At 36.9% G+C, this 72,089-nt stretch overlaps 2 protein-coding genes across 2 annotated transcripts; both read right to left on the reverse strand.

Annotated features, from left to right (window-relative positions):
- Nucleotides 1-33,453: 33,453 nt before the first annotated feature.
- On the reverse strand, nucleotides 33,454-33,885 carry LOC111893519 (uncharacterized mitochondrial protein AtMg00810-like). The gene has a single exon (XM_023889600.1). It carries the CDS (start codon nucleotides 33,883-33,885, stop codon nucleotides 33,454-33,456), a length of 432 nt encoding a protein of 143 aa, XP_023745368.1.
- A 19,409-nt stretch (nucleotides 33,886-53,294) lies between these two features.
- LOC111893569 (uncharacterized) lies at nucleotides 53,295-57,616 on the reverse strand. The gene is made up of 9 exons (XM_023889656.3): nucleotides 57,364-57,616; nucleotides 57,152-57,291; nucleotides 56,717-57,040; nucleotides 56,129-56,629; nucleotides 55,443-55,589; nucleotides 55,080-55,196; nucleotides 54,760-54,807; nucleotides 54,091-54,530; nucleotides 53,295-54,015 (listed from the first exon to the last, which is right to left on the reverse strand). The coding sequence occupies exons 3-9, from the start codon at nucleotides 57,036-57,038 to the stop codon at nucleotides 53,410-53,412; spliced, it is 2,181 nt and encodes a 726-aa protein (XP_023745424.1). The 5' UTR covers nucleotides 57,039-57,040; nucleotides 57,152-57,291; nucleotides 57,364-57,616; the 3' UTR covers nucleotides 53,295-53,409.
- Between the last annotated feature and the right edge of the window lie 14,473 nt (nucleotides 57,617-72,089).

The following is a 72,089-nucleotide window of genomic DNA, read 5'->3' on the forward strand; positions in this document are numbered from 1 at the left end:
AATGATTTTAAGGGGGGGGGGGGGGGATACAAGTCAAATGCTTATAGTTATTACATCAATCACATGTGATTAATAACTACAAAATCAGTGATTTCCTTATTGTTCAAATTGTTTATCAAACTGTTTTGTTTCAAACTATTTTACAAGTTCTTATACTTATTAAATACATTTGCTTAAACTACTATTTTACTTATTATCAATTGCATGTCTATGTATGTATAGTTATTTAGGAAATGTTTAAAGGACTTAGGAAGGCTATCCACCATATTTCCTTTTCGCGCTTGAGATGTGGTCTGGTGGGATATCGGGTACCCATCCGAAAGTCGTTTAAATATTTGTTACATATCATGTGTACATATATAGTCATAAAGAATCTTCCAGTTTATTCGGTACCCTTGGGTAGCAAGGGTATACTTCCATGTCATACGTACCAGTTACATCACTAGTAAGTTACCATAAGGGTAGCACAGGAGGATACAAATACTATTACGAGCACAATGAAACATACAATGAGTCAGTTCATTCATGAGTCAGTTCGAGTAGTACTCACAGTACATTACTATACATGCTAGATAGAGAGAACATACATTACATCTAGTACACACAATACATCACTATACATGCTAGATAGAGAGAACATACATTACAGCTAGCACACACAGAACATTTCAGTACACACAGGCTAGACAGAGAAAGATTTCACTTTCAGTTAGCACATTCATTAAATATACATTTATGTAGTTATGTGAACCATTGAGCGGGTCATGGCACTTCCTGCCATGACCGTTCTTGTATGCCGAATCTCCTTAGTTGGGGAGCGTATGAGTTTGCATATAGATCTATACTGGATTGACTATCCTACACCTTGCTGCTCGTTACAGTGGGACTTGCAAGTCTACGGATGCCAAATGTCATTTCTTACGGCGTCTTACATCGTCGCTTTACTAGAGTCAGTAGCAGGATACAGGTCGATCACATGTTATTTGGAACACCTTTTGTTTTAAGGTAGTTAGTACCACGGTAGTCACTTATTACAAATACTACGGTACGATAATATTTTCCCATTACATTCACTTCGTGAATATTCACACGATGCACGGTAATGTAGTAACTATATTTTTGGTTAATGATAGTCAGAATTGGGAAAACACACACTCTAACAAGAGACACACGCACAGACACTAGATGCCTTGGTAGAAGGCTACAATTAGTAGGAAACATAGGGTTTTCTAGGAGAGTTCAAACATTTTACAAAACATTGCACAAAACATCTTACGGAACATTTTACATACATTTTCATACAAACTCAGACATTAATATACTGATGAGCTCACCAGCATTAAGTTGATACTCGCTTTCAAAATAACTTGTATTCTCATGTCACCACTAGACAGGTACAGGTGCTAGGCTTCTGAGAAGATGGAGTTCGTTCAACACTCATCTTTTATTTTGATATGTATATTTTTGGTGTCTATATTTTTGACAGAACACACATGTATGAAATTATTTTATTAATGCAATGGATGATGTTGTTGCTTGTTTACTACTATTCATTGTTGTGATACTGTACATGACGTCCTCCACCCCAGAATGTTTCCGCCATTCAAGGTCTTGGGGTGTGACAATATGCTTCCGCTGTAGGCTCCATCATGTATGCTATGACTTGTACTCGCCATGATGTGGCCTTTGCTTTGAGCATGGTCAGTAGATATCAAGGGAACCTTGGCAAGGCTCACTGGACTGCGGTAAAGAACATTTTCAAGTATCTGTGAAGGACTAAGGACTAGGTCCTCACCCTTGGTGGCAGTGATGACTTGATAGGGATAATTTCTGCTCTCAGTTAGGCTGGGTATTTACTCTAAATGGAGGAGCAATCACTTGGAAGAGTTCTAAGCAGGAGACAGTAGTTGATTCAACTTGCTAATCAGAGTATATTTCAGCAAGCGAGGTAGCAAAGGAGGCGATATGGCTAAAGAACTTCATGTGAGACCTTGGAGTTGTACCAATTATAAAGGAGCCAATGGAAATTTTCTGTGACAGCAAAAGTGCGGTTGCCTTAGCCAGTGAAACAAGGGATCACGACAGATCCAGGCACATTAACAAAAAATACCATTTCATTAGACATCGAATAGCAGAAGGAATCCTTGTGGAAAATAGGGTATCATCAAATGAGAACCCGACAGATCCCCTCACGAAGGGACTGACTAGGGTTAAGCATTTGCAGCATGCGAGACGTATCGGGCTGAAAGATGATATTAGTTTTAATAATTACATAATTTCTGAAACTTGTAAAATGTAATTGACATTTGATGATTAAATAAAAGTTGTTATTTATTTATGAGTAAAGTGTTACTATCTTGTGTTGATCGTTTACTATTGTTTCAATTTTGCATGTTTTGACTTCCAGAATAATTATATATATATATATATATATATATATATATATATATATATATATGTGTGTGTGTATATTGTTCAAATTATCCACAGTCTATCATATGTTGGAAGTAAATATGAATCAAGACAGTCATGAATTGGGTTTGTAGATTGTCTAAGGTACATTAGACATAGCAATAGTTGCTGCAAGATTCATGAGTGCTCATAAGTTCTGAGTATTGGAATCAACCCATGCTCAGTGGTATCACTACATGGAATTTATCTCGAGTGATTGTGAGACGGTAATATCATATAACTCTTCAAACCTAGAGATATGAGTTGTTGACTGTGAGTTGATTATGCATTGGTATCTCGATGTTATAAAACGTACTTTTGTGCATAACTCAACAAGTAGTTAGTACAAACATATGAGTTGAAGTTTAACTGTTCCCTCTAGGATTAGAGGCGATATCAGGACCCCTCGATGATTTGGTTTTGACTTATGTACCGGGCCCGGTCAGAACCTAATTGATGTGTTCAATTTAGTTCTATGTTGAAACAAATCGAAAATCGAGGAACAAATGTTGGACAATGAGCAAGACCGTGTTCCATGTATTTGTCGGTTGATATCTTGAGAACAGAGGATTATATGATCACTTATCTTAAATGGCGTATCATTATCATCTCAGTTCCGAGAGACTTTGGAAGAGCTGCGATTGCTAGTCAGGTTCTGAAGGCATATGTGCAAATATAGTTATTAGACTTATCCAAGTGCGAGATTGTTGGATATAGTGTCTAAGTCCATAACTATATTTGGTATGTACTTGACCCGACCTGACATGGTCCATTTGGGTTGCATGGCATTCCAATATTTAGGTAGACCATAATGAGAGAAATAACACTTAAAGGTTATTAATATATTATAAGTTCTAATATATTAATAATATTATTTAGTTAGTATTGGTCTAGAATTAATTTGGAATTAATTTAGTGACCAATATGAATCTAATTAAATATGTGGGGTGGATTGTGTAATTTATCCATTCTTATATAGCGGGTTAATGATCCATGGTTTATGAAATGCTCCATGGATACTCCATGGGCATAATAAACCCATGGATCATGGAAATGAAAAGCCATGTTAATTATGGTTTACATGGTGTAACCTTAATTATGACACACTATATAAAGGACGAATTGTGCATTTTCGGCCACTAGTAAGATTACAAGAGGGCTAGCCGAAATTGTCAAGTGTTCATACTCTCAAAAGGTTATTCTAATAATGTGGTGTTGTGTAAAGCATTTGAGGCATTGCATTTAGGGTGCTCGGCTCACAAAGTCATCAAGGAATCCAAGCAACAAGAAAGGTATGTCTTCTACTAGAATTTTGTATTACATGTTCCCCATGCCATGCTAGTTAGGAAGCAAACCTTAGAAAAATCAAATTTTCATGTATATAGTGAAAACATATAGGGTTCCATGTACACCATAGGAGTGTTAGAATGCTCAAAACCCATCAAAATGTTGTTCATTAGGAACGATCCTATAGCAAAACACATAGACATGATAAATAATTAGAATTAAAATAACAGATAATGGGAAGGTACATACCTGTAACCACATCAGGAGTCACACGTGCCTCCTCTGCTATCAAGTGGAGGGCTCTGCTCTTCGCCACTAGCATCTGGGCCCGGTCTAGACGGTCGTCTGTGATCCTTAATGTAGTAGAAGCGGGGGTGGACACCTTCCCTACTGCTGCCAAACATGGGCACTGGGACCTCTTGTGGCCCCTCTAATTGCACTTTAAGCAAATCAGATCTAATAAGGTGGTGGTAATGGTAGTAGGAGCAGGAGTACAATCCTTGCTCACATGCCCTGTCCGGCCACACTTGAAGCAATCCGAACTCCCCCACCCGACACGTCCCCTCGTGTGACCTACCAAACCTACCGTAGCGGCAACGACTTAGCTGGCCCTTTCCTCGGGAATCCTTCTTGGACTTCTTGCCCAAGCCCTCCATGCCAGATACCGATTCTAGCTTCCTCTTCCTCTCCATCTCCAAATCAATCTCTCTCATGAGCCGTTGCAATCATATCCTCCAGCGTCTTGCAGCTGGAATGGTTCACAAGCTGGCAGATATCACTCCGCAACATCTCATGATATCAGGCCTTTTTCATCTCCTCGTCCACGGCATACTACGGAACGAGAAGAGCACTCTCCCTAAAGTTGGCGGTGATTTCCGCCACAGTCTCAGTAGTCTGCATAAGGTCCTGGAACTCCCTCGCTAGCTGTTGCACCTCTATCACGGGTGCAAACTCGTCCCTGAACATAGTCATGAAATCACTCCAGGTCATCGCATCCAACACGACATCATCAACACTGGCTCTCCGAACCACCTCCCACCAGTCACGTGCCCTGTCCTTCAGAAGACAAGACGCAAGCCTAACCTTGTCCCTCTCAGGACATCTGTTGGTGCAGAATGTGTTGGAAACATCTGCCAACCATCTGGTAATCGCAATGTGGTCCTGAGCCCCATGATAGTCGGGAGCTCCACATGCCCTGAACTCCCGGAAAGTGATTGTGTGCGACCCCATCATGGCCGCCATCTCGGTACGGAAGGCACTAAACCTCTCCTCTAAAAGCTCCAACATACCCTCTTTGACCGTACCAAAGATCACATGAGTCTGCTGAAGTATGCTGCGCGTAATCTCGGAGGAGATAAACTCCCTGGTCTGCTCATCTAACTGCTCGACTCCAGAGCCCTAGCCTGATCCCTCACCTGAACCGCCAACTGTTGGCCTAGAACATAAAACCACCATTTTAAAAGAAAAACATCAGAATGAATATCAGAATACTATCAAAACTCGAGGGATCATAACCGCTACAACTTCCCTAGCTTTATCTCAGCGTTTCTTGATTCAAGTACGGATCCTCTACTTTAAGTAGTACGGACCCATACTACCTTCCACATCTATCCGTACTTTTCTCAAGAACTGCTTCGACTTCACCAAGTCCCTTCTACTACTACTGCTGATCTCATAGTAAACTCTTCCTAGGCTTGCCCTAGGGTAACCACCATCCCATTCTCCGCTATCAGCTGCATAAGAAGTCCCTGCTACCTCCCTTAACTAGCTCGTGAATACTATTACATATCACTAAGACTAGATATTCTTCGAATAAGAGATGCTACCTGATAATGGTTCGACTCAAACAAGAGCCGCGTCATAGAGCTATACCTAACCTTTTAAAATTATTTAATCCTTGCAATATGTAATCTAACATATTCATTTACTAGTTAGTAAAATATAACTAAGACTCCTAGAAGCACAAAGCAAGCAACATTCGAGCATCAAGTACACATAATCAAACATATACTACTATGGATATTATATTGACTAATCTGTACTAGCATACATTTCTCATAGAGCTGAACACATATAATAGGCGCATAAGGCATCTTTCCTAGATCCTTCGTCCTAATCTAGTATGATGTTCTAAATAAGCAAATAATCATAACATAGCATAAACTTGTATGGGTAATTTGGGAGTACTTACTTGAACTCGGCTGATTGCATGAACATTAAAATACAGAGAAATAGTATTAACTATTCTAAATCTTTCAGCAGTATAAAACTATATTGGATACCCATCACCTGCAATTGTTAAACATTGAGAGCTTCAGGACGTGTTTCAGATGCTAAAACTGATACCGGGGCTTTGAGGAAAGTCAAAATGAAGAAAATATGGAAAAAGGGGTAAAAAGTGGAAATTTCTCAAAATCACCCGAGAAGGTTCGCAGCCTCCCTATTTATAGGCGAGGTCCGAAAGTCGGCTGAGAAGGATGAGTCAGCAGCGAGGACACGAGGAAGCAGGAGAAGCGAAGCATGTGGCTCGCATGCGAGAGGGGCGGCGGTGGCGAAGCGAGGCTCGGACACGCGTGCGACACACGTCGACTTCGGATTGGTCCAACGTCTCGGTGATGTAGTAGCTTTGTGCGAGGGATGTGGCAGCAACGAGGGTCTCCGGTGGCTTCACAGGTTTCGGACACGCAAGGAGGACAGATCTCCGGTTCGCATACGTAGTGCGCATAGAGACGAGTGACGTGGCTGGTACTGTTCATGCGAGATTTCTCGGAAAAAGTGCCCCAAACTTCTAAAATTCATAACGTTCGCATACAAGCTCTGTTTTTGACGTTCTTTTTATGCACGCGTAGCTAAAATTACGCTCTACAACTTTCATTTAGACTTCGTTGGCTAATTTTGAATTTATTTTCAATATTATTATTTTTAACACACCGGGACAGGAAAATCCGTTAAAAATTCATAACTTCTTCATCCAACATCCGTTTCCGTCAGAATTTTAACGTTCTACTATAAATGACGAGACCTTCAATTCTCGTTTAGGATGTATCGGCCAAATATCGCTCGATCTAAAATTCGAGTTTTTAGCTGTTTACTGCTAATCCGAAATTTAGAAAAATCATAACTTCCACATACGAAGTCAGATTTTGGCGTTCTTTTTATCGAATTTCTCGGTTTAACGAATACTATGAATTTCATTTAGATTACTAAGGCTCAAAAGTAGTTTATCAAAAACTCACTTTTTACGTCATTCGGTGCCGTGTCGGTTTTGTCGCGAATCTTTGATTGGTCATAACTTCTTCGTTATAACTCGGATTTCGACGAGGTTTTCGCCTACATGTTTCTAACGAGATTCTATACAACATCAAATAATAAAATTTTACTTATTTCAAATTTTATATTTTCGCTAAATTTTCATTATTTGGCTATTTATTCATAAGACTTCCAATATTTTATGAGTGATTCTAAGCATAGTTTTACTTCATTTCTAGTAAAACTAGTTGTTAGAACTCAATACTCAATTTTATTCACTTTTACTAATAACAATACACAATTTCAGAACGTGTATGTTACAAATACATCCTCCTTTTGATGATTTCGGCTTTTGAGGATTTCGTCCCTGAAATCATAATGATTAAAACAATTAGGGATACTTCACTCTTATTTCATTCTTATTTTTCCCAAGTATAATTTGACCCTCAATGGTGTTTCCACTTGAGAAGCACCAACTTCACTTCTTTATTACGTAGATTAGTCGTTCTTTCATTTACGATCTCTTCTAATTAACTTATTATCCAGTTTCACCTCAGATCATAGAACCATTTCATCATATATGCTTAACCATGACACAGATAGCTCACATGAAACACCTCATGAATATCTGTCAAATCTTCAGCAATTCCAAGTAGTAAGCTTGCTTACTAACTGTTCTTTCTTCCAAAGTAGAATAACGCCTTTTCATGAAATACCTTTAGTATTACTAAATCATCCACCCAGAATTCTATGGGTCGTCTCTTCTTTTCTGCATAAGACATTTGTCGATCCTGGGTCGCTTTCATTCTTTTTCGGCAAAATTTGTATCTTGTCAGTGATGTATTGAATCATTTCAGATCCTCCAAAGATCTTCTGTCCTAGGTTACGCCAACATATTTGAGTATGACATTTATGCTCATATAGTACTTTATATACCTTTAGTATATTTTCTACTATTTGGATTGCTCTCTTCTTCTGATCATTTGTCTGAGGATGATAACTTTTGTTGGGAGTAATTCGAGATCCCAATCCACTCTTCATACTCGCCCAAAAGTGAGAAGTGAAGTGAGTATCACGATCGGAAAAAAAATCTTTAGTGGCACACCATGTCTCACGATGATTTCGTCTAAATAACTTACACGTATTTCTCCAATGGATTTGTTTCACGTGTGGCGAGAATATATGCACTCTTCATCAGCTGGTTGATAATTATCCAAAGGTTATCATTCACAGTTTTCTTCTCCTCTTTCAAGGTATTAACTGTATAAGCCGAATAAGTAGAATATCCCTTCGACATATTTGCGAGTTTTTAAGAAAGAAAATTATTATTTTCTCCGTAGACATAAATTGAATCTTCCCTTTCGATAAGGATGCATATCATCTCTTTGTAGCACAAGAGCTCTGCATGGTTCTTTAACAACCAACCCATGTCGACAATAATATCAAAGATAGGAATTAGGTTAGCAGGAAGATTATAACTTTCAATTCCTATAACACTAACTCTATAGGCTTTATCAGCAAGTAATGATATATTTCCTATGTTATCTATATGAAATTATTGGACAATTGCGTAACAAGCAATTTTGAAAAAATTATGTGAATTTATAAGGTAGGGAAGAATCTGAGGTATTGAAATCAAATAAGATGTGAGTAGATCTAGAGTTTACGAGAAAACTACTAGTCACAACATTCAATTTTTAACTTACTTCCTCTGTGGCAATCTAAAATGTATGATATTTAACTTTTAGTTTGCCAAATGATTGTCAAACTCTTCAAACTTATTAATTACTAGCGGTGCTCAAACCTGCACCCGCTCATCATTCGCTATTGGGCTTTCGATCCTAATCTTTGAGTTAAAACTCAATTCTCATTGTAGACTCCTGCGCCTTCTTGGTTTATAGACTAAACCCGCGATAAGGTCTTTACTTTTGCTATAACAGCAACTCGAATGGTTTTATTCTAATGACATTTGTATTTATAACACACAAGAAATATAATGAACCAAACTCTTGTATTAGAATCAAATCAAATAAATCAAGCTGATGGAATAAAGAAAATGAAAAGAGTTTGATCAACACGTAGATGCTTTGGAACAGAAAGAATAGCACCACGTATCTCTAATTCGTGCTTTCGGACCTACATATCTTTTAGCTTTTGGCACCTCCTCCTTTTTAGTTGAAGTACTCTTTCATTGTTGAACGAAAACTTGACTCCCTGCCATTTGACTAGTAAGAGTACGGTAGAAACATTTCTTGTGGCCAGTAACACCACATAGCAAGTCACATCTTTGGCTAATGATTGCTCAATCCTTTAATGAAGATCGTTATATTTCTATCGACTACCTCGACCATTTACTTCTTCAGTATTCCTACTGAAGTTTTATCACTATATAAGACATGGTTCTCTGAACTAATCAACTCCTTTCGCATATTTATACTAATCGGACTCGATTCTTTATGACATTAAGATTTGAATGATAATTATCTTCTTAGTCATACCAAAACGAAGGTAACGACACACATGAATAAAACAAAATCATTTACTAGCTTCTTGGTAACCTTGTGACTTTTTTCCTGATCCAAGTGTGAGTCTTGTGCTTCCAGTAGTATAGGCCTCTACTACTATTCACACATACTCATACTCGTCCCAAGTATTGTCTCGCAGTTCCCAAGTTACCATTCAAAAGTTTTCACAAAGCAAATTATTACACATGAATGTGTTCAAACAAATACATACAACAGTTTCTCCTAGACTCAAATAGGGTTTTCACGTTTCTATCAAACATATATTGGATTACCTATACTTGCCTTCTAGGATTCTCCTCATGCATATGCTCGATTTAATATATCCTAATACTTTTCCATAGGTCAATAGAAACTTTACTTCTATTTCTTCATATAAATTCTTTCTCGAGTAGTGTCTACTCTATAAGACACACTATTCCAAAATTTACTCTACCAGCATGGAGACAAACGGTCTTCTACTCATGCAAACCATCATGCACATTTGTTCATTTCATTATTCTTCCTTGTCATCGTCATTCCTGTATATGAGTAAGTCTTCTTCTCTTAGGTGTATTCCTTTAAGTCTACTTCATAGGATTCTATCCTAGGAAGTATGCAATATGGTTGCACTTCAGCAAGTTCTACTAGCTTCAACTTGGTTCTCTGTTATTATTGACTACAACATCTCTTCTCATACAATATTATGAGTGTATTGCTTCTTCAACTAAGCATTCTACCTTACTTAAACAAGTAAGTTGCTTAGCTTTTTACCACTAAATGACTCAATTCACCATCCCAATCTTGTATGTTAAAGTCGACTTAACACACAATGGAACTTCTATAAGGATGGGATAGAATTCAATCATCACTTAGTATAATTAAATACTAATTCTGAACATCTTTTATAGGGTTACTACTCGAACTACATACTACATCACAAAGTCTTGGCCTATTGAGTCTGAAAACTTCATTAGCCTTTCTTTAGATCTTCATTTAATTCCTATAAATCTTGCACAACATTCATCGTGATACTGCCGAAGTACTGATCACCATCTTCGGTTCTTTCGACTCTATTAAACAATCACTTCTTCAATTTGTACAACGGTAGAACAACTTCGTGTAATTGCACCAACGCATTTATCTTGCCCAAACGTGTTTCAAACACACATCTTTCTTCCAAAGATGTTATTATATATCAAACATACTTTAAATGTATATTACCACTCTATTGGTATTAATACACTTATTAAGATAACAATTCATATTTATTATTTTATGATATCTCGCGATCGTTTATTTATAAACTTATCGATGTCAACTATCATAAGTCTCTTTATCACTTCAAAAAAATTCTATTACGCAAAATCATTGAATTCTGAACATAAAATTTTCTAAATCAAGGTCGACAACAGACCTTAAGCTTTCTCAAATAATAGCAATTATAGATAAGAACCCTAAGGTATGCTATATTCATTTATCATTTAGCACATATTAGAATATAAGACATATCTCCTATTAATATTCTAGTGCTTGACTCCATTAGGTATTCAACCTAAAATATACCATATACATATCGTATCATTTTCACTTAACAATTCTTGTTTAAGCTTAGAAATTCTCAAAACTTCTAGTTCACTTAAACTAATTTTCTTAAAATTTAGAAGTAACTTAATATCTTAGAATACTAGGGTTAATCACTACCCAATCCCCCACTTAAATATTTCCTATGGTTTGTATCCACATACTTATTATGAATCAGCTCATATATTGAGCTTCCAACAGTTTAAGTCTAAATACCAATCTGTGATATTTAGTTCACTTAAACCATTCCTTTGACACCATGATTCAAAGACCCCAACTTTCGTATTTATGAAAGACCCAAACTTTCATACTATTTCAGAAAAAATTTCTTAAGTTACTTCCTCAAAACATGCTACATGCATATTTATAAAACAATAATTTATATTGATAAACTGATTACAAAAGATTGGATACAAACCGAATAAGTTTTATTACATTTCATGTCTACCCAGGAATCTATTATTCATATACATACATGAACATTAAAATACAGAGAAATAGTATTAACTATTCTAAATCTTTCAGCAGTATAAAACTATATTGGATACTCATCACCTGCAATTGTTAAACATTGAGAGGGATAAGTGATAACGTTTAGTGAATTAAATAAATAGACACAATATAATCATATGCCTTATATATACCAATATGAAAAAAGCAAAAGGGAACAAGAACAACAATAGCATATACGTATCATATGTCAGGCTTTCAATATCAACTCAAGATTTGATTCAAAGATTTACGATCAATGAGACATATCGATTTCAATACTTGATATGCATCAATAAAGTGTTGGCCCAAATGGCACTGAAGACATATAATTTCTGAATAACATTTTGGTAGATTTCAGGCTTAAAGCCCTATCTAACCATTTGCCAATACCATATAATAGAGTTCATTCTCTTACGGAGTCATGCTCTACATAGTTAGAGGCTACATGTCATTCCTATCTAACCTTCTGCCAATGCCATAGAATAGAAGTCATTCTCTTACGAGACATGTTCTACATGGCCAGAGGCTACATACCAGTACCACCGTGAATCTAAGTCCTTTCACTGATCACATGGTCAAAGGTATAACTTTGCTATTAAAAATAGCGAATAAAAATAACACGGGAAAATAAATCAGAATAAAAACACTGAAAAGCACATAGCACATATAACACATAACATACAATTTTTCCTATATATTGAACTCACCTTAAATTAACTGGGGGTTAAAATAGTAATTTGGACAACACTTCGACTTTAAATATGACTTTCTATGTTGAAAACCGAGAGCTTAATTGAAAACCGGGCTCTGCGAAGGTAGGGCTTCAAAACCGAAAAGATAAAATTTTCGGGCTTCTCGGGAGCTTCGGGACATGTTTCAAACGCTAAAACTGTTCCCGGGCTTCGGGGAAAGTCAAAATGAAGAAAATATGGAAAAAGGGGTAAAAAGTGGCAATTTCTCAAAATTACCCGAGAAGGTTCGCAGCCTCCGTATTTATAGGCGAGGTCCGAAAGTCGGCTGAGAAGGATGAGTCAGCAACGAGGACACGAGGCAGCAGGAGGAAGGAAGCATGTGGCTCGCATGCGAGAAGGGGCAGCGGTGGCGAAGCGAGGCTCGGATACGCGTGCAACACGCGTCGACTTCGGACTGGTCGAACGTCTCGGTGACGTAGCAGCTTCGTGCGAGGGACGTGGCAGCAACGAGGGTCTCCGGTGGCTTTGCAGGTTTCGGACACGCAAGGAGCACACGTCTCCGGTTTGCATACGTGGCGCGCATAGAGACGAGTGACGTGGCCGGTACTGTTCATTCGAGATTTCTCGGAAAAAGTGCCCCAATCTTCTAAAATTCATAACCTTCGCATACGAGCTCCGTTTTTGACGTTCTTTATATGCACGCGTAGCTAAAATTATGCTCAACAACTTTTGTTTAGACTTCGTCGGCTAATTTTGAATTGATTTTTAATATTATTATTTTTAACAGACCGGGAAAGAAAAATCCGTTAAAAATTCATAACTTCTTCATCCAACATCCGTTTCCGTCAGACTTTTTACCGTTCTACTACAAATGATGAGACCTTCAATTCTCGTTTAGGATGTATCGGCTAAATATCGCTCGATCTAAAATTCGAGTTTTTAGCTGTCTACTGCTAATCCGAAATTTAGAAAAATCATAACTTCCTCATACGAAGTCAGATTTTGGCGTTCTTGGCGTTCTTTTTATCGAATTTCTCGGTTTAACGAATACTACGACTTTCATTTAGATTACTAAGGCTAAATAGTAGTTTATCAAAAACTCACATTTTATGTCATTGGGTGCCGTGTCGGTTTTGTCGTGAATCTTTGATTGGTCATAACTTCTTGGTGATAACTCAGATTTTGACGAGGTTTTCGCCTACATGTTTCTAACGAGATTCTCTACAACATCAAATAATAAAATTTTACTTATTTCAAATTTTATATTTTCGCTAAATTTTCATTATTTCGCTATTAATTCATAAGACTTCCAATATTTTATGAGTGATTATAAACATAGTTTTACTTCATTTCTAGTAAAAACTAGCTGTTAAAACTCAGCACTCAATTTTATTCACTTTTAATAATAACAATACAAAACTTCAGAACGTGTATGTTACAATCATCATAAAGAAATCAAGGACCATGTATCTCAAACGTTATATCAAATACTATATCAAAGTCATATGAGAAAATATATATATCAGTGTCCAAAACAATCCCAAGCTGAAACTGTGGTCTGTGCCATGCGATCATCCTGAGCCCTTCATTTTGCTAGTTGAGGTACCAGAAACCAAAACTGAAATCTGTAAGCATGAAGCTTAGTAAGTCTCCCCAAATTACCACATACCATACACATGTAACATGCAACTAGGAGATATGGGCCCTGCCCACACTTCGCTAACTAGGAGATACGGGCCCTGCCCACACTCTGCTATCTCTGAGATACGGGCCCCACCCACACTCAGCTACTTCGAGATACCGGCCCTGGTCACACTTGGCTACTGTAAGATATAGGCCCCGCCTACACCCAGCTACTATGTCAAAATATAGAAGTATCACACAGACAACATGTATAACTAAATCTACCATTTAGACAAATATCATAATCAAGCAGAGCTATGAGATACGGGCCCCACCCACACTCGACTAATGCGAGATATGGGCCCCGTCCACACTCAACTACTATCATATCATGCTATGGGCCGGCCTTGGTGCCTTAGAACCATTCCTACTGAAGGGAAACTCACCTCATATGACTGACTGCTGAAACTCGAGTGAGGAAATCACTGTCTGCTGCTCCGGCGACTTTCCAGCTATAAATTCCATAATGACACTTAGTCAAAATCTAAAACTATACTTAGGGAAAAATGACCATTTTACCCTTGATCAAAGTCAATGTCCTAGTTAAAGTCAACCTTCCAGGTTGACCAAACTCACCGAGTCAACCTTGTTACTCGTCGAGTCCTTGAATTCAGTGTCTTCGAATCGCGACTCAACCCACCGAGTCACCCCTTGACTCACCGAGTTTTGAAGATATTTGCCATCGCGATTTATCAAACTGAATCGTTGAGCCATTCTCCGACTCGGCGAGTCCTATGAACATCTTCAAGGTTTTCTTCATCAGACTTGTCGAGTTCCTTATGAACTCTTCGAGTCCTTAGCAGGTCTAACATAACTCACTGGTTTCTCATTCCTACAGATCCAGGTAGTTTCCATGGTCCATTTCAACAAAGTTGGAGACTTGTTGGCTTTGCACACCCCAATTATAGCAACCTACTTCTATGAACATGACCATGGCTTCGATGAAAACGGGTTCTCGACCCCTTTTATACCTCTAGAGACTCAAAATCACAGGAAAGAGGGATTGCTTAGCTCGTAACCCAAGAGAAACAACTTATCCTACTCAAAAGGGCCGAAAGACCCAAAAATCAACATACCAAGAGATACAAGCTATGAGTTATCAAGCTACGAGCTTTTTACCTCAGAAAGTTGCCAAAGATGAGTGTGCTCCTGGATCTAGTTCGCCTTCCACAAGTTTGCTAGCTCCAAGCTCTCTAACAATCTTCAAAAACACAAGAAAAGCACTCAAAACTCAAAGAAGAGGCTCTCAATCAAGTTAGGGTTTTCTAGAGGATAAGGTGGCTGATAAGGGGATTTAAGTTGTTTAAATAGGGTGTAAAACTCCGAAAATAGGGTTTCCTCCAGGCAGTCCTACTTGTCGAGTCTATGCATGGAATCGCGTAGTAAACCATTTAAAACCTACGTCATGTCTGGCATTTACTCAACGAGTTAGGGCTATAGACTCGTCGACTAGCTCAAAATAAAAGCTTTAATCAAATTAATTAGCGTACCAGGAATGGGGTGTTACAAGTCCCTACCAAACACAATCGAATTTTTGAGTAATAATGATACTAGAACTTGTACATGGAGATTTAAGATGGCCTGTCACACCTCCCACACCCTCTGGGAACAGATATTTCATGCTCCTTGTTGACGACCATTCCATAGCTATGTGGGTTTACATAATGAAGACAAAAGATGAACCCTTCCAAGTTTTCAAGAATTTCAGAGCAGCAATGGAGAATGAATTAGGAGGAAGAATGAAGGTGTTTCGTATAGATCGTGGTGGTGAGTTCCTTTCCAATCAGTTCACCATGTATTGTAGAAAAACCAGGATCGAGAGACATTACAAAGCTCCATACTCCCATAATAGAACGGTGTTATGGAGAGGAGAAACATGACAATCTTGGAGATGGTAAGATGAAACCTGAAAATGTTGTAGGTACCACACATGTTGTAGGGAGAAGTTATAGGTCATGATGTGTATATCTTGAATAGAATAAACTCAAAATCTCTCAAGGAGACTGTACCATACGAGTTGTGGACTGGAAGAAAGCCAAACATAGGATACCTTAGGGTGTTTGGATGTGTCACCCCATGAAGACAACATAAAGCCACTTAAATAAGTTAGATGATAGAATTAAAAGGGTGGTACACCTTGGAATTTAGAAAGAACGGAGGCATACATATTTTGAATCCAGATTTAGGGTCGATTTATGTAAGTAGAGATATAAATTTGAAAAAGCAAGTATGGTTATAGGAGGAGGCTATCAAAGTCAAGTCAACACCTGGTATGAGTTTTACGATGGAGAGTTATAACCTAAATAAAATTGAAGATATTTAAGATGGATCAGTACCAGATACCCTTGAAGAAGTCGATTATGGGATGCCATAAAACAATGATGCATGTATATAAAGTGGGTCAGTGTCCATTACCTCTTAGATGAACTCACAGATGAGTCTATAGGCCAGTCTAATTATAGACTCATTGCAAGTTATTCATGTTATGAATTTATCACCGCCACACCCATCGTTACCTGCAACTCCAACTTCTTTTGTCAGTTTGCCAAGCAAAACATCGAGTTCTACAAGTAGCGGTGCACCCAAATGGTAACGATTTCTAATGAGCTATACAAACATACTGATCAACTGATATTGATTCATGATAATGAAGAACCAACCCTGTATATAGAAGCAAGCAAAAAAATAAAGTGGATCGAAGCCATGAGAACAGAGCTCAATTCAATTGAGAAAACCAAGACATGGAATATGGTTAGACATCCAAAAGGACGAAAAGCCATTGGATTGATGTGGGTCTTCAAGGTGAAAAGAGACCTAACTGGAAGAATACTAAAGCATAAAGCATGATTGGTGGAACGAGGTTACGTCTAGAAACATGGAATTGACTATGAAGATTGGTGCTATGAATTTACCAAGCTTGAAACGGTGTGTGTCCTTGTAGCAACCCATGGATGGCTGGTACATCACTTAAATGAAAAATTAGCTTTTCTAACTAGAAATTTGGAGGAAGGACTTTATGTGTTAGAGCCTAAAGGTTTTGATAAACGATACCAAAAACACAAAGTTTATAAGTTCACAAAAGCATTTTACGGGGTTAAGCAAGCACCTAGAGCTTGGAATGCTTGTTTAGAAATGTACTTAAAAAGTTTTGAGTTCAAAAGATGCTCTCAAAACTACTCTGTATATATACAAGAAACAAAGTTGGAAAAGTTTTGATTGTGGTTGTGTATGTAGATGACCTACTGGTGATAGGAAATTGCAAAGAAAAATTAGTCACTTTCAAGACACTGATGAACAAAAGGTTTGAGATGAGTGACTTAGGTTTACCATCTTACTCCCTTGGGATAGAAGTGATTCAATTTGAAGGTGGGATAAATTTAAAGCTAGAGGCGTTTGCTAGACAAATTCTTGAAAGAATAAAGACGATAGACTGTAACTCCACTAAATGTCCAATTGATCAGAAGTTGCAGCTGAAGAAGGATGAAGAGGGGGAATTAGTCAATCCAACTGAGTAAAGAAGTATTGTGGTAAACTTGATGTATTTAACACATACTCGTCCCCACTTATCATTTGTAGCTGAAGTACTTAGTAGGTTCATGGAAAAACCAACTGAAAAGGACCTCCAAGTGGTGAAATGTATTCTGAGGTACATAACGGGCACTTTGGATTATGGTCTAGTCTACTCAAAAGGAGAGAAAGAAATCAAGATTGTTGGTTATTCTGGCAATGATTTGGCGATGGATGTAAACGATAGGAAAAGTACAAGTGGCATGGATTTCTACATCAATGAGAATATAGTTACATGGGGTTCTCAAAAACAGCGAAATGTAGCTTTATCTTCATGTGAAGTAGAGTTTATAGCAAACAGCATGGCAATATGCCAAGTTATATGGTTATGATACCTTATTACTAAGATAACCATACAAATTAAAGATAACACCTGCAAATTTGCATATTGATAACAAGTTTGCCTTAGACCTATTTCACGAGAGGAGCAAGCATATTGACACATGATTCCATTTCATTAGAGAATATGTGGAAAAGGAAGAAGTGAAGGTCACTAATGTATGCAGCAGGGAACAAAAGGCAGATATACAAACAAAAGTCACTGGAAAAGTGAAACATAAAGAGATGTGTGAGCTGATAAGAGTTAAACAAGTGACGAACTCTAGATTAAAGGGAGATTGTTTGCCTATCTAGATGTTAATATGTTTATTTACTGCACTTTTTTATCTACAACTTTACTTAGTCTAGAGTGTTTGAATAATTCCAAGTCACCTTGGTTAGTTGTCTTTGCTTTCATGCTTACAGGATTAAAGGTAGTTTCCTTTATGTTAGGCATTTCTCTTTCTAGCTTAAATAGAAGGAAAATTCTACGGTGGCATGCATTCCATTTTCAGTTTATCATGAATGAAGGTGCAGATTTTGCCTAATCATGAATGCTTCTTTTGTGTATCCTGTTAATTACCAATAGTTAAAGTTTTTTCTCCTCTGTCAAATTGCAACACAATTAAGAAACTATCCAACATAAACTATATATCCATATGATGAAACAAGTGAATCAAACAAAACTAGTACGTTATACATATGGAAAATGACATAAAATCCTTATGTTTTCAAAAAATGTCAGTTTTACCCTTGGAAGTATTTTAGGTCCAGTAAAGTCGAATGATTTGTTTAATTTTTTCATCTATACTCTTTTATTCGGTTTCTAGGTCACCTACCGGTTACTTGATGTTAGTAGAACCCATTAAGTTTTAAAAATGTACAGATTACCCTTTAGTTTTCAAAAATGTTCAGATTAACCATTATTTTGATTATTATTATTATTTACATTATTATTATTATTATTATTATTATTATTATTATATACTTAAACATTTTTAAACATATACAATTATTTTATTAATGCATTTTTAAATACGATTTAAATATATAAAAATATTTTTATAGATTTGAAAACATATTTATTTGTATTTAGTATTTAAAAGTACATTTACTTCTATTTTGTATTTAGATACATTTGAAAGCCAATGTATGCCTTTAAAAATGTATTTATATATTAAACATGTATTTATTTGTATTTAGTAGGTATAAATACATATATATTTTGTATAAAAACATATTGTGTACATATAAATACAAAAAATATCTAATTATAAGATTTATATTATATAAAAGAGATAATTATATATATTTATACATATTGATATATATATATATATATATATATATATATATATATATATATATATATAAATGTGTTTTTATCTTAAAATTATATGTGTATGATATGTATTTATACATATTTATGTGGTAAACTACATATAAACAAAATATTTTAATCATTCTTTAGGTACATCAACCAAAACACAAAAAGTAAATAAACAAATAAATGAATTGGTCTTTCCTAACTATGAATAAATATGTATTTATTACATATTGGTATGTATACGATAGTTTTTATACAAAATAAATACATATTCGGGTCTATTAAATGCAAATAAATACAAATAAATATATTTATTAAATACAAATAAAAACATATTTATACATTTAAAAATATTGGCTATTATATTTAATAGATAGAAATATGTATTTATTTTGTATAAATACTATCATACACATATAATTATAAAATAAATAAAAATTTATAGTTAGTAAGCAAAAATCATTTTTTTTGTGTTTTGGTTGATGGATCACCCAAAGCATAAAAAAATAATTTCGTCTATATGTATTTTACCATATAAATATGTATATATACATATATTATGCATATAAATATGAAATACATATATATTTATAGTTAGTAATATGTACGGATACATATAATTAAATCTTTTATACATTCTGAACCTTATAAATATGTATTTTTATACAAATAAACACATTTTTAGTATATAATTATGTTTTTAAAGGAATACATAAGATTTCAAATGTATATACATACTAAATACAAATACATATTTTTTAAAAATTTTATTTATATCTATAAAAATATTATTATACATTTAAAAATATACATATAAATTTTTTAATAGATTTAAACACGTAGTAGTAGTAGTAATAATAATAATAATAATAATAATAATAATAATAATAATAATAATAATAGTTTAACTACTAGTAAATCCAAACATTTTTTAAACTTAAGGGCTTTATTCACATCAGGTCGCCAGTAGGTGACTGATCGGTGACCTGGAAACCGGCTAAAAGGCTATAGATGAACAAATTAAACAAAACATTTGACTTTACTAGGTAGACCAAAAATACTTTCAAGGGTAAAACCGATATTTTTTTGAAAATTTAAATCCAACTTCCATCATAGAGAAGCAAATGTAATGCTTTCATAAAAAAAATCTCGTAGAATCGAGATGGACTCCCCTAAAAAAAAAACCGGCGCGCGAGTAGATGAGGTGCTCTACCAACGAAGAGTGCATAACATCATGGATAAGTTCACACTAACCCGTCAATTTAGGATCCAATTTGAAATTTTCCTTGAGAGGTATCGGGAAGGAATTGGAATGGATTAATGGCAACTGAAATCTTTTTTAATTATTTATTAAAAAATATGCTTCTAAGTTGTCACAAGAAAATGATTCAGTTCCAGAGCTAAAGATCGCAGTAAATCAACAAAGCCCAAAGTGATTTCTCTTTCCCCATAAAGTTTACCTACTACGGTATCGTAATGAATATAATCTCGACGCGATTTGTTGTCGATTTTTGCATGGCCTCGGAAATTTAAAGTACGTGCAAATTCTCCCAATTTGTGTCCTACCATAATACTTTATCCGAGAGTTATCAGTATTTATCAAATTTGTTCCTATCTGGCGGAACACTATTGGATCAGACGACAAATGCATTGTTGAGTAAAAGATGGCGCACATAGATCCTTTGATTACGGAGCGGCGAAAATCTGGTTCTTCCAACTCTTTTTCAAATTCGATAAATGTTGGTTGATCATATATTTCATTAGAGTTCTATGATTTGCATCTATGTAACCCCGATTATATGGCCAACCATATATATAATTTTTTATTTTTTCATAAAAAAGTCTACTAGGACCCATTTTATCTTCGGTGTTGTCAGTCCAAAAGTAGATTAATAAAAAAACTCATGGAACTCATCAATTCATCTAGTATTTAAATATATAATTCATTTATCAATTAACTAAATTGAAATATTGGACCTTTTGAGGCAATTATAGATCCTGGGAGGCGATTCTGATTGGTCAATAAAAATCGATTTCAATGCCATTTTTTTTAGTTTTTGTATCGACACATCTTTCGGGAGTTCCAGAAGTTTTCTCAACTCAATCATAGATGATGGAATAATTAAAGATTTGACCTTTTCGGTTACGACCTCTCTCTTTCACGGAGAAAACGACGGTTCAAGTCCCTCTAGGGTATACCAAGACCATAGGAATGTACCGCTTGTGCTCGAAACGGTGCTTTTCTTGCGTCTTATCGATAAACCAGCATTTATATAGAGATGTAGGATGATTTTTTGGGGGATTAAGAAGCCCCTTTAACATCTATTCACTGAAATCTTATACATATCGAATTTACGTTATGTGAGTCTGCTTAGCTCAGAGGTTAGAGCATCACATTTGTAATGCGATGGCCATCGGTTTGATTCCGATAGTCGACTTTTCTCCATAAGGAGTGATCCCATTTTTTTTTTCATTGCGTCTATTACCGGTTCTTCCTCCTGAGTTGAGACCAACGATAGACAATAACTCCCCCCCCCCCCCCCCCCCCCCCGCGAACACAGCTTACAATTTTCATCATACTATGCTCTCCCTTATTTATATGTTATCCACCTTTTTCAAAAAAAATGAAGGTAACAAAGCTAATCCAACAAACCCATAATACTGAGTAGGGCTAGTGTTTTTACAAGAAATCTCTAGCCAACCTTCCTACAAGAGATCCTTTTTTAACATCAAACATATTTTTTTTAGTAATTATGATTATCTATGATAAAAAATAAAATTCTAAAAATCCTTAAAATGGAAAACGCTTAAGAAAAGATCGCTTGGATTTAAGAAAAGTTCGCTTGGATCAAGACTTCAATTACTCTGTTTAATCTAGAATCGAACCTGAGAGCCCTCAGAACCCAGACACAACGACGTAATTATTAGGGGGGGTGCTCTACCCATCGCGATTACCTTGACACCAATGAAGAGTTCGACCCAATGCTTTATTTCTGTCCTAGTTGATCCTGATTCGATTGGCCATATCATTGATACAAATGATATCCAAATACCAAATACGCCTTCTAGATAAACTTCGCGAAATGGAAGAAACCCTTCGAACGGTAAGGGAAAAAACTTGTTCTTCTTCCGTAAAGAATTCTTCTAATAATTCTAAGCCGAATCTTTTCAAAAAATCATATATACTCTTCAATATATATGGCGCAACCCAATTCTTATTTATTTTTTGAATCGAAATAACTAAAAATCACCCAAATACTAATAAAATCCCTCTTGACAGTGATATATGTGGTAACTGATGTTGTATATGTAAATCCTAGATGTGAAAATATGTGGAATTTTTCTTTTTTGTCTAACGCACTTCCTTTTTTGTTTGTCAGACCTCAACAGAAAACTGAAGAGTAATGGCAGCAAATTATTAATTGTGTCATAAAGGCCCTTATGCACACGTCCCAATCGCCATCCGACGCATTGCCGATAATAAGTAGCAGTAAAAAATTTGTATCCATTTCGTTCGAGAAAGGGATTCTAACCAATTGTAACAGATCCTTTTGAATTCGACCAGGTCGTCATGAGTTGGACTCCAGCCATAACATAATTGACAAATCCAAGAGGTAGGATCCCCCTTTTTACGTCCCCATGCCCCCTGTGTGGCGACATGGGGGCGAAAAAAAAAAAGAGAGATAGAGTAAATATTCGCCCATGAACACTTTATTTTCTTGGATTGCTAAATTTCAGTAAGATAAATTTTTTTGGGTTGGATTACTAAACTTTAGTTTATTGTACTTGCATACCTTTGTTAATTTCATCCTTTTTTTTCTAAATTTATAAAAATTCTAAAAGAAACCCCAAAGTGGCTCTATTTCATTATATTCAATCCTGTTAGACATAAAAAAGTAACTATCATCCATATTGGGTAAAAATGCAAACATATAGCTACAGACAAATCACAGCCAAAAAAATATAATAAAATAAATATATAAAGCAACGGGAGAATTCATCATGAAAGTGGCACCGCTAAGTTACGAAGGTGTGGCTGGAGCGCATATTGTGTTTTCTGGGTTGTGCTTTTTGGCAGCTATCTGGCATTAGGTGTAAGGATAATGTCATTGTAGCGAAATGAACTTTTTTGATTTGTTCGACTTAACTAATTATTTTTATTTTTTTTTATTTTTTTGGGGGCATTAGGTTATCTAACTTTTACTAGACATGTCAATTAGGTCATTATTGTTAGTTTTTTAACCATTCATCAATTAACTAGTTATCTAAATTACACGAATGGTCCCTATGGTTTAAATTTCTTTCGTAATTGGTTGTTATCAGCCATGTTTTAAATCTCATAACTAAAACTACCAGAATTTTGGAACTTTAGGGACCAAAATATAACATTGTCATCGTCTTTCCTAAATTCTTTCGCATCCCAACTTACCCGACGCTCTTTCAAAATCGATGAAATATGTTGAAAATGATAAATTCAAAATCGATCAAATATGTTGAATATGATAAATTCATTGTTATTCATAATTTGTTGGTGTTAAGTTATTTTTGATAAACATGAACATCTCAAAGAAACCGATTACTGCAAATATGACAACCAAAACCTCACCCTTTTCACGTCGTCTCTTTATTTCGTTGCCGTATGCTCCACCTTCTTCGCCTCCCATGTCACGCGAAACGAAGGCTATAGAGCCAGCATTCTCTGCGGCATCTTCAACTTCTTCGTCGGGGCCTAAATTAACGTCAGAGCTCAAAATATCTCCATGCTCATCATTGGCCGATGTCTTCTTGGTATCAAAATCAAATTTGGTAACCAAGTAAGTATATCATTCCAATTTATGCTTCCAATTTTAATGTCATCAGTCGCCGGAAAGTCTGCAATCCTAATTTCTTGATCATGTAGGCGGTTCCTCTTTACTTATCGGAAATGACACCGGCGAAAATCAGAAGGGAGGTGAACCAATTGTTTCAATTGACAACTTGTTTAGGCGTATCCATCCATACATACATCCCTATGTTATACAAAGAGGGTATCATGTATGTATAACCAGACATGCATGGTGTGACTCATTAATAATTAATTCATGAGATTATTATGTATCAAGTTCTGTAAAGAGTTTTTTTATTCCATGTAATAAAATGGAGGCAAATTCTAATATATTGTTAAAAGAATTGATTTAATTATAATCGTAATTTTTTTGGACAGCAAGAAAGATTTCATTCTAAGGAAAAAGCTAGAGAGAAGTTAGGATTACAAAACATTAAGACATTCAACCTTTAGATATAAACTCCAATTATCCCACACTACTAGAAAACAACCCTTTAATGACACACACTAATATTTGATAAACTATAATATGTATAGTTTATGATTCATATACACTACGAACATTTTGATAAACTATAATAGGTATAGTTTATGTTTCATATATACTACGAACAATTTGATAAACTAAAATAGGTATAGTTTTGTTTCATATACACTACAAACAATTATGATAAACTATAATAGGTATAGTTTATGTTTCATCTACATTATGATTTACGAACTCAATATAAGGTTTCGTTTTTATTAAACGGGGTATAAACACAAAGTATCGGGTTTATACTAACGGGGTACAACTACAAAGTATCGGGTTTTAATAAACGGGGTACAAATGCAAATTACTGGGTTTACACTAAAGGGGTACAACTACAAAGTATCGGGTTTTATTAAACGGGGTACAAATGCAAAGTACCAGGTTTACACTAAAGGGGTACAACTACAAAGTATCGTGTCTTATTAAACGGGGTACAAATGCAAATTACCAGGTTTACACTAAAGGGGTACAACTACAAAGTACGGGGTGTTACTAAATGGGGGTACAAATGCAAAGTACCGGGTTATATTAAAAGTTTTATTATAAACTAAAACTATACTACACCATTATATAGTAGAACAATAATTACACAGTTTTCAAGTACAACATTCACACAAATCAGTCTTAGGGTAGCTAAGACTACATTTCATCTAGAATTGTTAGTTATCGGCTATAATTGCTAAGTATATATGTTATAGTTGTATAAAATTTAGTCTCGATCAACTTAGAATTGATGGTTCCGCCTTAGATCCTGTTCGTTGTTTTGTTGTGGGCCTAGGGCAGACCCTTTATATTCGACGGTTTATTTAATTTTAATTTTATATAACTTATATACACTGGGAGGTTATTGAAAGAATCTATGGGTCTTTCTAGGGTACACTATTGTATAACATAAAAACTTACACTTCCAATTTTATAAAGAAAATATTGGATTTTCTGGAATCATAATCTGTCACTTTTACAAGGAAAACGACATATTTCTCAAATAAATCTTTTATGAACTCACCAACTTAGTTGTTGACACTTTTTCAAAACTACTTGTATTCTCAGGAAAACATTAGTCAGATACACGCATAGGCCTCGAGAAGACGGAGCATAATAGCTTCTAGTCTATGTTTTTCCTATTTACCTTTGGGGTCAATTACATCTGTAACCCGAATACAATGTAAATGTTATATTATTAATTCTATGGTTGTTATTGGTTTGATTACTATTATTCAATTGTTGTGATACTGAAGATGACATCCTCTACCGTCGAACATTTCTGCCATCTCGAATTAGGGGTGTGACATGAAACGATTCAGACCTTGTTCCCTCTTCATTCCATCGCTTATCTTCAAAATCAAATGGTGATGTGCTTATAGGTCAAGAGTGACCATATTGCCCTGCGTAGTGTGTAGAAGGATCAAAAAAGGAAGCAAAGGTTAACATCGGTATCTCAAACAATCGTTTCTCATCAGATTTCCCTACCACAATTGAACGCCAAAAAGGAAGCGGCTCAATGTTTTCTTCTTGATTGAGATTTCTAAGAAGAGGGAGCGAGGTCTGATTTATTTTAGTATCTCAAATAACTTCAACTCTTTTCAAAGATTTCTTTCCATTATTTTATGATTTTTTATTTCTTCGATCTGATTTTGATTTTAGATTGAGATTTCTAAATACTAGTCACCATCAGCCCATCATCGAAACCACACTGAAACTCGATTTCCAATTGAGATTCGTATTGTCGTTTCTTAAGTGAAATTTGTCACTGGTTCCATTTTCAAGTAATCATGGGAAGAATTAGTGATAAAGTTAGCAAGAACTCAAATCCCATGACCCAGGTAAAAGAACTTATTTTCATCACATTCAACAAATTACAGGTAAACTGATAGATCCATGATGAGTTTTTCTGTGTTTTGGATTTGAAACTTCAGAAGTTGAGGAGGTATTGCATTTTTGTCTCTTAAACATGAAGATGTAGAGAACATTGGTTATAACCTTATGCATTTTCTTCAAGATTTGATAAGAATGGTGAATACACATGTGATGCCCATCACTTTTGTCCACTTATTTTATCTTGTTTTTTCAATAAATTATAGATTTTTTTTATCTTGAATTGATTAAGGTTTCAAATTTTTGGAGTGGAGTGGAAAAAGATGGAGAATCCAGTTCTACGGATGTCAATGGGAGTAAGTAATAACCAAAAAGGTGTGTGAATCAAAACAACTGAACCTACGGCCCTAGATTCTAATATTTTAATATGTATGATGTAATCCTTAGCTTTTATGTGATTATTTTAGTGATGGAACATATATGCTAATCCACTCTATTTTTTTTTTTTTTTTTTTTTTTGCATAATATAGTATATATAATGGGACAAAAATTACAATGATGGAACATGTGTACTTATCTACTCAAGCCTTAGTTGATCGTTAGCCATCTCTCATGTTTTATTTCATCAAATTTTGTTTGATTTTCACGTTTAGGTTTTGTTGATCTTATAAGAATCAGTATCTAAAAATTTAGTATTCATTGTAAAATAGTATTTGTTTCAAGTCTTAGCTTATCGTTTAACCCTCTGACAAGAGTTATTTCATGAAGTGCCTCTAATAGGCATTTTGTTCATGTATTTTCTTTATAATGTTTCCATTTAGTATGTTTTACGTTTGTGTCAACATTTGTCAGATCTTCATGATTGCTATGTTTGAATGAGCCTATAACACTCTTTATTGGATAGAAGGGTTGTATACATGTGGTTCACCAAGGCGAAAATCAAGGAGCATTTTGGTCAAGAACGTTTCTAGAATCTTCTAAAGACTAATGTGCATCTGGAAATTGTTTATGCCATTCCTGATTGGTGCTGGAATTTTTAGATGGTCGGGATTAATGGTACGATTTTCTTGAGATCTTTTGGTCCCTGTGACAGTTGCTAGAATTACAAGATGACAATTTGAAGAGATTTTAAATAGGATGGGCATTATGGGCATTTGTATGGTAACATTTCCAAAAATTATACTCCTCCGTCCTAAAATTATAGTCCGTCTTTATTTTTGGTTTGTTCCAAAATAATAGTCCATTTCTAAAATTAAATAATATTTTTAACAAAATACCCCCTCATTATTACTTAACTAACTAAGTATTTTAATGGAACATTAAATATAATGTAAGGACAAAACTGTCTTTTTATTATATAAAGTTAATGGTAATTAATGCTACATTAAATGTAGAAAAAAAAAGCCCTTCCTAAGCATTTTCGTGCAATATTATTTATTCTCAAAGTGTTGATTGTGCGGGAAAATTTGTCATATTCATGTCATAATATTTTCTCAAGTTTTGTGTATAATAATATCAATTTTATATTCCTTTTAGATCAACTGCGTACATTGTACTAGAAGAACCACTCGTATGGGTGCCAAAGATAAATTTCATAATTTTTTCATGGTAGAGTGCCAAGTTATCACTACATATCATCCTTCTTGTATGATTTCTATCTTTGCATTATCTTTATTAAAAAGTAATGTAGCAATAAAGAGCCGGTAAAAGTAGGAAAAAACTACAACACCATAAATCAAAAGCCACAAACTCAACAATCTCTTGGAGCTCAAAAAGACACATAATGAACTAGAGGAAGACATATCTTCTAAACTTAGAGAGTCAGAGAGAAACTACAATGAAACATGTAGCTCATTGAAATGGAAAGATCAAGGACAAAAGAACTGTATACAGGATCGGTTGAGTCTCTTGTTTTAATTGCTGCATTTGTGTTAGGTAAATGGGTCTAAATACATGTCTTAAGTGGAGGTGGTGTATTGTTAGGGGAATTGATAAGATATGATCAAATAGTTAACATATTACATTTATTTAAGCTTTGGAATGATTATTTGACATAATATATATTTTGAAATGGATTGACTTTTTTGTATGATATGCTATTTTATATTATGAGATATTAATTGTCATTTAATTTGAAAATTAGTAAATATGTATAATTATTTTTAAACATTAAAATTATGACATGAAAAAATGTGTGTCGTATTTCTTTATGATAGGGGTTTTAATGATACGCGTTGTGTGTCATAACTGTGTGTCGTAAATGTGCGTGGTAAGGTTACGACAGACAAGTGCGTGTCATCTTCCTTTATGAAAGAGGCTTCCTTCACATGTATTTGCATGTAATCTGTGGCTTTTACGACATGAAATACGTGTCATTAAAGGGTATATTTGTAGTAGTCTCTATCTAACATACAACCTCTCCTAGCTCTAATTTTTAGTCAATAGAAGGCACGAGTCTTAACCTCGCTAATAAGGATAGCGGTGTTCATCATTTTTGCTGTAAATTACAACCCCATTCCTGAAGGTCCAAGTCACCCATGCAAAAGCCAATAAAAGAACAAAACTGGTAGTATGTTCTTTTATGTTATTAACATCAGAGTCAATAGGAAAAACTATCCACCAATTAAGAAGGGTAGACCGTACCGCCAAAGCAGTGGAGCAATCCATGAAAATGTGATCTTCTATTTCTTGTTGAGCATTACACTAGTCAAGGTATACTAAACTAAGGTCAAGTCGAGGTAGACTAAACTAACGCAAGTCGGTCAACAGACAGGCATAACACTAGTTAGTACGTGTTTCGAGATGTTTTAAGGATTTTGGTTGCCGACTGAACTTTACACCCTGACCAATACCAAATGTACTTAGCTTTGGTTATACATTTAAATTATGAGATTATAAAAGAAAGTAAAATCAATAATTTTTTACATCGGTTAACTCGGGCAACTTACGGGTATAACACTAGTTAGTATGTGTTTTGACATGTTTTAAGGATTTTGGTAGTCGATTGAACGTTACACCCTCGATCAATACCATATGTAATTAGCTTTGGTTATACATTAAAATTGATTGTACGGATTTGAGTTTGCAAGAAGGATGGTTTAAGTATTTGATCAAATGTTAAATTATTTTTTGGAGAAACCTAAAAAATTTGTTGGTTATAGTTAATGAACTAACAGATAGTATAAATCTTGGTTGAATTGTGTATGTTGTCAAACCAGAGTTTGTTCAATTTTCATGGTGAGCTGTTGACTCACTTGGGATAGTGATAAAATTGAATGTCGTAGTGGTTTTATCTTATTTGATTATTGAGAGTTGAGATCAGGTGAATTGGATTTTAAATGTTTCATGAATTTGTTTTGTTATTATGTAGACCATTTTAATTTGTGAATAGTGTTGGACCTGGGTTTCTAAGGTTGTCACTACTTACTAACAGCTTACATAAGAGTCTATGATCATGCTTCCATAAATTGTGAACTTTAACAATGGAACAATTACTAAATGATACATAAAAAATCTTACAATGAAAGTCTACTCAAACAGAATCTTACACATACTATACACATACTACATTGTAAAAAAACTAAAATCCCATGAAAGTCTTCAACAACTTCTCCATACCCTTCGAACTTTAAGCTATGACACTTCCTGAGACACATGTTTAGTTAAGGTTATTGCTAGTAATTTCAAAGTTTTCTATCTATAAAAAATCTTCATCCAACAATAGTAAAATGACCATCTCAAAACCATGGTTATATTATTGATTACATACAAACTACTATAAGCATTTAATATCTCAACTAACATTTTTTTGGTAGATAATTTTATGATAAACATGTTATAATCAAACACCATGCTTAAACATGGACTGACATCATATAACTACTGGAATCGACACATAACTTACCCAATCTACAATTAAAAGATGTATTTTGTTTATATTTGTAAGTTGGCTATGTTAATAAGACTTTCTTTGCTAAAATGCATATTTTCATAACATATAATTTAATTCAAGTTGATAAATGACAAAAAAAAACAGCAACTAATTGTTGATAATACAAAATTGAGATGTATGCCGGTTAATCTCACAAAGATATTGTTACAATTACTTTAATTTAAAGATATAAGTTTAAGAAATATATAGAAGCTTCATATTTTTTGGATGAAGTGCATCAAAATTTTTCTATTTGGTTGATACCACATGCGCATAACAAACTATTATCTTGAAAAATTGGTACGAGTAATGTAACGACTTATTGTACCTTGATTTCTCCTAGTGTTATGAAAAGGCCTTACTCATCTTTCCTTCCTGTTAGTGATCTGATGAGTATACCTTGTATGCATATTGTTCCCAATAGCAATCCCAACAACTAACCCACTTCCAATTACACATAATACGACGATCTAATTAATTGTTTCGGTTGGGGAGAGAGATTCAGACACACTACTTGTTCGTGGAAGGCTCGACACCTTTGGATGATCTTGACATTACTTGAATAAAGTTCGTCCACACAATCTGGGATTCCCGATGTAGGAGCGGTTATCAAATGTATGAAATTGTTTTCCTTGTGGTATGCGCCCCTCTAGACAATTGAATGACCCATTGAATGGAAAGGAAGCCAAGTTACACAAACTGTGGAGGAATTTCCCCTGATAAGTTGTTTCGAGATAGATCCAAAGCTTCAAGATTCTTTAGGTGCCACAAAGATGGCAGGACATGTCCAGTAAAATGTTTGTTGGAAAGATTGAGTGATTGAAGCCCTCGAAGATGTTGGAGTGATTGTGGGATTTGTCCTTCAAAATGGTTACAAGAGAGATCAATGGACATATATATGGTTAAAATTTTTCGTACTCTGTTCTGACACCTTTGTGTATTAATGTCACCGAGTATGTAAAATTTGAAAGTACATGTTTGGAGGATATATTTGATTCCATAACAGATGATACACAAAGATTTCCAAAGCTCATGGCATGCCATCTTTGGAAGTAATTTTGGTCTAACTGACCATTGAAACGGTTGTTAGAGAGGTCTATGATCCTAAGCATAGGGAAACATGAGGAAACAGTCGTGGAATCATCAATTGGACCATGTAATTTGTTGGACTGCAAAACCAGAACTTGTAGCTTGAGAAAAGTTCCCAACCAAGAAGGAAAGACATCATGAAAATTGTTATCTCCAAGAGAGAGAAACTCTAAGTTAGTACAATTCCTCAGTTATGTTGGCAGTTGACCGATAAATCTATTTTCGCTCAAATCAAGTTCTTTCAACCGGCTTCTAAGCATAAAAGCATTCATCATTTTGCCTTGGAACTTATTTTGTCTCAGATTCAAAGACATCAACGAATTGCTTAAGATGCCCAAACATGAAGGAAGTGTTCCACTCATGTTGTTAAAGAGAAATGTAATTGTTGAAGAGATTTCAATTCACATATAAATGGTGGTATTTCTCCTGTCAGATTATTATGTAAGGCAATTAGGTAGTTTGTTGAGTCCTAGGAAAATGTCGAGTTCTACCCTACCACTGAAATTGTTTGTAGCTAGGTTAAGATACTCAAGATTTTTGAAGTTGGAAAATGTGTTTGGAATTGGTCCTTGCAATTGGTTTGCTTGAAGATTTAAATATGTTAGTTGGGTGAGGTTGAACAACCAGGATGGTATACCACCGGTAAGATAATTTCTTGGCATTCCTACCTCACTAAGTTTAGCTAAGTTTGATAGAAAGAGTGGGATTTCACCAATTGGGAAAGCTTCCTTTCTCGATTTTTTTAGCATTAAGTTCCAAATGATTGAGTTTCAAAAGACTTACCAATGAAGGAACTGAACCTGTGAAGTGATTTTCACAAAGAGCCAGGTAAGTGAGTTGGGTCATGTTAGAGAGTGAACGAGGTATACACCCTGAGAAAGAGTATCCGGTAAGGGACAGGACACTCAGATGGTTAAGGTGGCTAGGGGATTATGGTACAATCCCAATGAAACCTGTGAAATCTAGTATCACTTCTTCAAGTAAGCTGATGTTATGAAGTATAGGAAAGGAACCAATGAGGTCGGTATTGTTTGCCAAATTAAGAACTTGCAACTTTGGCAGCTCAAATATGGTTGTAGGGATTTCATTCCCAAGAGAACAATCGTTTAGATTGATTTACCTCAAAGAAGAAAAGTTGGCTAAGAAATGAGGTACAGATGAATTAATGTCAACCCCTGAAAGATGGAGTATTTCTAGTCTTGTTAAGTTTTGCAATAGGTTCTTCATGTTAGGACTGTGGAGCTTTAGTGAATTCCATGACAGATCTAAAGAAGACAAGTGCATCAACTGTGATTTCATTTGGGATTTGGCCACTAAACCCATAATAAGACAGATCGAGGATTCTTAATTGCGTTAGACGAGCAATTTAGATGGGATTTGAGATTCACCAAAGTCGTTTCTTGAGAGGTTGAGTCTCTAAAGATGAACAAGGCTGAAGAGGGTGTTGTTGGAGTTGATATGCCTGCAAAGAGATCTCCCACTCAAGTCAAGGCCAATCACATGACCATATTGATCATGGTCATGGCTGCATGCCACTCCCTCCTATGAACAACAATCAAAACTAGTGTTCCAAGAGCGGAACACTATAGAAGCATGAGAAGCACAAGTCACATCAAGTCACATCACCTGCGAAAGAAAACCATAAGAACTTATTTTTTGATTTTTGTTTTATAATTTTATTGTATTTTGATTTCTCCCCCTAAATTTGTGCATAGAAGAGAAAATAAAATGAAAATACAATGCACAAATTTAAACTAAGCTAAAAAAATATTAGTCTTCAAAACAGATCATTCTTAAAAAGCTCACAAGCACATCGAATCGAGCTTTATCGAAGGGTTTGGTAAACAAATCCGCCACATTGTTATTAGTGTGGATCTGTTCTAAACGGATGAGTGAGTGCTCATAACAGTCTCTGAATAAAATGAACTTTGATATTGATGTGCTTGGTTTTGGAATGTTGGACTGGATTTTTAGCAATTTGAATGGTGACATCATTATCACAAAAGATGGGCTTGTCAAGAAAATTCAAACCATAATCCTGTGACTGATGTTGAATCCAAATAACTTGAGAACAACATGCTGATGCAGCAACGTATTCAACTTTAGCTGTTTAAGTGGGCATAGTTTGTTGTTTCTTACATTGCCATGACACCAACCGTCCTCCTAAAAATTGGCACCCTCCCAATGTTGATTTCCTGTCAAGTTCACATCCTCCATAATTGTTGTCAACAAATGCATATAAATCAAAATCAAGATTTTTGGGATACCAAAGACCCTGCTTAGGGCTACCTTTAAGATATCTAAAAATCCTTTTAACAACAATTAAATGAGAATGTTTAATATTAGCCTGATAACGAGCACATTGACACACAACAAACATGATATCAGGTCTACTTGCAGTCAAGTACATTAGAGAACCAATTATCGAGTGGTATTCTATTTTATCAACAGACTCTACATCTGCATCTGGAGACAACAGCGGTCTTTCATCCATTGGGGTCAAGCCAATTTTTGAGTCTTTAAAGGCAGACTCTTCAAGCATGTATTCGACAAATTTTCCTTAATTCTATAAGATTCTAGATGAATCCTGTCGAGGTTGAAGGCCTAAGAACATGGTCATCCCACCCAGCGAATTCATCTAAAATCTCTTCTTCATAACAACCTCGTCTTATTTGCATAGCTTTGTGCTTGTCAACCCAAAAATGATATCGTCAACATAGATCTGAACAATGATTAAGTCTTCACCCACATGCTTGATGAAAAGCGTCTGATTGATCATTCCCTTTGTATACCCGTGCTCAAGCAAATTCTCTGTGGGGGTAGCATACCAAGCTCTAGGAGCCTGATGTAACCGATATAGAGCCTTGTCCAGCTTGTAAACTTGTTTCAAAAACTTTGAATTGAAAAACCTAGGAGGTTGATCAACATAAATTTCTTTTATCACAATGTCGTACAAGAAAGCGGTCTTGACATCCATTTGATAGACTGTAAAGCCCTTGTATGAAGCATATGCAAGGAATATACGAATGGCTTCCAAGTGAGCTACCGGTGCATATATTTCTATGTAGTCAAGACCCTCTATTTATCTGAATCCGTGAACGAACAATCTAGCTTTATTTCGTATAATAACTCCACAATCATCTTGCTTATTCCTAAAAACCCAAAGTGTATCTAGCGACTTCTTGCCTTTTGGTAACTCAACTTGCTTCCAAACACCCAGTTTTTCAAATTGATTAAGTTCTTCATGCATCGCATCTACCTAACTTGGTTTGTTTAAAGCCATAGCGACACTCTTGGGATCGATTTGAGAAATGAAGCAAGAGTAGAGATATGAATTAACATCTCCACTTTGGCTTCTCGTTTTTAGTCCGTCGGCCAGAGGACCAACGATATTTTCGATCGGATGATCGTGTTGTACTCTTGTGGGAATGTCATGGATGAATTCATCGACTGAGACTACAAGGTTGTTGATGTTGAGAAATCGGTCTTCGGCTAAATCACTCAACTCAGATAATCTACGATTGTGAGAGGTACTGGCCACATACTTATTTGAAATAGGTTCAAGGAAGAATCCCTTGTCATGACTTCTCTTTTAGTAGGAGTAAGGGGAGTGGCTTCATCATCAGAACCGATTCTATAACTTGGAGAACTTGAGGAAGTACTTGGAGCAGCTTCATTCACGATGGAAGACATGGAAGACACAAGGGGTGGTAAGTATACAACATCTTACTCTTCATCTTCAAAAACTGTACTTGTACAAGAGTAGGAACCTGAAACATTTTCTAAATACACATTAAAGGATTTAAACAATGATGCATAATCAAATAACCAATCAGGTCAAACTCTCGCATCAGTCTCATTCACTTCCAACCAACGCACATCAGAAGATTCCACAATCTTCTTAGTGGTTTTGTTGTATACTCGGTAAGCGGTGTGAGCGGCATAACCCACAAAATAGCAGTCATCGGCCTTTGAGTTGAACTTGGGGTTGGACTCCAGGTGAAGGAGGGTGCAAGGACATCCAAAGATTTTGAAATGTGCGACCGATGGTTTGTGATTATATAGAATTTCATATGGGGTCCTCATTTGAGATTTGTTGATCAAAACACGGTTCTGGACATAGCAACTAGTGTTGATCGCTTCAGCCCAGAAGAAGACCGGTAACTTGGAATCACAAACCATAGTCCTTGCAATGTCCATCAGAGTACGGTTTCTCAGTTCTGCAACACCGCGTTGTTGTGGTGTCCGAATAGATATGTATTGACGCAATATACCCTTTTCGGCACAAAAGTGATCCAGAAATGCATTCTTGAACTCTGTGCCATTATCAGTTCGAAGCGCATTCACTTTTTCATTTGTCTGATTCTCAATCATCACTATGAATCTATTGATCGGGTCAGCATTCCCACTCTTGTTGGATAAGAAGAAAACCCATTTAAACCGAGAGTAATCATCAATTACAACTAGGAACTAAGAATTTTTGTTGATGCTGAGAAAGTTGACCGAACCAAATAAATCCATATGTAAGAACTAAAGAACCTTGCTGATAGAGTTGACCAACTTTGGATTATGTGTTTTATGGTGATGTTTTCCTTGAGCACAAGCAACACACTTCTCAAAGTTTATGAAGTCCTTGACTGTAAGATCACGCACAATCTCATGTTTAGCAAGACAATTGAGGTTCTTGGCATTAGCATGGCCGAGACGACGATGCTAGAGCATGACATTGTGTTCAGAGACTTTTGAGAAAAGACAAGTGACTTGCTTAGGAATGTCATGATTCATATCAATTCCATAATCATTCCCTTCCCTTTCAGATCTGACTAAAATCCATTCTTCAGGTATAACAATTTCGGGCTTCAGAATGAGACATTCTCTATTCGTAAAATGAGTTGAAATGACTTTATCACAAATCTGAAGTACGCTCAACAGACTGTGTTTCAGCTTGGGAGCATAGTTAACTTTCTGAAAGCTAAGCATACCATTCATCATGGTATCCTTCTGAGTTATCTTTCCACCATCTCACCCCGCAAAGGAAACATAACCCCCATTAAAATTCTAAATGTCTTGCAGTTGGGAGATGTCTTATGTCATGTGTCTGGAACAACCACTATCGAGATATCAAGGTCTAACGATGTTCCTCCGTAGTTGTTCCTGCACGATGTGCGGGATTAATTAGATTTAGGAACCCAGGTCATAGAAACACTGGATTTTCCCTTGTTAGCAACAAAATTTACTTTTTCACATTTTGAATCAGATTAATTACCAGATGCACATAAAAATCTTTGAGGTGATTGGACATTTGAATGTTTGGGCACCCATCTATAGTTAGGTTTTGAAGCATTTACAGATGATTTTGAAATGTTTTTCTTTGGTTTTGATCGTTTGGATTTTCGTCTAAGATTAGCCGAAGACCCAGACGATGACTTTCACGATACCGATCTTGGCTTAACCATTTTCGGTCTTGTTAAAGTACTTTTTTCATTTTTGTCTAAAACATGTTTGTTCTTTTCAAGATCAGCCTGATTTCTTTCTTTATTGATGTTCCAATCACCATCAACTGAATGAGATCTCAAGAATTTTCATTTAAGAGATCTTCCTCGTGACTCATTCACTCTTCTTTGTGTATAAAAAGGACCAAATGCATGATTTGGATAGTTTTGTGCGATATGACTAGGAATTCCACAATTGAAACATGTTTGTCTCTTCATAAAGAAACTGATACCACTCTTTTCTGATTTTGTGTCCTTATTGAATTCTTTACTTTTCCCACAAGTGCATGTGCATGATACATATTGTGTGACAGGATTAGGTGGAAGATATGTGCTAGTGATAGGTTCATTAGATTTAGCAGACACATAACCACACTTATCAGAAACATCAAAATCATTAGTTTTCACTACAAAATCATTAGAAACCAAAACATTAGTTTTCAAATGAGAAACAAAAACATCAGTGTTTATAACAGAAACATCAGTTTGCGAAACAAAATTATTATCAGAAACATTATCTTCAGCTGCTTGCTTTCCTAGAACTAACGGTGAATCTACATGTGACGTAGAAACATTAGTATCCTCTACCCTAGGACCACTTTCCGACACAAACACAGTGGGTTTGCTATATTCAAGATGTGCCTTTCTATCCATTTATTCCTTAGTCATAGGAGTAAACAAATAATTCTGATTAAAAGGAGAAGGAACAACGTCATACCCTAGACCCTTTTTCTATTTATCCTTAAAATTTCAATTGTTTTTCAATCATGGACTTAACTTTCTCACTTGACACATCAAATTTTCTGAAATTAAAAACTGCATTTTCAAACTTATTTTTCAATGTGTCAAGCTCGTTAGTCAGATTAGCAAGTTGTTTGTTAACATAATCATAATTTTCACATTTATTACTATATTCTTCCTAAAGTTTTCTAAAGTCTCTAGTTTTGGCATCTAGTTGTTCTTTTAGAGGTTTTTGACCCTTCCTAAGAGTATACCCTTCATACTTATGGTCTTCATTTTCTCTATGCAATAAATCTATTTGATCACGCATAAATTTAACATTATCCATATATTTTTTAGAGCAAGAAATTTAACTGACCTCTTTATTCTCAGGAGTGGTAGACACCATGAAAGCAAACTGCAACTCCATCATTTATGCTTCAGCATTCTGTTCAACATTTTCATTTGGAAGCTCACTTATCTGTGCCAAATTAGCAGTTTCAGGTCCTGAGATGTTCAATGCTTGAATCTGATCCTTCAAATCAAATGCTTGACCTATAACTGCCAAATTTGTAGTTTCACTATTGGATCTTCTTCCACTGTTGTTCACCACTGGCACCATTGTCATGTCACGGTTCTACCTTCTATCTGGTTTTGGACACTCATGAGCAAAATGGCCAAGCTCATGACAATTTAACCACATGAGCTTACCCCTATTAAAACCAACTTTCTTGTCTCCATTCATTCCCCAGTTGTTCTTTCCCATCTTCTTAGCAAATTGTTTAGCTCTGAACACTGCCATGACAATTTGCCAGGTGATATCCATTTCCTCAACATCTTCCAGGAGAATTTGGTCAAGATCAGCAAACGAAATTTGAGGAGGCAAATCTCCAGCTAAGAATGCATTGTAACAATTCACAAGACCAGAGGCTAGAGCCAAATTTTCTTCAACTTCCTTGAGATTGGATACAGAGGGAAGGGCTTTTGAGGAAGAGGATGAATGTGGAACAACATGGGTTTTTGTATAAGGCATGGATGATGGAATAACATGGGTTTGTGGTACAATGAAAGCTTGAGTTTGTGGAGTGATGAATGATGAAAAGGCATCGTTCGATGAAACTCCCAGATTAGCTGTTGAGTAGGAATTCACATGGTTTCTCTCCCGTTGCTTATTATCCAAATCACAAGCATTAATGATAACGATTGTTTCAGCAAGAGTGAGTCTATTGAGGTCTTTGGTTTTCTTGATAATAGAAACGTTCATGTCCCATGACTTGGGAAGAGAGTTCAACAAATTCTTGTTAATCTGTGATCTTCGTACAAAGATTCCATCTGTACTCATTTCTTTGCTAACAGTAATAAATCTCTACAATTGGTCCTCCAGAGTCTCTCCGTGAATATGATTGAACATGTTGAATTTTTGACGAAGCACGTCTTGTCTGCTCTGTTTCATGTCTTCATTACCTTCATAGACCTCTATCAGTGCTTCCCAAAGTGCTTTGGCAGAATCATATTCCTTGAATCCTTGAGCGATGTAAGGGGATAAAGCCATTGTCAGAGTACCAAGTGCCTTTTCCTGTTCTTCAATTTTTTCAAAATCCTCATATGTGTAGTTTTCAACCCTTTTGTCAGTGATTGTACCATCTTCCAAGGTTGTAATTCTAACTGGACCCCTAAGAATTTTGCGCCAAATTGTAACAGCCTGGAATCTCAGGTTTTGTTAAAATTATGTTTTTTGGGTGTTTTAAGAGGGGACTCGGCGAGTTGGAGCCTAGACTCGCCGAGTAGGATCGCAGACCTGGTCGCGGGTTCGCGACTGGACTCGACGAGTCCAGATATGGACTCGGCGAGTCTGCGCTGTTTAGCGAAAACCCTAACCGTTCAGGTTTGGGACGTATAAAAGGGACTTATTGGCCGTCATTGTTCATTTTAGCCTTCTGAGAGGAACCCTAAATCGATTGTGTGCATCTGGAGCAAGGTTAAAGGCCATTGGTGATTTTGAAGGAGTTGTTGTGCAAGGAAGAGAAGGGCTTGGCTAAAGGAACAACAAGGGAGTCACGTTCTGAGGATTGGGGACACAGAGAGTACATCATCCAGGTAAGAATTCGAGTATACTCTGCTATGGTGATGTGTTTAGAGAATTAGGGTTTATGGAACCCTTTTGTGGCTAGATTGAATGTTACCCTAGTCCCCCAAACGATTGTAACCCCGTATTGGGACCTTTGGAGGTCCAGAATGTCCCATGCCTGTGCATTTCGGGAATTGATGAAGGTTTTGGATTGGAATCCTTATGCCTTAGGTCAATATGTAAATTATAAGTCTTGGGGTGTATCATGAGCACCGAAATGAGGACCTTACGTGATGGACCAGTCTAGGAGGGCTAGACCTATGAATGGTCGGAGCAGTTCTGACCTTAGGAAGCAGTTTGAGCGGTTGCATAGCATGGACTCGCCGAGTCCGATGAACAGACTCAGCGAGTAGCTTCAAGAATAACTGGGACTCGTCGAGTTGTTCTTCAGACTCGGCGAGTTGAGTCGGGGTGGCCCCGCGATTCTTCCAGAAGTAACTCGTCGGGTCAAGGAGGATACTCGACGAGTAGAAGGGGAATCTTAGAGGATTGGAGGACGTCTAGACTCGCCGAGTCGCCATGGCACTCGCCGAGTCCAGTCGAGTTGACCGTTGACCAGAGTTGACCTATGTGTGACTTCTTAGGGTCAGTTAACTTAGAAGATAAAAGTGTTAATAAGAGATATATGATGTTATAGGGAGTTTGTAGCTCGACGGATCGAGCACGAGTGATTTCAGGATTTGCTAGCTTTCAGTATCCACGAGGTGAGTCTTCTCACTATACTGTACCCGGAAGGGTTTGACTGTGTGACTGGAAGGTCGGATATGATATGTGATATACGTGCTATATGTGGTAAGTTAATTGTTATGCGTGCTAGGTATGTTTATGTGGGCCGGAAGGCGATTATGTTATGGGCCGGAAGGCGTTGTGTTGTGGACCGGAAGGTCAGGGCCTGGAAAGGCGTATGTGCGTAAGTTGTATATTGGGGAACTCACTAAGCATTTATGCATACAGTTGTTATGTATGTGTTTCAGGTACTAGCGAGGACCGTGGGAAGGCGCCGGCGTGATATGTACACACTGATTGATGTTTTGGGATCTTGGGAATTCTATGAATTGTATTTTGACATAACACTTGGAATAATTATGCTTTGTTTGAATGAAAATACTTTATTTTTGAAATGAAAAATTTGTTTGAAAATTTGTGTTGTTACAATTGGTATCAGAGCCTTGGTTTGAGGGATTCGGGTGCACCTTCGGGCGTAACTGAACTCAAACCGAGGATTTGAGGAAAACTTTTAAAAATAAAGGCATAAACATTTATAAATGATTTTGTGGTAAACAAGAAAGAAGCAGTGTGTACGATCAGTCAGCGCCCGAACGGTAAAGATCCCCAAAATACCTTAGAATGTTATGTTATGAGATGAGTTATGATATGAATTGTTATGCATGCTAGAAGACTAGGTATTCATGATAGGACTAGAGTGGCCTGATTTGTGATGCCTTAGTCTAGGGAGTTTGTCGATGTGAGATGCTTGATAGCGTGCAGGTAGATAGTGCATATCAAAAGTAGAGTACTCACTATCCGGGGTTTGGGGAGGAAGATTTGGGACGAATGCTGATACGGTGTGGTCGGTAGTATTGGGCCCGTACTACTGAAGACACCGGGTCAGTGGGAGACCCAAGTAAGAATCCCTGGATATCGGAGACTGAGTAGGGTTGTGTTATCGAGTGCGATTGTACTTGATGGAGTCTCTGATAGTTTTATGTTGTATTTCAGAGACATCATGGTTAGACCACGCCACGGGGCGAGTTCGAGCGGTGTGAGTGACGAGGAGATTCGGCAGATGATTCATGAGGAGGTAGCTGCAGCGATCCGGGCTGAGATCCCGGAGATGTTTGGGTCTATTAAGACCACCCTGATGGAGACGTTTGAGGAGCGGTACGCCGCACTGACAGAAGCTGCAGCCGCTGCAGCTACCGCAGCTGTGGCCACTGCCAGGCCACAGGGGGGTGACTCGTTGCTGTTTCGGGAGTTCAGCAACACGAAGCCACCTGAGTTCGATGGGACGCAGGATCCGATTGCTACGATGAGGTGGATCGCAGATATAGAGGGGTGCTTCTACACTTGTTCATGCCCGGAGCACCTGAGGGTACGGTTCGCTTTGAACCAGCTCCGTCTGGGAGCGAAGGATTGGTGGAAGTTCGTGACGGCGAACTTCACTTTGGCAGAGATTACAGCAGTGACATGGGAGGGGTTTACTGCTATGTTCAGGGACGAGTACGTTCCCCCGGTGGAGAGGGAACGATTGGTTCAGGAGTTCTTAACCCTCAAGCAGGGTACTGATTCTGTTGCGGTGATCACGCGGAAGTTTCATGTGAGGGCGATGTTCTGCCCCGAGCTGGTGCCCACAGAGCAGGCTCGGATGAGCCGGTACTTGGGTGTTTTGAGGAGGGATATCCGGGAGTTTGTGTCAAACTCCACCTATCATACCTTTGCTGAGCTTCAGGCGAATGCCAGGAAGCGCGAGATCGTGTTGGAGACCCAGGCCAGGGAGGAGGCCGAGTCTCAGCAGGTCGACCGGCAGCCGGCTCAGTCTCAGTCGGCAGCCAAGCGGACCAAGTCCGCCGATTCGAGGACGGGAGGTCCGAAGGGCCGCACTTGCGGAAAGTGCGGCAAGGGTCACGATGGGGCGTGTCGAGCTGTTGCTTGCTACAAGTGTGGCAAGGAGGGACACATCGCTAGGGATTGCCCTAAGGGGTTTATGGTTTGCTTTTATTGCAACCAGACAGGCCATCGGAAGGCCGAGTGCCCTCAGCTTCGTCAGGGATCTGCATCTACTGCCAGGGCTACTGAGACTCGACCGGTGAAGGTCGAGGCCCCGAGGGCTCGTGGGAGAGCCTTTCAGCTGACTGCGGAGGAGGTCTGCGCTGCACCCGATGTTGTGGCAGGTATGCTGTAATTCATGTATTTATTTTAAAGTCGAGATGTTATGCTTATGTTATTATATGCGTAGGTACTTTCCTTGTGAACTCTGTGCCTACTCTAGTGTTATTTGACTCGGGTGCGAGTAGGTCCTTTGTATCCTTAGCTTTTAGTCAGCATATCAGCGTTAGTCGTGAGTCGTTGAGTCGGCCTCTAAGAGTTTCTATAGCTGACGAGAGAGTGGTTTGTGCCATGGAGGTTCTCCGGGGATGCGTGCTAGAGATTTCCGGGGTTGAGTTCCCAATTGACCTGATTCCTATTGCAATGGGTGATGTCTGTGTCATCGTGGGCATGGACTGGTTGAGCCGATTCGGCGCTGTCATCGACTGTGAGTGTCAGCTGGTGACTATACGCGACCATAGTGGGGGAGTTCTTTCGGTGTACGGCGAGGGTACCCGTTCGGGATCAGCTTTTTGTTCGGCCGCTAGGGTGAGGCAGTGGCTACAGCAGGGCTGTAAGGGTTTTGTGGCGTATGTGATGGATACGCGGGAGGTTTCCGAGAGACCGAGGTCAGTGGAGGAGGTCCCAGTGGTGCGTGAGTTTCCAGATGTTTTCCCCGAGGAGCTGCCAGGAGTACCTCCTGTGAGGCAAGTAGAGTTTGGTATCGATCTGGTTCCGGGGGCCGCGCCTATTGCTAAGGTGCCTTATCGTCTTGCACCTCCAGAGATGCAAGAGTTGTCCTCGCAGCTCCAGGAGTTGCTGGGGAAGGGATTCATTCGGCCGAGCAGCTCGCCGTGGGGAGCACCTATTCTGTTCGTCAAGAAGAAGGATGGTTCACACCGGATGTGCATTGATTACCGGGAGTTGAACAAGTTGACGGTCAAGAACCGTTACCCGTTACCGAGGATCGATGATTTATTCGATCAGTTGCAAGGAGCATCTTGGTTTTCCAAGATCAATCTGAGGTCAGGGTACCATCAGGTGAGAGTGCGGGATGAGGACGTCCAGAAGACAACGTTTAGGACGCGATATGGGCATTATGAGTTTGTGGTGATGCCTTTCGGGCTCACCAATGCCCCGGCTGTGTTCATGGATCTCATGAACAGGGTATGCAGGCCGATGTTGGATCGGTCAGTGATTGTATTTATCGACGACATCCAAGTGTATTCGAGATCTAGAGAGCAGCATGAGGAGCATTTGAGGGAGGTCCTTGAGGTATTGAGGTCGTAGAAGCTTTATGCAAAGTTCTCCAAATGTGACTTCTGGTTGCGGGAGGTCCAATTTCTAGGACATGTTGTTAATCAGGAAGGGATATTGGTCGATCCGGCCAAGGTTGAGGCTGTGATGAGTTGGGAGGTGCCGAAGTCACCCTCTGAGATCAGGAGTTTCCTTGGGTTGGCAGGGTACTATCGAAGATTTATTAAGGATTTCTCCAAGATCGCAGTGCCGCTCACCAGATTGACCTGGAAGGGTGTTGCATTCTCATGGGGACCCGAGCAGCAGACTTCCTTTGAGACACTTCGCCAGAGGTTGTGCGAAGCCCCGGTATTAGCTCTCCCGGAAGGGATGGAAGATTTTGTTGTATATTGCGACGCATCGATTTCGGGACTGGGTGCAGTGTTGATGCAGAGGGGTCATGTGATAGCTTATGCGTCGAGGCAGCTGAAGCCTCATGAGGCGAGATATCCCACGCATGATTTAGAGTTGGGGGCAGTAGTGTTCGCTCTCAAGATTTGGCGTCACTACCTGTATGGGGTTCGATGTACGATATACACGGACCATAAGAGCTTGAAGTATTTGATGGATCAGCCCAACCTAAATATGCGTCAGAGGAGGTGGTTGGATGTGGTCAAGGATTATGATTGTGAGATCCTGTACCACCCGGGCAAGGCTAATGTGGTAGCCGATGCATTGAGCCGCAGGGCGGAGAGCACTCCATTGCGAGATGTATGTTTGAGACTGACTGTGATGACTCCAGTATTGGATGCTATTCATGGGGCACAGGCCGAGGCTGTGAGACCAGAGATGCAGAAGAAAGAGCGGGTCGTTGGGTTAATTTCAGAGTTCGTTAAGGATGGACGAGGGCTTCTGACGTTTCAGGGTCGGATTTGGGTACCGTTCGTGGGCGGTACGCGTATTACTTTGATGGAAGAGGCTCATAGATCGAAATTCTCGATCCATCCCGGTGCTACGAAGATGTATTTGGATTTGCGGAAAGAGTATTGGTGGCCCTGTATGAAGAGGGACGTCGCATGGTTCGTTGAGAGGTGCTTGACCTGCCGTAGGGTTAAGGCCGAGAACCAGAGACCGTATGGCAAGTTACAGTCATTGGAGATTCCTGAGTGGAAGTGGGAACAGATCACTATGGATTTCATCACCAAATTGCCGAGAACTGCCAGGGGAGTTGATGCAATTTGGGTGATTGTGGATAGGATGACGAAGAGTGCACACTTCCTTGCCATCAGCGAAAGTTCTTCAGCAGAGAAGTTGGCAGAGACATATGTGAGAGAAGTAGTATCTCGGCATGGGGTGCCGATTTCGATTGTTTCATACCGTGATGTGCGCTTCACTTCCAGGTTCTGGAAGAAATTCCATGAGGAGATGGGTACTAAGTTGCATTTTAGTACCGCATACCATCCCCAGACAGACGGTCAGAGCGAGCGGACGATTCAGACGCTGGAGGACATGCTTCGAGCGTGTGTGTTAGACTTCGGGGGTAGCTGGGATGCGTATTTACCCTTGGCAGAGTTTTCCTACAACAACAGCCATCATTCGAGCATTGGTATGCCACCTTTTGATCTGTTGTATGGTAGAAGGTGTCGGACCCCCATTTGCTGGGGAGAGGTGGGACAGAGAGTGATGGGCAGCACAGAGATCGTGCTTCAGACGACAGAGCAGATTCAGCAGGTTAGGCAGAGGTTATTGACCGCCCACATCCGACAGAAGAGTTATGCAGATAGGCGCCGATCCGAGCTTGAGTTTCAAGTCGGCGACTTCATTCTCCTAAAGGTCTCTCCTTGGAAAGGAGTGATTCGATTCAGGAAGAGGGGCAAGTTGGGGCCCCGGTATATTGGGCCATTTCGTGTGATTGCAAGGATAGGCCGGGTAGCCTATCGTTTGGAGTTGCCAGCGGAGATGGGGCAGATCCACGACACTTTTCATGTGTCGCAATTGAGGAAATGCATAGCCGATGAGTCGGCAGTGGTCCCATTAGAGGATATTCAGGTGGATGCGAGCCTGAATTATGCTGAGAGACCAGTGGCCATCAGGGATCGGAAGATCAAGGTTCTGAGGAACAAGGAGGTACCTCTGGTGTTGGTTCAGTGGCAACACCGGAAGGGATCGGAAATGACTTGGGAGCCGGAACGTGAGATGCGGGAGCATCATCCGGAACTATTTTCAGAGTGAGACTTCGAGGGCGAAGTCTAATCCTAGTGGGGGAGAATTGTAACAGCCCGGAATCTCAGGTATTGTTAAAATTATGTTTTTGGGGTGTTTTAAGAGGGGACTCGACGAGTTGGAGCCTAGACTCGCCGAGTAGGATCGCAGACCTGGTCGCGGGTTCGCGACTGGACTCGACGAGTCCAGATATGGACTCGACAAGTCTGCGCTGTTTAGCGAAAACCCTAACCGTTCAGGTTTGGGACGTATAAAAGGGACTTATTGGCCGTCATTGTTCATTTTAGCCTTCTGAGAGGAACCCTAAATCGATTGTGTGCATCTGGAGCAAGGTTAAAGGCCATTGGTGATTTTGAAGGAGTTGTTGTGCAAGGAAGAGAAGGGCTTGGCTAAAGGAACAGCAAGGGAGTCACGTTCTGAGGATTGGGGACGCAGAGAGTACATCATCCAGGTAAGAATTCGAGTATACTCTTCTATGGTGATGTGTTTAGATAATTAGGGTTTATGGAACCCTTTTGTTGCTAGATTGAATGTTACCCTAGTCCCCCAAATGATTGTAACCCCGTATTGGGACCTTTGGAGGTCCAGAATGTCCCATGCCTGTGCATTTCGGGAATTCATGAAGGTTTTGGATTGGAATCCTTATGCCTTAGGTCAATATGTAAATTATAAGTCTTGGGGTGTATCATGAGCACCGAAATGAGGACCTTACGTGATGGACCAGTCTAGGAGGGCTAGACCTATGAATGGTCGGAGCAGTTCTGACCTTAGGAAGCAGTTTGAGCGGTTGCATAGCATGGACTCGCCGAGTCCGATGAACAGACTCAGCGAGTAGCTTCAAGAATAACTGGGACTCGTCGAGTTGTTCTTCAGACTCGGCGAGTTGAGTCGGGGTGGCCCCGCGATTCTTCCAGAAGTAACTCGTCGGGTCAAGGAGGATACTCGACGAGTAGAAGGGGAATCTTAGAGGATTGGAGGACGTCTAGACTCGCCGAGTCGCCATGGCACTCGCCGAGTCCGGTCGAGTTGACCGTTGACCAGAGTTGACCTATGTGTGACTTCTTAGGGTCAGTTAACTTAGAAGATAAAAGTGTTAATAAGAGATATATGATGTTATAGGGAGTTTGTAGCTCGGCGGATCGAGCACGAGTGATTTCAGGATTTGCTAGCTTTCAGTATCCACGAGGTGAGTCTTCTCACTATACTGTACCCGGAAGGGTTTGACTGTGTGACCGGAAGGTCGGATATGATATGTGATATACGTGCTATATGTGGTAAGTTAATTGTTATGCGTGCTAGGTATGTTTATGTGGGCCGGAAGGCGATTATGTTATGGGCCGGAAGGCGTTGTGTTGTGGACCGGAAGGTCAGGGCCTGGAAAGGCGTATGTGCGTAAGTTGTATATTGGGGAACTCACTAAGCATTTATGCTTACAGTTGTTATGTATGTGTTTCAGGTACTAGCGAGGACCGTGGGAAGGCGCCGGCGTGATGTGTACACACTGATTGATGTTTTGGGATCTTGGGAATTCTATGAATTGTATTTTGACATAACACTTGGAATAATTATGCTTTGTTTGAATGAAAATACTTTATTTTTGAAATAAAAAATTTGTTTGAAAATTTGCGTTGTTACACAAATCTTAAAATCTTTCATTTTGATGTATTTTTTAATCCTATATTTCCATTCTGGAAATCATTCTACTAACAAAACACGAGAAATTCTCGTAGTAGTTCCCATGATTGAATCCGGTTCTTGATGAATTGCACTTTGTTGAGGTTCCATTTTTTTAATTTTAATCAAAAACTTGTTTAAAAATCAAAGAAAATCACAACTGAAAAAAAAAAATTTACAACCGAAAATGGTTCATAGTCGAAAAGTGTTTACGGTCAAAAAGGGTTTACGGTCGGACACAGTTTTCAATTGAAAATTGTTTTCAGTCGAAAACTGATAAATAGTAGTCAACCGAAAATGCCCAGATTTTGACGAAAAAGACGATTCTAAGCAGATTTTCGATCCTTTTTGCCTTGAATTCACGATCAATAGCAAAAACCCAACAACAACAACAGCAACAACGAATGATTTGCAACATGAAGCTTGATCAACACCAAAAACGGATACCAAATCAACCAACACAAGCTTGATCTAGTTGACACTAGATTGGCTCTGATACCAATTGTAAGTTGCACAAAAACTGAATAACCAACTAGGGATCAAACAATCAAGCCAATTTTGATGAAACAACAAGGAGTTGAAGCCAATTCAATCCAAATTGCTCACGATTTCTATTAATTCAATGGTCAGATACAATGGCAGCAAGACACACACATAACGCCAAAAACAACTCCTGACAACTGACAAGCAAGGATACTATTTATAGTGAACAGTAACAACAAATGTGTTTGCGGCCGAAAACACCACATCGACCGAAAACATGACGTTTTCGGTCCACTCAACCGAAAACCCACACAAACACCTATACAAAGTGAAACAACGCCTACAAGACATAAATGCCTAGCTTAAACCAACAAAACATGTCCTAACAAAGTTTCACCTAAAGTATGACTTCTATTCAACATAATCAACGATAATAACTAACTCAAGCCGAACTAGTATTTAAGCTAACCTAAACCGACTTACAAGGAAAATAACCAAATTGACCCCTCACTAATCTTTTATTATATTTATGGTACTTTTGCTTATTTCTCTTAGAACTAATAAGAAATGTAACAACTAACAAACATCAAGCAATTATCCAAATCAAATAGCAATCTTTACTTCCCTGCAAATCTCTGTCACAAAACCATCAAACATAATCGCATATCAAAAACTCTAAGACAAAAAAACCAAGTGAAATCAGAGAGCATAAAACGAACGAACATTTATAAATAGAAGAGGTCGTGGTGAATCATGCAAAATGGAAAGGCTCATGAAGGTTATTGATTTTGGAAGAGAAACATGCATGGAAGACATTCGATGAAATGCCTGGGGCAATTAAGGCATGCTTATTTTATCTGATTCATGAGTTGATTATATGTACTTGAACATCTATTTTTTTAGGGATGCTTAACATGGAGGAATATATGATCACTTATCTAAAGGACATGCATATCTGATAAGATCAGAGTTGACAACGACTTTTGAAAGCTACGATTGCAGATCAGGATCTGAAGTCATACGCAAAATAGTTATTAGACTTATTCAAGTGGGAGACTGTTGGATTAGTGTCTAAGTCTATAACTATTTTGGTATGTACTTGACCCAATGGTGCATGGTCCTTTTGGGTTGCCTTCACCAAAGCAACTTAATAGGATGAATTATGGAGAGAGGAATAATTATGATTTATTAATATATTATGAGAATAATATATTAAAGGAGAAATCATATTCTTTAATTAAATATTAGTCAAGAATTAATAAGAATTAATTTTGTGGCTAAAAGACATTAGTTAAAGAAAGGGGACTAGAACTGTCAATTGTGTGATAGTTGAATATTAGGCTAATGGACTCTATAGAGGATGGAGTGGACGAATTCTATGGGGAAGCCCATTAGAAATCGTCCAAGGCCTCTAAGGAGGGAGTCCATGGGTTGCTTAGGGCCTAAGGAATCAAATTAGGGTTTCCTTGTTAGATAACCCTAATAGCCTCACTATTTAAGGACCCTTAGGGCACCAAAAACATGGCCAACTAATTCCTTAGGGTTTCTACATGTTTTTGGGTGCCTCCTCTCTTATCATTCTTCATCCTCTTTCTCTTGGTGTTTGTGAGCCATTAGAGGAGTGATACTTGTGACTCTAAGCTTTCTAAAGCCATTACAAAGGAGGATTTGAGATTGTTATTGCTACATAACAATCAAGGTAAGATCTAAACCCCAATCTTATGTTAATATGATTAATTGTATGTAGATCTAGGGTTTATAGCTTTGGATATTCAATTGCATGTTCATTAGACAAACTAGATCCAAAAGCTATTAGGGTTTGCATGTACACCATAGGAATGATGTTTTGCTCATAACCCATCAAATGCATGTCGTAAGGTTATGAAACGCAAATGTGTGTTGTCTTCCTTTATGACACGGGTGTCAATGACATGTATTTATGCGGCATCTATATCCTTTTGTGACACAGAGTACATGTCATGAAAGGCAATCATTTGTACAAAGCCATACGTGAAGTATAAGTTTTGAAGTGCTTACTCGTAGTATAAAGCAAGACATCTTGGCTTTGGTACAAACAGTTTGGAGATGTGAATGTTAATGCATTAAAACACATGGCTGATACGATGGAAGGCTTGCCCAAAATCAAAGTTCCTACTTACTTGTGTGAAGTTTTCTTGATCTCCACGGAAGAACAAAAATATTATCCGAAGTATACCAAATTTAGAGCTAAAGAACGGTAGAACTCATGCAATGAGATTTTTGTGGTCCGATTACACCACCAACACCAACAAGAAGTATTTTATGTTAATTGTTGATGATTGTATATGATTTATATTTGTTTATATATTTAAAAACAAGGATGATGCTTTGAATGTTTTTAAGAAATTTAGAGAACAAGTTGATGTCGAAACAATTTTGAAGTTAAAAGTCTTTCGAACCGATTGGGTACTAAATATTTGTAAACACAGTTCGCTATATTCGATTGAAACACCCTTATACAACACCTTATTCGCCACAATAAAATGGTGTTGTGGAATGGAGCAATCAAACAGTAGTTGGAATGGCAAGAAGCAATCCGAAAGGGATAAACGTTCCGGAGGTCCTATAGGGTTGTGACTCACTTAGACTACATTCTAAATCGAATAAGTACAATATCTTTGAAAGAATTGACACCCTATGAGCTATGGACTAGTCATAAGCCAAACATTGATCATGTGAGAGTTTATGTGTGTTGCTTATGCAAAAATAATAGGCACATGTGTATCTAAAAAAACTCGATGATAGAAGTAAGAAACTCATACATCTGGGAGTTGAAAATGGTAAAAAAAGGTTATTAATTACTTGATTTAGAAACAGGAGTAATTCGAGTTGGAAGAAATGTGATTTTCGAAGAAATTACGAAGTGTGAGTAGGGACCTACAACAAAGTTCAAACACATGATAAATGGAACACTCACATTTGATATCATGCTTAATATCGAACCTGAAGAAGAAAAGGACATCCAATAAAGCACAACTTTTGACTAAGAATAAACACCACAAGGTAGCACGGTTACACCTCAGTCATCACATGTAGTTCATCCGAAAGTGATGCTCCATAAAGATATAAACGTTTGGCCAATATTTATGAAGAAAATGATGAACTTATGTTTTTACAAGATGAAGAAGAACTGGTAAATTTCTCAACTGAAAGTGAAAGTGAAGATTGGATGGAAGCTATGAAAATTGAGTTAAGAGCAATTGAGCAAAATAAAACATAGAGTTTCGTCGAGGAGTCGATTTTGATGAAGTGTTTGCACTGATTACTCGTTTGGAAATCATTTGAATCATAATCTATGTTGCTACTTTGAACGGATGGAGTGTGCATCACCTTGATGTAAATAAGCTTTCTTAAATGGAAACTGAGAAGAAGAAGTTTATGTGACATTACCGGAAGGGTTCGTGAAGAAAGATAAAGCAAAATTGGTGTACAAATTGGCAAAAGCATTGTATGGTTTTCTGCAAACTTCATGGGCTTGGAAATTACACTTAAACTAATGCATGAAAGCAAAGAGGTTTGAAAGGTATCCCTAAGAGTATGCAATTTAGACAAAAATGGGATAATACTTATAATTGGTGTCTATGTTGATCATCTCACTATCACCGGAGGCCACAAGGATGAGATAATGAAGTTTAAACAAAACATTGGCAAGGAGTTTAAAATGAGTGACCTTGGGATGCTAGCTTACTATATAGGCATCGAGGTCAATCACTACAAAAATGGTCTCACATTATGTTAAACGAATTCTATCATAAAGAAGGTTGGTATGTTATATTATAATCGTTATAGGTTTCCCATGGTGTCAATTTTACAATTAAGCTATAATGGAAAAGGTGAATTCGTAGACCCTAGCTCACATCGAAGCTTCATAGGAGGGTTAAGGTATCGTACTCACACTCGTTCTGACATAGCTTACTTTGTAAGCATTACTAGTCACTTCATGGAGAAACCAACCAAGAAACACCAACTAGCTATGAAGCACATACTAAGGTATATTGAAGGAACTATTTGTCTATGGCTTGTCAACGAAAGTTGGCAAAAATGGTGTGAATACACTGATAGTGACCTAGCAAGAGATACGGTGGACAGAAGAAGTTCAACTAGCATGGCGTTCTACTTGATCGAAAATATTGTTACTTGGAGCCCACAACAACACAAGTGTGTTGCATTTCTGTCATGTGAAGCAGAATTTATGGCAACTAAAAGTGAAACATTTCAAGGCATGTGGTTTGCTTGGTGTGTTAACCGGAAGAAAATTTCGTACATTTAAGTTGAATGTGGATAACAGGTCAACGTTGGATTTAATGAAGAATATAGTATTTCATGGAAGCAGTAGAAACATTGACACATGGATTCATTACATTCGTGAATGCATAGAACGAGGTGATGTGGTAGTAAAACATGTGAGTACCAATGAGCAAAAAGCTAACATTTTGACTAAGCCAATGAACAAAGTGAGATTTGAAGAAATCCTAAGACTACTTGAAGTAAAAGACTAGAAGAATTTTGGATGAAAGGGCGAATGTTGGAATAATCCATATTCTTAGGAGAGTAATTTAATTATGGTAAGTAGGTGTTTGAATTAAATTAGGTGTATTTTACTTGCTGCTTAAGTAGTCTTTTATTTTTCCTACAAATAGATGTAACTTGTCTTTCAACTTTAATAAGAGATTCATAATAAACCAATCTTCTCATCGCCTTCATATTTCTTATTTTCATCTTGTTTGTTTAACCCTTGCTTTGTTTGCAAACAAGTTTTTTTTTTGAAACCTAAAATATCCCCAGAAATAAAGATTTTCACGATGAACAAAACAAAATAAAGTAAAGGTTATTTAGGTTGGAATTTTGTCTGAAGAAAAGGTTTGTGGTAAGAAAGAAAACAGTCATCATTGGATCATGATCCATTGCTCCTCAGTCATGGATTAGTATCATATAAGCAGGTGACCGATAAGCATATCATTGGTTAACCTGGCATAAATTATGATGGATATGACACATCCATCATGAATATGATGTAATAGTAAGAGAAGAAACATACAAGCATACACAGATTCTTGGTAGAAGTTGTATCAAGTTCCCCTACAGTATGAGTACATCAATGGTCTACCCATGTCAGGATACTTGATGATCAAATCACATGCAATCACACCATTAAAAAAATGTTTTCTTATTGAAGCACTACCTTTAATTATGATTGTGTAATAGAAAAATGAATACATCTTATAATGCAACAAGTCATGTCTAATGTTGTCATTAGATCTTACGCCTACCACGATTGATGTTCAGCAAAGATTCCATGATAATATGTTGAGGAGATTAGATCAACAAGTAACGGTAATTGTAGTGTTACAAATGAAGCAATTGGAAGACATGTTAATGTAGCTACTGGAATTAGAATCCATGCTCTTCCCTCTCCAAACGTAAGATAAAGTGTTGCACTAAAGGCTACCATCATTGAGCTTACCGACAAGAACAACATTGCAAGGCCAACTATTAATCTCAAAGGTAACCGATATAGAAAATCCTCCTCTCGATAGCGTGCTGTGAGAATAGACAGGAACAGCAACAATGAAGTGGTGGACGCAAACAATGAAATTGCATCTGAGACAGCAAATATGATGAAGCTTGGTTCTCTTGAATAAATTGCTTTCCCAGTGTCGCTATCATTTCCACCAGGCACAGTGATGGCCGCTGCAAAAACTATAGTAATGATGAGTGCAGCTGTGATTGTGTATGAATCAGCTGTCTTTTTCATCCACTGTTCGCCTTCTTTTCTTAACTGCGTGTGTTCTCTTCTGAACACCATGACTGGTGTCTCTCCTCTCCTGTTTTTTGCTTCCTTGTATTTGGGTTTCCCAAATTTCTCCACTCCCTGTAGTTCAACTAATATTAGGGAACATCTAATTTTAAAGAAAATAATTATCGATATCGTTTAAAGCATGTTCACCTTAAACCACTGTAACTCCCTTTGCATTTGCAAAGCTGCACCAGTAACAAGATTGAGTTTGGTCATAGGTGCCAATTGTCCAGCCAAGTGCAATTCATTGTTTTTATCATCATCCGAAAAGGCATGAACTAAATACTTGTTACGAGGCAGATGGCGTATCAAAACGCCGTGAACCTTTAGGCAACGGTCTTTTATTACAGCTTGAGTAGCTAAATAGCCATCACTGTTCCTTGTCCAGATTGCTTGTGGAAAAGATTCCATGATCTCTTCCACTGCTTCAGGAGTATCATTTTGCACTGCCAGATTAAATGCTTCACCATAAATTTGACAAATATCAATCCCTTTATCTATTTTACCAACTTCTTTGCATATACATTTCAGTAGCATGACAGCTTTATTGTGTTTCACTTTGTCTTCATGGAGATGCTTGACATGTGTCACTGCACGTTAGACCAACATTTAGTCTCAAATACATACGAATCCCCTTCAGTGAGGACACGTTACATAAATGTTGTGGATCAAGTGTGCATATATCCAAAAAAAAAAATAATAAATAAGGAATTTCCACGTGTGGGGAACTCAGAGTCCTTTAAGTAGAGAATCTTTTTACATCAAATCATAGATGAATGAAGTAATGCATTTAAGGGGAAAGAAGGGAATGTTCCTTACCATGTAGTAGTGCAACTTCCCAAAACTTGACATAAATCCTCTGGATGACTACAGGAGAAATCAGATTAGATTTATATGAGAAAGTTAACTAAAAATCAATAATAGTAATGGGGTGCAGTAACAATAAGTGTGTTGAGGACAATAGATGTGTGATCACTTGTGTATACAAATTCCTAATAAAGATAAACGCCTGCAAGACATAAATCAGAACATACATGCTTGAAAGGAGACCGAAGTCAGACCAAAAATAAAATAATTTTTTTGTTTTAATGATGTTTATTGTTCAAGATTCAACTGTTAAGAGTTTTAAGATCACAAACCATAATAGAAGTAGGTCTTCCAGCTATTGGTCTCAAAGTTGCCGGTATAAGTGTCTTGGTTCTCAATATCTTGAATCTTGTTTGTATCACTTAAATCATTGTTACCTGTTGGTAGATCTTTTAACAAAAATAATAATTAGTTGTTAACAACATCACCAGGGAGGCAAAATCAAAGCTAAAAATACATGATATCAACACAAATAAAGATTATCATGACGATCCAAGCAAAATAAAATTCAAGGTTATAAAAGTTTAGGTGCAACTTTTTTTTTCTAAATTGTGTAAAATTAGAGTAGAATTTTATCTAAAAGGTCGTGGTAAGAAGAAAACCAAAATCATGTGATAGAAAGAGAAGAAACCTACGAGCATAAACAAATTTTTGGTAGAAGTTGTATTGGGTTCCACTAAAATACAAGTCCGCTTTACTCGCAATAGACAACAAGGGTATATAAGGGCCAACATTTTCCGTAACCATGGCAGGGTACTTCTTGATCAAATCGTAAGCAACATCTGCGAAGAGCATTAAAAATGAAAGTAAATATAGAAAAAATGTGTACGCGATACATTAGGGTGCCTTTGGTTATAGAAAATTTTCCAGTAAACTGGAAAATTTTCAAAGGAAAACGGAAATTTTGAAAACGCGTTTGGTTAGTTCAGTTTTTCAAAATTTTCCAATAAAATGAAAATTTTCAGTTTTCCAAATTTTATGTAAATTAGAAAAATGATTTTTACAGTCTTCCAAAGTTTTCCAAATTTCTAAGATTGAAATGAAAACTCACCCGGTTTCAACCAAACACGTTTTCTAAAATTTTCATTGAAAATTGAAAATGAAACTCAACTCTATTTTCTGAAAACATTTTCTTAGAAAATGAAAAACAATTTTCCACAACCAAACGCACCCTTAAATTCTCTTTGACAATTGATTATACGATCCAAATTAAGGGGATGCATTTCTTGTTTGTAGCTAGAAGCATTTCCCGTACATATATACACTCAAAGGCTTGATGTCTTAACTAAGTCAACTACGTATTAGGGATTTCAAGACTCACCCAAAAGCCCGACATTGATTACATTAATAAGAAGCCTGACACCATGTCTTCCCTCAAAGGGATTGTGATATCCATCTTCTTGGGAAAGCGCTATATGATGCATACAGGCATCAAGCATATACTGAAATGTGGTTTCGTGAGAACCGATGATAGCTCTATGGATCGGCAAGGTGTTCATGTTGTCAAGACTGAATAACAAATATGGGTTTTTCTCCACCAACATCTTTGCAGCCATGGTGTTGTCAACCATTGCGGCACGATGCAGTGCATTTATCTTGTTATAGCTCACCAAAGTTAGAAGAGATTCTGGATTAATCTCCTTCAGGAGATTCTCAACAAACTGGATATGTTTACATGCATCAACTGCAATGTGGAGTGCGCTTTGGCCTTTAACATTGAGTTTAGCAGTTAATGCATCTTTGTCCCTGTTAAAAATTTCTCGGGCTTCCTCCCAGTCGCCCCTCATAATTGCTCTAGATAGTGGGAGGTAATCTGTCTTATCTATTTCCATAAGAATTAAAAGAGTCACTACAATTAGCAAAAAATAAAATAAAAATAAAAACCATGTCAGCAATATTGAAGCCATACCTATGTTAGGAGAGGAATGAGTACCATAAGTAGTCCTTAGCTTCTCCCACACGTTGTTGGCTGTGTCGAGGCCAACAACAGTAGCCATCGCATCTTCACTTAATGAGCCAAAAATCCATCCTTTGACAAGTTTGTCCGACCGATTCCATCCCCTATGTTTCCCTTTCTTTATTGTTCCATCAATGAAACCGAGCATATCGTGGCTCTCCAGAAGGCACTTCATCTGTTCCTCCCACATAGAATAATTGGTTTTACTTGACAGCTTGACTGAAACAAAACTAGCTGCATGCACGTGAGAAGGGTATGGGTATTCTTGTGGCATTTCTGCATTAAATATATAATCATTATAACGTAATTGGATATGTACGAAAGTAGAGTGAAATGTTAGGTGTTTTAAGGATAGATATTGGCGCCAGTTTGAAGAGACCAATTTACCTATTAAAGCAGATGAAATCAAGTGCTGGTTCGAATAGAGTGAAAGGTTCCAGCACTTTGAACTTGTCTACAGTTATTATCACTGCTGTTAATTCACTGCTTAGTCCTTTAGATGAAATTAGGCTTTTGATCTTTAATCTCTGTAGAATTTCAGTATCCAAATAAGTTTGCAAATCACCGATCACAAATAAGGAGATAGACAGAGATGATACCTGATTCAACCAAGGAGAAAAATTACGCGAGAAAGCTGAAAAGCTATCGGTGATATACAGCAGTGAAGAGATGCAAACGCTAATGTGTGATGGATGTGGGTGTTAAATTTGTAATTAAGGATAATTTGGTCTTTAGTATACAGGAAGGAAGAATGTAATTCCATCCCTTCCCTCCACCACTAGTATTGATTAAACCCATCGTGGAAGAAAGAAATTGATGCCAAAGATCAAGCACCAAAAAACGGAGAATTGGGAATTGTACGGAAAGAAGAATGCAAGACGTTTCTCATATTTTTAACCGCAGTTGTAATATACTTTTTTTTCCCCATAATAGAACGTATTTATATTTGTATTCAAAAACAGTAATGTACTTCTCCTTATCAATTAATATGAGTTTATTACTTTTTTATTTTATTTATTTAATACAGTTATTATTGATAAAAAAATGAAAATTTATTATCAAGTCATGAAAGTGTATGTAAGTTTCTAACCTGATATTTTTTTGGAACCGTGGAATATTATTAAAACTAGCAACAAGCTAGAAAAAGAATTAAATCAAAATAGTAGCAGAAATAGGAATATGAAGCCAAGAAGACTAACTAAATATGGCTTTTGTACATGTATTCTAAATCCATAAAAAGAATAGACTTATAAATAACATCCTCAAAAATCAAGGATTTTCTAGGATTGGCGGCTCCAAAAATCATTGCATTACTGAAATTCCAAATGCACCAAAACAAGGTCAAGATCACTGCATCGGAAGCTTTACGCTTGCTGATTCTCGAAGAAGAAGATGCCGCCCAATTGATAAGAGAGTCCACTATAATCTAAGAACGAAGATTAACACCCCACCAAACAGCAATACGGGACCATAAAGCAATCAAATTGGTACACTCGGCAAAATTTATGATCAATAGTCTCTACCCTAGAAGAACAACCGGGATAAAGCATGGAATCTAGCAAGAAACCCTTGTGAGATAATCGCTCTCTAGTAGGGATGCTAGAAGTCTAATCCTCCAAATAATAATATTAATCTTAATTGGAATCCAATTATTCTGACGAGTAGCAAGACCAACTGTGAAGAGCATAAAACCATCAAAATATCTCCGAGTTGAAGAAACTGAAAAAGTGTCTGATGTATCGATAACCTAACCCAGTCTATCTGGAATCGACTGGAAACGGAAATCCTACAAAAGTAAAATAAAGTTGTCCCATTGTTGTTGCCGACTCCTCCTCTAGGAATATGTCTAAAGGTATTAAATCCTGACCCATATGCAGCATGTCACTAATAGAATGTGTCTGTGCAAATCCAGAACATGAACTCTAAGGAAGATAGAAGACAAAGGCACGTCACCCCTCCACATGTCATGCCAAAAAGAAGTAGCAATCCCATCTTAAACTCAAATTGGGAAAAAATATTGAAGGTCAATATCTTTCTCTCTCTGTTGGGAGAACATACGAGTAAACCCAACCCAAGGACCTTGCGCACTAGTAGGTGAGATCAAATACATGCACCATCCGAACCATAAATAGATTTTATCACTCAAACCCACAAAAGGTTAGGGCTCTAATACAACCTCCAGCGCCAATGAAACATCATAGCCCTATTGACAAAGAAAAGACTTCCAGTCTTCAATCCTCCTTCTTCCATGGAATCTATGACTCTATCTCATCTAACCTAGTGCATGTTGGATTAGTGTCTAAGTTTATAACTATTTTGGTATGTACTTGACCCGATTATAAGCATGGTCCTTTTGGGTTGCCTTTACGATAGCAATATGTAGGATGAATTAAGGAGAGAATGGTTTAATTATGATTTATTAGTATATTATGAGAATAATATATTAAAGGATAAATCTTATTGTTTAATTAATATTAGTCAAGAATTAATAAATAATTAATTTTGTGGCTAAAAGAGATTAATTATGATGGGTTTTGGTCATAAGACATCCTATGTGCTCATACAAACCCTAATGCTTGGATCTAGGTTTCTCTATTGTACATGCTTTGAATCCAAGACTATAAACCCTAATTCTAGCATATGGAAATCAATATTGACATATAATTAGGTTTAAGATATTACCTTGATTGTTATGTAGTAATAACAATCCCAATTCCTCCTTGAATTGACTTTGGAAGGCTTAGAGTCACACGTGTCACTTCTCTAATGGTTTACAAACACCATAAGCAAGAGGATGAAGAGGAAAGAGGATGGAGGCTACCAAAACTCGTGTGAAACCCTAGCAAGAAGCTTAGCCACGTTTTTGGTCCTTAAGGGATCTATATATAGTGAGGCAATTAGGGTTATCTAACAAGGAAACCCTAATTTGGTTGCTTAAGCCCTAAGCAACCCATGGAGCCTTTTACTTAAGACCTTGGACGATTTCATATGGGCTTCACCATTAGAATTCGTCCACCTTATAATATAAGGCAATCCATGGCCCAAATTGCAATTATCTTATAATTACAATTTCAGTCTCTTAAGTTTAATTAATCTCTTTTAGTCACAAAACTAATTACCAATTAATTATTGACTAATATTAATTAAACAATATGATTTCTCCTTTAATATATTATTCCCATAATATATTAATAAATCATATTTAATCCTTTCTCTCCATAATTCATCCTATCAAGTTGCTTTGGTGAAGGCAACCCAAAAGGACCATGCACCATCGGGTCAAGTACATACCAAAATAGTTATGGACTTAGACACTAATCCAACAGTCTCCCACTTGGATAAGTCTAACAACTATTCTGCGTATGACTTCGGATCCCGATCTGCAATCGTAGCTTTCCAAAGCCGCTGTCAACTCTGATCATATCAGATACGCGTGTCCTTAGATAAGGGATCATATATTCCTCCATTCTAGATATCATATGAGATATGATTTCAAATCATTCTCTTTGTACTATATCTCGATTTCCGATTTATGACGACTGACCAATTGAACAAATCAAATTAGCCCTAGCCTGGCCGAGCATTTACGTTTGTCATCACTAAACCATCGAGGGGCCCAAAGATATCGCTTTTATTCTACTTTGAATAAAAGGAACGGATAAAGTTTGATACAATGCTTACTTGCAGTCACCCACCGAATTACACACAACAATATGTTTTATAACACCAAGTTACTGGTGCGTTTACATATTATCAATGTGCAACCGATTTGCAAGATACAACTCACACATCTCGGTTTCAAGAATATAAGATGTTATCGTCTCACCAATCACTCGTAATACAATTCATGGAGTGATCCAAGTGAGCATGGGTTTAATTCAATGCTCAAATCATATTCATAAGCACTCATGAACGTTGCAGCAAACATTTTCTTATGTCTAATACTCTTCTAGACAATCCGCACACCAATTCATGACAGTCTTCATTCATATCTACTTCCAACATATGAATGATTGTGACCCGTTCGAATAATTTGATTATTCTTAATAAACTCAATTATTCTGGAAGTCAAAACATGCAAATGTGAAACACAAGAATAATACTAATCCCATATGGCCTCAAAGCTTTGAGTATAAATAAAACGCCTTTTATTTATCACCATATTTATTACTCATTATTTGTCGTTTCGGATAATAAACTTCTTACTTGAATTATTACACTTGTCCCATGCACCTAGCATGCACACAATGTTTACCTATGGTTCTTACTTTTGTGAAATAGACAAATTGAACACATTTCCAATCATTCTCATTTTACAACTCCAAATCCTTTTTCATAAGTGTAAGAATATCAATTCTTGCTACTTATAGAATATCCTAGATTCTAACACTTTATGCAACGATCCTTTCATAATGTCACTGCACCAAAGTCACAAAGACTATTGCCAATGATATTACAAAGTCTTCTATCGGAGATTGTTGCAAGACAATTCCTTAGATATGATGTCTCTCTCTCAAAGTACATTCCTTTGAACATCCTTTTGCATAAAAGTTTCTAATCTAGTCATAGATTTTTTTAATATTCAATTCCCAATGTGGACACGCTTCCATATTTTTCCATATGACAACTCATTCTTAATAGAATCTTATCTATTCGTAATGATGTCGATATGGTCCATCCAATATGAGAACATTTCCATATCTTCCAATACTATACTTCCAACTACTCACAAGCAACCAATCCTCGTCGAACTTTGGATTGTCCTTTGATAGTTGTTTAATTATTTTAGTCAAAACCAATTCTAGTCCCTTTTCCCTCTAAATGCGCTAGACATTTGGAAAATTTTAGAATAGTCAAACATTAAAGCATTTGCAATCGATCCCAAACCCGAATCGTATGGGACACGACGCATAATGTTTTATTTGCTATGTTCTCAAAATTCGAATTGTGAAGAGGAATGCCGTAATCATAATCGAAATTTTAAGAACACACTATATACCTTTGACTAAATCTATTAACATTCCACAACCTAAGCCTTTAGATTTGAAATGAAGCATAATATTCTCTCCCTTAATTATAGCAAAACAACCTTTCAACTCTTACAACTTTGCAAAATATGACTCTTGTTTTCTATAATTAATATTGCCAACTTGCAATATATACTTTCCTTAATAATCATACAATCATAACATTTATGCTCCCACTATCATGATGATTATTATAAAACATAACACTTATGCTCCCACTAGCTTCGACATGTATTCATAAACATCTTAACTTTCAGAAAAACAATACCAATTGAATTTCTTAAGTCCATATTTCTAATACTTAGTGCTTTGATAATCTTTTATCAAGGCTTCTTGAACTTATACACCTTTGCCTTCGATAGTTCATATGTGTTTCTAAACACTTAAGACTAATTGCCAAACCTCACAATTCAAATTATGGAAAGGGATACTGTAACCATAATTGAATTCGAGAATGCAATTTTACAATCACTATCTTCTTAAAATCTTTCTTAGTGAAAGCATTTCCTCACAATCATTTTCATGAAGGAGGAAATCTTATGACACTTAGATTTGAGCGGTGTATGTGTTCCTATCCATGTGAATTTGTTAAAACCAAAGTTTACGACAAATTCAATCTCATATTGACCGAACTTTCTTAATCTTGATTTCTTGCCTTTATGTTAGCATAGCTCCCCACCATGTCCTCCAAGTAGTTAAGCAGCTCACCCTTTCCTATCAATGTACCTTTCATTGATCAAGGTGCTTTGCCTTTTATGCATTCAAAATGAGAACTCATAGAACTCACATGCATAATTAACTTAATTGGAACAACACAGAATCAAAATATTGTCAACACGATAGGTTGTAAACCTCAACTCGTGTGCTAGTGATGATCGTTAAGGTTTATTTGATTTGTTCTTGAAACCTTTCAAGACCATTAAGACTCCCACTAACTCCTTGACATCTAAGATTCTCTTGTCATTAACCATTTCTTGACAAACAAATATTCAAGAGTTAGTGTAGCTTTTATCAAAACACTTCATAAATTGGTCCAAGTTGGTCTTTGTCTTACCACATTTAATGAATGTTATAAACCTTTTTAATACTTTTTCACTCAATGTCACAATCTTAACTTTAAGACTTGTTTTGGAACGAAGTATGATTGACTTATTGATTTAACCATTTCTTCAATTCTCGATTCCTCTTCTTAGACATACAATTGTACTAAGACTCACTTAGAGGATCAATTGAGATATGGTTCTTAATCATTAAGACTTATCATAAAGCATAAAAGGTACTCTCCCCTCTTCTTAGAATGGAGAAACTTTTATCTTTCTGCCTACTTGATTCTTCTTATTCGTTTTGCTATTGATTTATGCCTTTTTAATCAATTCCGAATCGCACTTAATCTTATAAGTATAATCATATTTACTACACCTTTAGTAAATCATGACGAATGTCTTTGTTACTCTTATGGTGAACTTGATCAACACGCAACTTTGTGTACTCGATCTCCTAGTCCTTCACTTGACACTTTGTCAACGAATTAGTCTAATTTCTAAATATGAAATTTCTCATTCATCATGCAACCAAGTTGCATGATTCCAAGTTTCTGTCCAATTGAAACTTGGGAGATGTGAAACTCTCCCTATTTGGTAAACTCTCGACTTTCCATAAATAACATAATAAGAACCAAATCCATTATTGCTAATAATAGAAACATCCAAGCATCAATTTTTCATATACGCCATTGCAAGGATAAATAAATAATATAAAATCAAAATTTATTTTATTGCGGAAAATTTTGTCATTACAATGCAATTCATTGAAAAACTTATGCTAATACATCTTTCTTAGCAATCTAATTCTAACTCTAAGTAGTAGCTCAAGAATCTAATCTTCGAGAATTGCGATCGAAATCCATTCCTTCACGGTTAGATTCTGCTCACTTCTTCCCTTAAGCTTCCTTTCTTTTCTTCGATCTTACAAGACATCAATTGTAATCTTATCACATTATGTATTAAGAATCTAGAATGAAGCTTAAAAGAGTTAGTCAATGGATTTTACCTAAAGCGAAGCCATACGTTTTGACTCTCCCATCTCTTAGATCTCTTAGGTAAATACGGCAGCTTCGTCTCCAATGCCCCTTCTCTTGGCAATGAAAGCAAATTGACCCTTTTGGAACAGGACATGGAACTACTTCAGACATCGCCTTTTTCTTATGATGAAACTTTTCAATCATAGCATGTCTTTCGTTGCGATTGTCTATATCCATAGAGGTCTCGAAGGCAGATTCACCAATCAACTTTGCTTTTCTATTGCGCCAAATCATTGCTGATTCAGCAGCAATAAGCATATAGGTGAGATCTATAAGGGTCACGTCGTAGTTCATCATATAGTACTCTCTTACGAACTCACTATATGAGTTGGGAAGTGACTGAAGAACCCAATCAACAGCCATTTCTTCACAGACAATGGATCCCAACATTCTTAACCTATCAATGTGTGACTTCATCCCTAGGACGTGTGCACACACGGATTTTCCTTCTTTATGTTTACTTGCCAAAAGGGCTTGAGTGATCTTGAACTTTTCAAGCCTTCGAAATTGTGGGTTAGGGAGAATAATAGGAGGAGGAGGAACTGAAGCATGATTTCTTGTTCCTCGATTGAATCGTGGAACACCATCTTCATGTGGAATGCTTGTTCCACGGGATTTGGGAAGACCATAGTTGTCGAACTTTGACATCTACAAAACGGGAGAAAAATGAATTCAAGTTAGTTGATTGATTGAGTCCTTAGTAAATCACCCAAATGAAATACTAAGGCTAGGACCCAACACAATATTCTACAACTCGGGAGAGGGATGCCGTAACCCTAATTGCAGAATATTTGAAGGTAAGTGAATGACGATTCACTAATTTCCACCACGAAAAACGAAAAAGAAATTTAAGTTTTAAATCTATGAAAACTCCTAGATCCTTTGAGATTTATTGAACTTTCAATGGCATGTTTAAATCTCGATATGCCCCTCTTGTTTGTGACTAGGATGCCGAGGATCACAAAGTGGGTGTGAATAACCATGCAAACTTACATGGTGCCCTCACATGTTACAGTCACCTATTCGATGTGCCGGTAAACCACACACGCTCCACCGAACTATGACAAACATTGAGTCACCCTTTGCTACCTTTGCTTAGAACCAATTAGTGTGCCGGTAAACCACACACGCTCCACTAACGTCTTCGCAAGGGCACAAAGTGTAATTTCATGGAATTGCATCAATTCACTTTTGCCTAAGTAACTAAGATTGGGAATTTGTAAAACATTTAGTTACTTTTGTATATCATTATACTTATAATGGAAGGTTTTGTCCCATCCTACCCGTTCGGCTAACGACCCTCCACTAGTCAAGAGTGCGGTGGGTAAGAGTAGATACCCATTCAATCGCCATTTTATAGGCAATTTCCTTAAACGCCCCTTGTAGACCAGCTTCGTGAATGAGGCCTACTAACGATAAGACTGACTTTTACTCATACATATATATAATGTTAGACTTTTAATGTTATATATAGTATAGGGTGTATTTTAACACTTTTAAAATACTATGTGGTTAAATTTAACACTTATACCTATAATTCAATTAAATTGTAAACCTAAACTTTTATGGATTTATTAAACTTCTTTTAATTACACACCTTAATTAATTAATAAAACCATAAGGGTGTGATTTGAATCTTTTCAAAACAATACTAGGGTTTTAGAATTTAACATTCCTAATTAAACTTTTAATCAACTTTTAAATTCCAAAACTTGAGGGCAAGTTTTGAAACATTTCAAAACATTAGGGTTTAGAATTTAAATATACATCAAATTAAACTATTAATCCAAAATTTTAAATTCCAAAACTTGAGAGCAAGTTTTTGAAACCTTTTTCGAAACATTAGGGTTTTAACTATTTAAATTTCAAAACAACAAAACTTTTGGGTTCAAATTCAAACTATAAAACCTAAAGGGAAAAAATATGAAACTTTTCATAACAACAAGGATCAAATAACAAATAATTCAAATTAACATTAAATCACATAATTATCCATATTTGATTTATTTAATGATTTCTTGCAAAACAGTTTACCAATTTAATCAAAATAATTAATCAATTATCACATAAGGAAACAAATATTTTATTAATTGATAAATATCTTCAATTAGATCAAGAATATAGTCAAATATATCATAAAATCGGATTTATATTGATCTAATAAGATAAGACAACTATCCTTAAGCAAAAACAGCAAGAAATCCCGGTTTTCCCTCCATCTGACCAGCCGACTCGTCGAGTCAGGGATGGACTCGTCGAGTTAGCATGAACTCGGCAAGTTCATCTAAAAAACTCGGCGAGTTCAGCCCCCAGAAACACAAAAATCGAATTTTTCCAACATACAAAGCATCAATACAATAGAAACCAATCTAGGCTCTGATACCACTGATGGGTTTTGGTCATAAGACATCCTATGTGCTCATACAAACCCTAATGCTTGGATCTAGGTTTCTCTATTGTACATGCTTTGAATCCAAGACTATAAACCCTAATTCTAGCATATGGAAATCAATATTAACATATAATTAGGTTTAAGATATTACATTGATTGTTATGTAGTAATAACAATCCCAATTCCTCCTTGAATTGACTTTGGAAGGCTTAGAGTCACAAGTGTCACTCCTCTAATGGTTTACAAACACCATAAGCAAGAGGATGAAGAGGAGAGAGGATGGAGGCTACCAAAACTCGTGTGAAACCCTAGCAAGAAGCTTAGCCACGTTTTTGGTCCTTAAAAGATCTATATATAGTGAGGCAATTAGGGTTATCTAACAAGGAAACCCTAATTTGGTTGCTTAAGCCCTAAGCAACCCATGGAGCCTTTTACTTAAGGCCTTGGACGATTTCATATGGGCTTCCCCATTAGAATTCGTCCACCTTATAATATAAGGCAATCCATGGCCCAAATTGCAATTATCTTATAATTACAATTTCAGTCTCTTAAGTTTAATTAATCTCTTTTAGTCACAAAACTAATTACCAATTAATTATTGACTAATATTAATTAAACAATATGATTTCTCCTTTAATATATTATTCCCATAATATATTAATAAATCATATTTAATCATTTCTCTCCATAATTCATCCTATCAAGTTGCTTTGGTGAAGGCAACCCAAAAGGACCATGCACCATCGGGTCAAGTATATACCAAAATAGTTATGGACTTAGACACTAATCCAACAAATTAAACTTAGGGGACTGGAATTGTAATTATATGATAATTGCAATTGGGCTATGGATCACCTTGGAATAATAGGTTGGACGAATTCTGTGGGGAAGCCCATTAGAAATCATCAAAGGCATGTTCCAGAAGGTGTCCATGGGCTGGTTAGGGCTTAAGCAGTCAAATTAGGGTTTCCTTGTTGGATAACCCTAATAGCCTAAGTATATAATGAACCCTTGGGCACCAAAAATGTGGCTAACACTTGGATTAGGGTTTCCAACCATTTTTTGTGCCTCCCCTATCTTCTCTTCTTCATCTTGTTGCTTAGTGGTGTTTGTGACTCCATTAGAGGTGCAACACTTGACGCACTAAGCTTTCTGAAGCCAAGGATTGATTGTCATTGTTATATAACAATCAAAGGTAAGATCTAAACCCTTATTTCAATTATAGTTTATTCGATCTAGGGTTTATGGCTTTGGATTATCAATTACATGTTCATTAGACAAACTAGATCCAAAGCTATTAGGGTTTGCATGTACACCATAGGAATGATGTTTTGCTCGAAACTCTTTAGTGGTATCAGAGCCTAGGGCTGTTTGGTTGATGTATTTGATGATATATTTGATTATTCAAGCTTAAAATAAAAAATTTTGAGTTTCTGGGAGCTGGACTCGCCGAGTCCACTGTGAACTTGACAAGTCCAGTGCTGAGTCGACGAGTCTGAGACGCAGAATGTTGTTTTTGCGGGATTTTGACCTGTTTTGGCTATGGATAATTACCTAAAATGTTTTTTGTCAATATAATCTGAATATTATCCATATTGGGTGAATATCATAGCCAAAATAGAAGATAATTGTCAAAATTTAGATAATCATTTGTTTTATTAGATAAAGATTGATTATTTGTAATTTAGATTTGAATTATCTTGTAAATTATCTTGATTAGGTCAAATTTAGATAATTATTAAATTAATTGTTTAATTTTAAATTCTTTGCAATTTGATCTTCTGTGTTTTGAATAGTTTCAAAACTTGTCCTCAAGTTTTTGAATTTAAATTTTTGATTAAAAGTTAATTTTAAAATATTTAAATTCTAAACCCTAATGTTTTGAAATGTTTCAAAACTTGCCCTCAAGTTTTGGAATTTAAAATTTTGATTAATAGTTTAATTATGTAATATTTAAATTCTAAAACTCTAGTATTTTGAAAAGTTCAAATTACACCCGCATGGTTTTGTTAAGTTAATTAACAGTTTAATTAAAAGAGAAAGTTAATAAAACCACCTAGTATTTTAAAAGTGTAAAATATACCCTATACTATATATATGTAGCATTAAAAGTCTAATATTATATATATATATATATATATATATATATATATATATATATATATATATATATATATATATATATATATATATATATATATGAGTAAAGAGTCAGTCTTACCGTTAGTAGGCCTTATTCACGAAGCTGGTCTATAAGGAGTGTTTAAGGAAATTGCCTATAAAATGGCGATTGAATGGGTATCCACTCTTACCCACCGCACTCTTGACTAGTGGATGGTTGTTAGCCGAACGGGTAGGATAGGACAGAAACGTTCCATTAAAAGTATAATGAAGTAGAAAATAACTAAATATTTTTTTTAAAATTCCCAAATCATAGTTACTTTAGGCAAAATGTGAAATTGCATGCTAATCCATGGAATGACACTTTGTACCCTTGCCGAGACGTTGGTGGAGCGTGTGTGGTTAACCGGTACACTAATTTGGGTTTGGCATTGGTAGAGAAGGGTGACTCAATGTTTATCATAGATCAATGGATCGTATGTGGCTAACCGACGCATTGATTAGGTTATAGTAGCATTAAGTGCACCATGTACATTCGCATGGGTATTCATGCCTTATTTGTGATCCTCGGCATCCTAGTCATAAATGAAGGGCATAATCGAGATTAAACATGCCATTGAAATGTTCAATGAATCTCAAAAGATCTAGGAGTTTTAATTCATTTAAAACTTAAATTTCTTTTTCGTTTTTCATGGTGGAAATTGGTAAATCGTCATTTACCTACCCTCAAATATTTTGCAACTAGATTACATAATCCCTCTTCTAGGTTGTAGAGTATTGTATTGGATCCTAGCCTTGATGTTTCATTTGGATGTTACATCAAGGATTCTTATCAACTAACTTGAATTTCTCCTATTTTGTAGATGTATGAATCTTACAATGGTCTTCCCAAATCCAATGGAACAAGTTTTCCAAATGGAGATGATATTCCAAATATGATCGAGGAACTAGAGATCATGCTTCACTTCCTACACCTCCTCCAATTATTCTCCCTGACCCACAAGTTCGAAGGCTTGAAAATCTCAAGCTCACTCAAGCCTTTTTGACAAGAACACGAAGATGGGAAACCTATGTGTGCACAGATCTTAGAGATGAAGGCACACATTGATAGGTTAAGGATGATGGGTGTCGATATCTCAGAGATGTTGGCTGTGTTGGGTTTTTGAGCATTCTAACACTCCTAAGTGTACATGCAACCCTAAATACCTTGGATCTATGTTTTCTCTATTATACATGCAAATATGAACATCCAAGGTATTATCCTAATATAGCATACAAAACAATGAATATAACAAGATAGAATACATACCTCTTTGATGTAGAATGTTCTCAAGAAGCGTGAGTGCCTAGTGCCCCAAGTGTGACACCTCAAATGGCTCACACAACACCAAATACACTTGGAATAACTTGAGAGAAACTTGAAGACTTCTAAAATCGGCTAGCCCTTCTCTATCTCACATTAGTGGCCGATTTTGTCAAAGAATATGATCTTATAAAGTTGTTACAATTAGGGTAAACCCTAATTGTCATGGCTTTCCATTTCCTTGGTTCCATGGGTTCAAATACACCATGGAGCATCCATGGAGCATCATATGGGTTTTAGCCCAATTTGATAATCCATGGAGTATTAGCCCACTATACAAGTATGGATGATTTACACAATCAACCCATATATTTAATTAGTCTTCTTTTGATCACTTAATTAATTCCAGATTAATTCTTGATCAATACTAATTAAATAATCTTATTAATATATTATAACTTATAATATATTAACAAACCTTAAGTGTTATTTCTCTCATTATAATCTATCCAAATGCATGATGCCATGCAACCCAAATGGACCATGCCGGGTCGGGTCAAGTCTTACCAAGTATAGTTATGGACTTAGACATTAATCCAACAGTCTCCCACTTGGATAAGTCTAAAACTATTGTTGCGTATGACTTCAAGAACCAACTGGCAATCGTAGCTCTCAAAAGCTTCCGTCGAACTCTGACCTTGCCGATGATCTCTGACCTTTGTCAATGACTTGTCCATTAGATAAGGGATCATATATTCCTCCATTCTAGATATCATATAGACTGAGACATGGATTATAAATCATCCTCTCTGTCCATTTGTTGTTTCTCGATTTCCGTTTTATGACGACTGACTGATTGAACAAATCAAATTAGTCCTGGCTTGGCCAAGCACTCACATGTATCATCATTAAATCATCGAGGGGCCCACATATATCACTTTTATCCCGAAGGTAAAAGGAATGGATAAACTTCGACTCATATGGCTTGTTCTGCTACTTGTTGAATCGTACACAAAGACAAGTTTTATAACATCGAGTTACCAATGTGGTTTCGTGCAGTCAATGTATAACCAACTCATAGTAACAACTCATATCTCTAGGTTTGAAGAATATAAGATATTATCATCTCATGATCACTCGTGATAAAATCCATGAAGTGATTCAAATGAGCGTGGGTTGAATCCAATACTCAGAACTTATGAGCACTCATGAGTGTTGTAGCACAACTTTGTCCACCAACTTCGACCTCTACAAGCCAACCCACGACAGTCTTGATTCATATCTACTTCCAACATATGACCGACTGTGGATGGTTTAAATAACTTAGTCATTCCGGAAGAATAACCTAGTTATTATGGAAGTCAAAACATGCAAAGTGAAACACAAGAATAAATGAATCAAATATGGTATCAAACCCTATGAATATAAATAGACCACTTCTATTTATCACCATACTGATTACTCATTATTCATTGTTTCAGTTTTATCCACTTTATACTTGAATTAAAAAACACTAATTGTCCCATGCTCCAAGCATGTACACTATGATTTTCTAAACAATAGCTTTTCTATACACCAAGTATGCACTCTATGTTTATCTATGATCCTTACTTTGTGAAATAAACCAATTGACCAAACTTTCAATGATTCTAATTTCACACTCCTAGATCGAAATCTTGTTAGGCTTTAAACTTAAATGCACTACCCTCTTGCAATGAATGTGTACAAAGTCAAAAACACTTGTGAACAACCATTACAGGGTATTCCAATGAAGACCTTGATGGGTTTTGAGCATTCTAACACTTCCTAAGTGTACATGCAACCCTAATAACCTTGGATCTATGTTTGTCTAATTATCATGCAAAGTTGAATTCCAAGGTTATATTCCTATCTAGCATACATGGGGAACAATTTTAACTTGAATAATAGATAGAATGACTTACCTTGTTGTTGCTTGTGTTCCTTGAAACCTTGTGAGCCTAGCACCCCAAGTGTGATGCCTCAAATGCTTCACACAACACCAAATGCTCTTGGAAAGACTCTTGAGATAATACACACTTCTCAAAATCGGCCAAGCCCTCTAGTTTCCTTATGTCTAACCGATTTTGGTGGAGAATATGATTCTTATATAGTGTTGACACATCTAGGGTTACACCATGTAAACCCTAATGTGTCATGACTCTTCATTTCCAGACCCATGGGTTTGTAACTCCCATGGAGCATCCATGGAGCATCCTATGGGTAGAACCCAACTTGATAATCCATGGAGCCTCTTAGCCCACTATACAAGATATGGATGATTTACATAATCAAGCCATATATTTAATTAGTTATCCTTTGATCACTTAATTAATTCCAAATTAATTCTTGATCAAACTAATCAAATAATATTATTAATATAT

Source organism: Lactuca sativa, chromosome 1, assembly GCF_002870075.4.
Source record: "Lactuca sativa cultivar Salinas chromosome 1, Lsat_Salinas_v11, whole genome shotgun sequence".
Taxonomy (NCBI): domain Eukaryota; kingdom Viridiplantae; phylum Streptophyta; class Magnoliopsida; order Asterales; family Asteraceae; genus Lactuca; species Lactuca sativa.

Excerpts from the sequence above, each read along its gene's own strand:
- LOC111893519 (XM_023889600.1), bottom strand. The coding sequence starts at position 33,885 with ATGCTTGAAGAGTCTGCCTTTAAAGACTCAAAAATTGGCTTGACCCCA.
- LOC111893569 (XM_023889656.3), bottom strand. The coding sequence starts at position 57,038 with ATGCCACAAGAATACCCATACCCTTCTCACGTGCATGCAGCTAGTTTT. Across the intron at positions 54,531-54,759 it reads GGAAGTTGCACTACTACATG|TGACACATGTCAAGCATCTC; the intron begins GTAAGGAACATT and ends TCTAACGTGCAG. Across the intron at positions 54,016-54,090 it reads GGGAGTTACAGTGGTTTAAG|GGAGTGGAGAAATTTGGGAA; the intron begins GTGAACATGCTT and ends GTTGAACTACAG.